At 43.8% G+C, this 72,089-nt stretch overlaps 2 protein-coding genes across 2 annotated transcripts; one reads left to right on the top strand and one right to left on the bottom strand.

The window, feature by feature from the left end:
- Nucleotides 1-13,057: 13,057 nt before the first annotated feature.
- On the top strand, nt 13,058-45,109 carry LOC147640815 (Alpha-L RNA-binding motif/Ribosomal protein S4 family protein). Its single transcript, XM_086815705.1, has 5 exons — nt 13,058-13,218; nt 44,138-44,245; nt 44,436-44,510; nt 44,608-44,687; nt 44,775-45,109. The coding sequence occupies exons 1-5, from the start codon at nt 13,085-13,087 to the stop codon at nt 44,924-44,926; spliced, it is 549 nt and encodes a 182-aa protein (XP_086671831.1). The 5' UTR covers nt 13,058-13,084; the 3' UTR covers nt 44,927-45,109.
- Nucleotides 45,110-48,562: 3,453 nt separating this feature from the next.
- On the bottom strand, nt 48,563-54,431 carry LOC147640816 (pentatricopeptide repeat-containing protein At3g03580-like). Its single transcript, XM_086815720.1, has 3 exons — nt 53,327-54,431; nt 53,153-53,232; nt 48,563-53,039 (listed from the first exon to the last, which is right to left on the bottom strand). The coding sequence occupies exons 1-3, from the start codon at nt 53,493-53,495 to the stop codon at nt 49,572-49,574; spliced, it is 3,717 nt and encodes a 1,238-aa protein (XP_086671846.1). The 5' UTR covers nt 53,496-54,431; the 3' UTR covers nt 48,563-49,571.
- Between the last annotated feature and the right edge of the window lie 17,658 nt (nt 54,432-72,089).

Raw genomic sequence — 72,089 nt, forward strand, 5'->3', positions numbered from 1 at the left:
AGACCTTTCCATGCTTGTGAACCACCTATGGTAATTTCCTTGACCTCTGCATTGGTGGCCTCCCTCGCAATACACCCAACAACAACTTCAATGCTAACATTTGATGAGACCATCACAAGCAATATGTAGGAGGGATTCGGGTTGTGTACTCTACTAACAATGCTTAGCTAAAGGAGGGTAATTAACAAAGTGCTATGGAGCTTGTATCTATATTTATAGGAGTGGGAGAGGTTCATAAAGAGATATTCCTTGTAATTTTGTGTGAAATAAAAAAACATCTTCCTTCTTTTTTATTGACAATAATAAAGGCATTTTTCCTCATTTGTTAGTGGACAATAATAAAGGCATCTTTCCATTTTTTGGGGGAAGAGCGAGTATATATCTTTTCTTTTTGTACGTGCAATTTCAAAAATTCTATCTTGCTTGCTTAAAGGCTTGATGTGATTTGTGGCCCACAATACCTACTTGAAAATGCAATGTACTAACAAAACTCAACTTTAATCAGTTAATGCAATATGAAAAGCTTAACAATTTTTTTTGCAATCGGGATTGCAAATTTCATACACATTCCCTCCACCAAGAGAGAGAGAGACACCAAGAGTGGGGGGAGAGAGAGATATTGCACACGAGTCCTCTACAATGAGGTTATAGAAGTCCCAAAATAATATAGGACATGAAATGAGAAAATTTGGCATGTGAAATTCCATGCACTCAATGGTCTAAATTAGAGTAGGTTCTCCTACGAGACAAGGCTTTATAGAGCTCCAAGTCCAAAAGGATAGGTTGGTGGATGAGCATATTCTCGTTCTGGCTCAAGCCAAGAACACACAAATATATCAAGTACGAATGCTTGCATGCAAGACAAGGCTTTATATAGCTCCAAGTCCAAAAGGATAAGTTGGTTGGATGAACATATTCTCATTCTGGCTCAAGCTAAGAACACGCAAATATATGAAGTACAAGTGCTTGCATGTAAGATAAGGCTTCTTCTTAGATTCTCTATGTGTGTGAAATCTGGACACGTACAATACAGTTTGTCTTTCACATGCACATCGTATTTTCCAATGTGTGCAGCATCCCTGTGTGATCCGATCTTGAAAACTTCATGCTTGTGCTCCAGCCTCTACACTTCTTCTACCACCCTAGCTTTCATTTTCAAAGTGACCTTTTTTAGGCTACTTCCTCTGATATATCGACGTGTGGTACCTAACTCTTATGCAATTTCACTTGCCTCTGTGTCCGTAGAGTGGACCCATTTGGTGGTTCTTTATTACTTGCTATTATAAAGAACCTTGTAGCCCCACCGTACTAGATGGGATGGGCATGACACCTACTACATTCTTGCTACCTCCTCGTCTGTGAGGTTAGTTCCCATAGCAACTGGCCATATTTTGGGTGGTGGATTGGGCTTTGGGTCTATGTTGGCATCCATAATATAGCAATGAAGCACATGATCCAGTCAAAACCACATCCACTGTCTAATGATACCATTAGGGTGCTTGTAATACCCTTCGAATGATGGTGCAAGCACACCTTTTGCAGATTGCCCACACCTCTTACCACCATGAGGAGTTTCACTGTATGTGACCTTGTTGCCAATGCATGTCCTTCACGTAGCCCACATTACTTCATTCACCTTGCGCTCGATCACACTAAACTCTATAGCTTCCGTTGTTTTTTGAGAAGTAGTGGTTTAATCTTCCATGGCCTCCTTGCATATTTGCGATCTCGTACATGCGCATTATACTCCGGACGATGCATTGCCTCATCATCAATATCAATGATCACAGTGGATGATCTCTTATAACGTGCAGTTTCTTTGTCACACCGGTCAGGGGGTTAGTTGCCTGAATGACTATTCAGACCACTTAGGCTGGCCTTGTAGACATTCGCTCCATTAGTTTCTGCAAGTTTGGTCTTCTCTCTATGTGCTTGCCCTTGAGAGTAAGAGACTGCCTTAGTGTTTTGCAAAATTGCATTTGCTATATCTGTAATACATGCATCATAAAGAGAAATCTTGCATCTATATCCTTCCCTTGCAAGCCAATTCCCATGCTTGCTCTATGCTAGGTTTGTTCTTAGGGTATTTGGACCATCATTACTTCTCTCTACTGTTGTCATGACACATGTGCTATGTGCACCTCCCACGAGCTCAACCAAGAGTCCATTTGCTGAACCATTCCTATCCGTGACATGATCATTACGCCACCATTTACGTATTAATCAAGCCTCTATTGATGCAACTTCACTAGTAGGATCCATGTGCCACTTCCTACACATTGCTTTGTGCTCACCTTAAAATGTGGCAGACACATACGTTGTTGTGTGGGTAACTATGCTTTGCTCCCAAATGAAATAGGTAGGACCTCTTCCTATTTGTCAGGACATTATTTTTGTTTACCACCATTGAACACGTCAAACTACATTTCAATTAGCATGTGCCTCGCTTGCCATGAAACCAAAGAAATCCACCCTTTCACAACCATGGTTTTCCATCACCTCATTGATGTACTCCCAAAACAGACATTTGAGAGTAAGTTTTACATAATGTAGTTTAACTTTGTTGTTTTCTACTTAAGCAAGATGATGAAGATCTTTAATTCAAAATAGGTAAAAGCTAACAATATATAATAGATTTTTTAAATAAAATGTAAAATTTTAGCATTTGAAATAAATCTTAGTGATGGAATGATTTAATAATGGAAGGCTTGATGAAAGGCAATCAATTTTAATCAATTAATGACTTGGATCTTGGCATTATTAAGCTCTTTGTTGATCCATTTGGCATCTTCTAACTCTAAATTTACTTTTTATTTCTACTCTCTCTAATTTCTCATTGACCTTTATCACTAGCTAAACTCAAGTTTGAGAGCATTTTTGCATGAATGTGCCAATATATACCATTTCATGCACCTCAAAGAAAAAGAACCAATATTGGATGCCTTTTTGGAGGCATGGACAACATCTAAAGTGCACGAGCTCTATAAGAAGCTCACAACAGAGAAGGTAGTAGACCTTGCAAATAAGAACATACTAGGGGTCAAAGCAATAACAACCATTGGGATGTGGAGAGCATTTGGCATCATTGATGAGGCAAAAGAGGCTCCCCTTTGAGGAGAAGTTGCCACAATCTACTAACATGAAAGACTGGATGAACTCTAACATATGGAGGCAGTTTTAGCTCATACGCAATCGTGCCAATTCGATGAATAACTCGAAATGGACCACAATATCTAGGAGATAATTTCGAGCATTTTCCCGTTGATAAAGTTAGAGTCTTTAGGAACTTTTAAATAAACCAACTCTCCTGGTTCAAAAGATCGAGATGAGCATCCTCTATCAGAATAAAACCGTGCTCTATCCTGAGCACTCCCGATAGAATCCCGAGCACTCCTGATAGAATCCCGAGCTTCGATCAGCATTTCCTCAGCACTCCTGATAGAATCCCGAGCTTCGATCAGCATTTCCTGCATATCACGCAAGAAATCCCTCGATGCATCAAGCTCAATGTCCTTAAGACCAACATCAATATGTGCTCTAGGTTGATATCCATACATAAGCATGAACGGACTAAAACCTGTAGCCATATGTTTAGAACTGTTATAGGCAAATTTCATCAGTGGAAGATACTTTTCCCAATTTGATGGTTTTCCAGAGACATATGCACGAAGCATATCTTCTACAACCTGATTCACCCGCTCTATTTGCCCATCAGACACTGCGGATGATCAGAGGAACTCATACTTAAAGTTGTCTCCAATTTCTTGAAAACTTCCTGCCAAAAATTAGCCGTGAACTTAGAGTCCCGATCGCTCACAATATCAGAAGGTAGACCATATAGTCTAAACAGTTGCTCGACAAATTGGTACGCCAATTCCGAAGCTTTAACTGTTGTTTTTGTGGGTAAAAACCTAGCCATCTTTGTCAATCTATCCACGACTACCCAAATGGCATCGTGACCCCTGCTGGTATGTGGAAGTCCCGTAATGAAATCCATGGAAATACTTTCCCACTTTCTAGACGGAATATCCAAAGGATGTAATAACCCAGCAGATTTAAGGCGTTCATCCTTGTTTATTTGACATTGATGACATCGGACCACATAACTCTGAATAAAATCTTTCATTTTTGGCCAATAAAATGTTCTTCTAACTAAAGCCAAGGTACGCTGTATGCCAGGATGTCTGTCGATGGTGCATCATGGCACTCAAATAGGATCCTTAACTTAATTTCCGGCACATCCGGCATGCAAACCTTATCATTTCGGAATAAAAGACCATTCCAAAGAAAAAATTAGTTGGCTTTTCCTTTCACCAAGTTTTGATCTACTTCAGAGTTGGATTTGCCAAATTCTAATATTTTCCAAAGAAAATATCTGTGCTGCATTTTTCCCTGAGTGAATCGTACAAGTTAGAAGTAATCTCAGTGAAGCAAAGCTCATTAACTTCACCGATTTGACTCAATGCATCAGCAATGTGATTTAAGCTACCCTTTGTGTATTTAATCATAAAATCGAAATCCTGCATCAACTCAGCCCATCTTGCTTTTCTACCCTTCAAGTCCGGTTGATCACAAATATAATCGTACAAGTTAGAAGTAATCTCACTGAAGCAAAGCTCATTAACTTCATCGATTTGACTCAATGCATCAGCAATGTGATTTAAGCTACCCTTTGTGTATTTAATCATAAAATCGAAATCCTGCATCAACTCAGCCCATCTTGCTTTTCTACCCTTCAAGTCCGGTTGATCACAAATATACTGTAAAGATTGATGATCTGTCAAGACCATAAACTGAGACCCGTAAAGATACTGTCTCCATGCCTTTAAAGCATAAATGATTGCATACAACTCTTTCTCCTGAACTGGGTAGCTAGTATGTGCATCATTGAGTTTCTTACTCTCGAAGGCCACAGGCTTCCCATCTTGGAACAAAGCCTTGGAACAAAGCTGCACCTACCGCAAAATCACTAGCATTAGTCTCAACAATGTAAGATCTGCTAGGATCTGGCAAAGCTAACACAGGAGCATCTCGAACTTTATTTTTCAAAATTTCGAAAGCCTCCTGTAGCTTATCATTCCAACCAATTGGAGAATTGGACTTTTTATTTTTACCTTTAAGAAGATTGGTAAAAGGTACAGTCAACTTCGAATAATCTTTAACAGATTTTTGAAGAAATACCACAAAACTTAAGAAAGATCTTAGCTGTTTGACCGTATGCGAAACTGGCCATTCCAAAACCTTTTGGATCCGATCCAAATCTATACTTAAGCCATCCCGAGAGATCTTATGACCTAAATATAACAATTCCTTTTTAAAGAAATCACACTTAGATAATTTACAATACAGTTTTTTCTTCCTGAGCCTTCCTAGAACCTCTTTAAGATGACTCTCATGCTCATCCAAAGTTTTGCTGTATATCAAAATATCATCTAAGAAAACCACCACACATTTTCCTAATAGATCTCGAAATATATCATTCATCATCTGTTGGAAAGTTGCTGGTGCATTAGTGAGACCAAAGGGTAACACTAAAAATTCATAATGGCCATATCTTGTCCTAAAAGCAGTTTTAGGAACATCTTCCTTTGCTATACGGATCTGATGATAACCTGTTCGCAAGTCAAGCTTTGTAAAATACTTAGCTCCATGCAACCTATCAATAAGATCATCTGATCTAGGTAATGGGTATCTATTTTTAATTGTAACCTTGTTAAGACGTTTATAATCAATACACATCCTCCAGGTACCTTGATCCTTTTTCTTAACCAGGAGAACTGGTGCACCCCAAGGAGACTTACTTGGTCTAATTTGACCCATCCTCAAATATTCAGCTAGTTGTTTGGCTACCTCATCCTCCTCAGATTGGCTAAGCCGATACGGAGGAATACTAACAGGTTTTGCCCCTGGTACTAGCTCTATTTTATGGTCCACCTCTCATTTAGGAGGTAATCCATGAGGCAATTCATCAGGAAATACATCCTGAAATTGGCTTTTAATGGAACTTAACACTTTACTTTCCCAAACATCTAAAGAAACAGTGTTTGCATCAAAATGAATATACGAAGACACTGGATCCATAGTCAACTGGAAAAGTTCATATCTTCCATTAATTCCAGCTCATTGATAAAAGTTTCCTTATGTACAACAATGTTTCCTTTAAGAGTTACAAGGCTTCCATTGTGATGAAAAGATATTAAATGTTTGAGACCCAATCGATAGAAAAATTCTTATTTTTGCTATGAAACCATTCCATTCCCAAAATTATATCAATATGACTCAAGCTCATGACATGGAAATCAAGCCTATCTAAGTACAATTGGATGTCTAATGGTAATTTTGACACCTTCTTGTCCCAAAATTAGACTTGTCCTCCAGCCATCCTGACCTTGTACATGTGATCATTGTGCATGGTTTCCAGCTTCATCTTCTGTACCACAATATTGTCAATAAAATTGTGAGTACTACCAGGATCAAACAAAATGAACCTAATGTCCTTTTACTGATCCATAAACACGAAATAATTCATTTGGACCATAAACGTCTTTATTGAAAGTACAATCTGAACATTGGGTTCCTTCAAGATGCGAAACATTAACTTCAGAGAATTTACCTTGAAGTTCTGTAATGTGAACAGATTTCCTTGGAATAAACTTTTTCGGTGCTGCCTTTTGATGAACAGGCGCCGAAGTTGTTGTAGCTTCATTCAAAGGACAAAATTTCTTTGTATGCCCTTTCTCTTTGCACTTAAAGCATGTGAGTTTTTCCCTAATCACAAACTTTGGTTTTTTGCTGGCATTGTCACCATTTTTTGGTTTTGGTGTGAAAACCAATTTCCTTTTTTGTCCACTGTTTGAATAAGTGAAAGTGGGTTTCTTTTCATTTGACGCTGGTTTTGATGAATTGGCACCAACCATTGTCTTATGAAAAACCTGAGCAGCCTGAATAGCATCTTCAGCCGTTTTAACTTTGCACTTCTTCACCTCGTATTGATAATCACGAGATAATCCATTGATGAAATTACCACACAAAGTATGATCATCAAACTTGGCTTTAGTAGCCAACTGTTTAAACTTTTGCACCACATAGTTATCAAAAGACTGATTAGCCGTGCTATTTTTAACCAACTTGGCAATAACTTTGAATTCATCCTCTGGTTGGACAAATTCTTTCTTGAATGCAACTTCAAAATCTAGCCAAGTAGTGGGAATAGAATCTTCTTTTAGATCCTTCTACCAAGTCAAAGCTTTCCCCTTTAATAAACCCTGTGCCATTTGCAATTTTTGCACATCAGTGAAAGGGTGAAAAGCAAAGTGTGTATTCCACCTGTTAAGCCGCCTCTTGTGTCTTCTCCTTCTTCTCTCTGCCATACACCTTTGGTGCAAAAGACGGAGCAACTGCTTTGGTAGCTATAGATGAGGTGGCTAGAAGAGCTTTCTGCAGAGTTAAAATCTGCACCTTATCATGTATTAAGAATACTATTTAGGAGAATGTGATTATAATAGTGCTCTTGAAAAGCCTACCCTAGGATGAGTTTAGTAACATTGTTACTACACTCACTAACTTGCCAACTCCAAAGCTAATGGATCTGGAAGCATTCTTACTTGATAAAGACAACAAGATCCAGTAGAGGTAAGGGATTCCAAAAGGAGACTTCTTCAACAAGGGAGGTTTCAAGAAGTTAAAGTCACCCTTTAAAGGTTCGCATCATCATCATCAGAGGGAGTTTCTAAGGAAGTCTTGCAACTTCTGTGGAAAACCAAATCATGAAGAGAAAGGTTGTTTCTATTGAAATAAATCACATAAGGATTTTCTTACAGGTGGAGCAGATTCAAGTGAAGAAGAATAAGTGAAGAATGAAGTAGTAGCCCAATTTTGTTGAAGATGACTGGGCGTTTTAGACCAACTAATAAAACTAGGCCCTACTTATTGGTCACTCATCTATCCTAAGTTTGTTACAATCATAACTAAAGCTTAGCATGTGGCATCATAACCAACATTGTAAACTAAAGCTTAGCATCTGGCATCATAACCAACATTGTAAACTAATTGGAATAAGACTGGGCACCAAGATGGTCATTATAACTAGCATTGTAGCCAGTAAACTAGGACTAGCATTACCATCTTCTAAGCCATGGATATTTTGTTGAGGGAGGGTGTTGAAATTACACACAAAAATATATTGTATGTGACATTTGGGGACATTTGGCAAATGGTTCTAAGGTCTATGGCCATATTAAGCACATGGTTTTTGGGCATATTTAGAGCTCTAGATTGGTGAGAAACTCGTGGGATGCACATTGCAAGTGGAGGAGGAGAATCTTGGTTGCATTGAGTTCTAGGCACTTAATGCTCTTTTTGATGCTACTTTTATATTAGGAAGTTAGTGGGGTGTGATTATTAATCACCTCCTTAATCACCTTATACTTAAGCGTATTTAAAGGCTACCATCTAATATGACAATACATTACTTTTCCCACTCTTCATCTTATTATTATGATGGGCTTATGCTTAATTCTAATTATTATGATTGGCTTATGCTTAATCCTAATCTTTTTGATTCATTAGTCATAGTGGTTAACCCTCATAATAAGTCTCTTGTTTAAGCCATAATGAATTTCTAACCTCAAGTTTAGTGGTACACGGAGTTCTCAACTAAAGTTCAATTTTGTTCATGCATTATTTGATGGGGAGAAACGGTCTCATGAAACGTAGGCTAATAATGGGCCAAGGCACTTTATCCCTCTTTAGGAGGGTTTTCCCCTTGAGCGTATATACACATTCTTATGAGAGTATAAGTGACCTTATCATGTCACTTCACTTATTCTGGTCAATATGCTCTAAGTGTTATGCTTCTCTCTATCTCTCCTTGCTTGTTGCATCTACTATTGCTACCAATTTTAACTCCAACAATTGGTATTAGAGCAGATTCTCTTGGCCCTCACCCCCTTGTCCTCTTCTCGTCGAGCTGCTCTTTAAATTTTCTCAAATTGATCTATCCTCTTAGGTGGAGAAGGTATTCCATGTAGTATGTTGTTAATTATGTTAATGGAATTTTTTGCACGTTTCAAGATTGGTTTGCATGTTATAAGGTTTTCGTAGATATCCTGAGAGAGTGTCAGACCGTCTTTGTTCGGTTTTGGGTTTTCTACACTGCAGCATTTGGGGTGTAGAAACAGGGCCATCATTGTCATCTTTGACAATGCATCTTCAAGCTCATCATCAATAGTGTTGACTACATTATCATCATTGTCATCAATTTCTACATTCTTGCTAGCAACATTTCTACACTCTACATGCTACCATTTTTTTACACTTTGTAGATTTCCTTCGTCTCATTAGTGATCTACTCAGTTGTATTCATCAATGGTGGGCATTGATGGTACCTGTAAGTAGTTGGGATATTTGCATTTTGTGTTAGAGATTTGTTATGTACAAGCTTAAATAGCAGGCAGTGATGTATTTGAGATGCTTTCTATTGAGGATAAACTTGAGGGGACCAACTACCTGTTGTGGTCCTAAATGACACGTCACATATTGGTTTACTAAAGGGCTTTGGAATGTCGTTATTGGCATTGAGGCATGCCCTATCTTGCTAGCACATGATAATGTATGTACTTTAGATGGTGACATAAGCTCGATGTAATTGTGGCATCTGCCTTTGCATCTCCAATCAGCCAAGTGGGATGTCAAGGATGCACATTAATATACATTGGTGGCACTTTTCATGAAAGTATAATTATTTTCAAGTAAAACTTCTAAACAGGCTTGGGATGCACTTGTTGCGCTTTACTAGGTGCGTAACGAGGCACGAGTAGCCTACTTGTGTAAGTAGTTAGATTTTGAGCATATGAATGAGGAAGGTATAATGGATGAGTTCCTTACAAGGATTAAAGATCTCATGAAGTAGTTTGCATGCATTGATAAGGCCTATCCAGAAAATTAATTGGTGTCTACTGTTCTCACAGCTTTATCAGATTCATTATAGGGTTTTACATCCACACTTTGGCTCATGATGAAGGGTAGCCCCTTACATTTTAATGAGTTGGTTACAGTGCTCTTGCACAAGAAGAGCAAACTCAGCAAAACCAAACTAGTATGCATGTGGGAGATAGGCAACATGCACTACGAGTCAAAAAGATAAAGGCAAAGAATTTTTCCAAGGCGGCTATAAACCAAAGGCCGAGTCAACCTAGACTTCTAGCAGGATGATAAGCCTAAGAAGAAAGCTAAATGAAACTATTGTCAGAAGCACAAATTGCATGTGTGAGACTTGGTCCCCCTCAACCCAACACAAATGGAGTTTTGTTTTTTGGTATTGATTAAAGAGATTAAAGAGAGGACTTTAGAGTTTTGATTCTCAGAAAAACTACAGGGATCCCCTAAAAGAATTTGGAGAATTAGAAGGGGAAAAATATAAAAAATTAAGTGAACATTAAGGGGCAAATTTCTTATGGGTAACATCTTTTGCATTCTGAATCCTTTTGGGAGCTTCTTTTCGAATAAGGAAGAATATATTAATTAGGTTCTTATGGTAATATGAAGCTGCACATGAACACCCCTCTTCAAGTCTTTATTTGGTCTGAATACACTGATTTTTAAACCTTTCGGGGGATTGAATCCAGTATAATAGGGCGAATGTGAACATTGGGAGCAATTTTCTTATGGTAATATCTTTTGCATTATGAATCCTTTTTGGGAGTTTCTTTTTGGACAAGGAAGAATATATTAATTAGGTCCCCATAACATTAAAAAATGAAAAATTCAAATGTTTAAAATCAAAGAATTTAAGTGAAGTTTTGGACAAGGTTTCAAGTCTAGGACAAGATTTGGTATTTTGTAAATATCTTGAGTTATAAGGATAGATATTGGAACACTATCTTTTGAGGTTTGTCAAAATGGTTAAAGGGCTGAATTTATAGATTTTATATCATTAAAAAAGGACCATCAAAATGAGTAATTTATAAGTAGATAAAGGGGGATCAACTAGACCTAAACGAGACAAAATAAGAGCTAGTTTCTATTAAAAGACTAAGGTCATGTAAAAGGGTAGGAGAAGGGTGTGTGTATGAATGGACTTATGGTCCACTAGCTCACCTATTTAAAGGTGAAGCTAGAAGGCATTTGTGGGTGAGCAAAGGCCAAGTTGTATTCATAAGCAACTTAATAAACAAGATGTGTTCTTGTATTTTGTGAGTCTCTCTCCTCCACATATCTTGATGTAGCATGAGCACCATGTTTTATCAACATGGTATCTAGGGCTTGGTTGTGTGGTGGAAGTCTTTGAGTGCTTGCATCTCCTTTTTTGAAGTCTTATCTTCTCAACCTCCATAGCCATTCTGTACCTGCCGTCTGTGGAGCCGTCCGTGGAGGACCTAGGGAGGACAGTAGAAGGCATTTCAGCCCCTGATTTCTTTTGGAGATCTCATCCCCAGCATAAGGCATAGCACCCCAGCAACTCACAGCCCCGACATTCGCGCTGTACAGCCCGGCATTGAGCATTTCCCAGAAAGACACTGTTTCTGAACAACGTGCTGATTACGTGGTCAGATCTCTCAACAGAAGGCGCCTTAACCTCAGCCACCATAGGGCTTTATTAGCCCCCCAAGTGAGCGACCTTGGGCTAAGAGGGCTCTTGGAAATTCTTCCTATGGAGAGAGATCTACAGCAAACCCTAATAGTCACATGTCTGGCAGCCATAGCCAAGAAGTGTAAAGCTTGGTTTTTTGGTTTTTAATCTCACTAATCTTCATTAAGAGTGAGTCTAATCACTTATTGATCTTCCCTAGAGCATGTTACAGATCTGGAAGCCTGTATCTCAGAGTTTCTATATTGAGAGGAGCATCATTAAGTCCTCATAAGCAAGTGATATTTAACATCTCCATTAGCAAGCATTGCATAAGCTTGGAGATGAGTGCTTCTTAGCAAAGGGGAAACCTTAAATCCAGCAAAGGGGAGCCATTATAGAGTGTTTCTAAACACTAAGTGTGTTCTTAGACACTAATGGTGAATCTAATCAACAATACAAGTGTCATTAGATGCTAAAAATGTGCTCTTAAGTACTAATAGTGTTGTAAACACTAATGGTCATCTTAATCACCAAAGAAAGTGTTCCTCGATACTAACGAAGCTCATCTCCATCAGAATTAGTGGTTGGGCACAAACCCTAAGTGCTAAACCATAAGATTCATCATCTTAATCTCTTTTTTATGCAACATCCTTGGCTTGATTAAGGGTTGTTGCACTCTCATAAGCCATGCCAAAACATCATAAATTTTCTGGTTTTCTTCATAAATCAGCCCATTACACTCTTGTAATCTCCCTTCAATACCCAATGTCAAAGGAAAACACCCAAATTAAGTGTCGTGTCATCGAAGAATCTCATGGATTTGTCTATGTGTGGTGGAGATCCTCGATGTTTTGGATCAGGCGCGCCTAGTACGTAGGATGGAGTAGGTCTACCCACGTAGAACTCCTCTGGGACGTGAATATGGCCTCTGTGTGTACGGCTAAACAATGTGACAATGTTGGCGTGGGTGGCTAATGTGGATTCTTGTGTTGTGAAGAAATTAGTGATGGATATCTAGAGAGAGAGAGAGAGAGAGAGAGAGGAAAGCGTACATAACAACAAGTGTTTGAAACCACTTCTTTCTAAAAATAGAAAGCACAAATGCTAAGGTTCAAATTCAAACGTATTCTACTATTTAGGGAAATTAACTAATTAATGAAAAAAAAATATTTTTTTTAGCAGGTACAGAAAATTTGTAGAAATACTCACACACACCCCCAACCCCCGTATGGTGGAAGGCACCCCCCTCAGGTATGGCACAAGCCGGGGCCGAGGCCGCCCACATATCAACTTTGGACTTATAAATCTCCCAAGGGAGATGATACCACATGAGGCCCCACAAGAATCGAACTCACGACCTTGGGGATTAGAGTCCAACACTCTAACAGTTAAACTAGCGCTCATTGGTTAAAAAAAATAAAATAAAATAAAATAAAATAAAAAAAATTTTGGTACCTTGTTTTTTTGAGAATACTCTTAGAGCGTCATTCGTGTTACAAGAGAGAGCGTAACGTTATGAGGAAGCTCAAGTTCCACGAGCAGAAGCTGCTCAAGAAGGTCAACTTCCTGGAATGGAAGAGAGAGCGAGGGCAACGCGAGGGCATGATCATGCGCCGCTACCACATCACTGGTCGAGACGATTACAAGAAGTGAGTACCTTCATTGCACGAATGAGTACGTACATGGATGTGTGTGTGTGTGTGAGAGAGAGAGAGAGTTGTCCATGGGATTGGGAGAGGTTATCGAGTGTCCTCTTTTTTTTTTGAGCCATGGCTGAACAGTATGATGGAGCACCCGAGGAACCCATAGCCAACACGTCATCGATGCTCTCGCAGAAGGGGTAATATTTTAGTTGCACAACAAAAGCATAGACAACATAAGTTGAACGACAAGCAATGGCTGGTTCTACAGTGGCTGAGTTTTTCTGCTTGGGGGCTGAGGTTATCGAGAGGGTTGGATGTGTAAAGGAGGGGGAATGGGCCCCTTATATGGGAAATTTTCCCTTTCTACAGCTGGTCAGCCTGTTGCCTATTTTAGACTCTTTTCACATCTCCAGCCCCTGGACTGTGCTGGTCTAGGGCTGCTAAAGGCATGGAAGTAGGCCTTGAAACTGTCCCTAAACCTGCACAGCACTGTCATGATGAAATCTGCGGTCCACACTTTGCTCCAACTTTTTGCATCGTGTCATTCTCATAAGCCTTTACCTGGGCACTATCTGTGCAACCTACCCTACTGTAGCAGTAGCACATCCTTATCTTCCTCTGCATTCGGTATCCTTGTCCCTTTATCAATAGGGTTTGCAACTGTTCTCTCTCCTAGGCTACACTATATAGTGCCCCAATAGGCATGGCACATGCATCTGAGGGCTGATGGATACATGTGGTATCCTCTCCTGATTATTTTCTAACACAGGCAGGGATACCACATGTATCCATCAGGCTTGCCTGGACAAATGCCAATCATGCCTGTCTTCAAGTCCGATCTGAAACAAGAACCAATACACCTAGTGTTGATGGACACAACGTGCATGAAAAATGTTTTGCTCTTTCCACTTCAGGCTGCTCCTCGATCTTCTTAAAACCTGCTGGTTTTCTTGCCAAGTCTTCAAAGAATGCCAAAAGCTGGGCTGGATTCCATTTTGTCCAACAATTGGCAAGGGAAATCCATATGAACACAAATAAAGAATTTATGAAAAGTTAAAGCTCTACTGACCAGATCAGCCACAATAGGCCTAGCAGCGTATTACTTTGTTTCAAAGCACCAGTCAAGGTGGCTTTTTCAATTGAATCAGCTCTTTCCAGTCAAGGTGGATTTTTCAAACAAACCAGCTCTGATTCTTATGTCAAGGTGGTGTAGACAGATGAGATCTAAAGGCTTTCAATTATTTCTTTTGTGATGATGGGATACGGTGGCATTAGTTTGAGACATAAAACATAGGCTGTGACATATTTAGTTCTGATAGGTAGAAGAAAACAAGGCATACTTCTAGCCAATCATCAAACCAGCACATGCATTATGAATTATGCATATGCACAAGAAAAATGGAAATCGATTGCTCTCAGACCTTGTACCATACCACAGGGCTTTAGTCATACTAGGCTACCCTGGTGTGTGTTCCCACTCAAACTAGTGGCACACCACAGTCAGTCAAACTGGCCTCTCAGCTAGTCAAACTAGGTAGAGAAGAGTTAGGTAGTCAAACTAGCAAGCTCTAGTCAAACCAGAGGTAGGGAGTACTAAGAGTGAAGCAATACCAGTCATGCTGGTCTAGAGAAATACCAACCTCTTGGGAAAAAGAGGAGACTGACAACATGTTCTTTATCCGTGGCACATAAAGTACATTTGAAATGCTTAGGTCTGAACCATTTGTAGCTGTGAGAATGATCAGTCTCCCATAATCCCCTGGCTATCAACAAGCTTTTCATCATAAAGATCCATAGTGAATAATTAAAGCCGTCAAGTCTATCCTCAATGGCCTCATACCCAAAATATCAGATCCTCTCAATGCCATCTCTTCTCACAATGCTGGATTTTTAAAAGCAAACTATGTGCACTCAAGACAGGAAAGCCCCCCTTGAAAGAGAATCCTTGATGCACCCTATATGCTTGTAATAAAATACTAAATGATGACTAGAATGTGTACACAAGACACTGGGAATTGTCGAATTTAGGATGCGATTGCCAAAGTATACGAGAAACATGATGTATACTTGAATGAGCAGAAAAAGACACCAAGATATGTGCACAAGAATGGGAGTGCCTAGAGTTTGCACAGGTACAAGAGTGCCTATGGATGCTGCCACTACATTAATTCACCCCTTTGAACAAGAATCCCCAAATGCAGCACACAAGCTTTGAATTTGTCAAAAATGATGTATGCAAAAAAATTTATGTACCTCTGTGATCAAGATGTTGGTGTGTATTGATCTTCCCCTCTTCTCTTCCCCACAAAATCACAAAGGTATGGAAGCTCTTAAACAATGAATACCTTGTGGGTGTGTAGGCGGTAGAAGACCATGTGGGCACAATGAAGGTGGTGGTGAGTGCAGAGCGGAAAGGCTGGGCGGAGGTTGCGCCACCGGCGTTGCTTGAAACAGTGGCGAAAACGAGCTGAGACGCCAACAAAGGTGGTGCTCGTTTTGCAGTGGTGCCACCCATATACCGGGATGAGCCACCTGAGAAGCCGACAGTGGTGGTGGTTCACTGCACAGTAGCTCCACCCGTGATAGTCGCACAATGTGGAAGCAAAACATAGGAGAGAGGCAAAGAGAGGGAGACATTGAACAATGAACATCATGTTATGTAGCAAGAGGCTTTTACAAAGGCAATATCAGCCAGGAGAAGATGTAGAACTAGATGATTGATAACAAGTGAGAGGAGGGGAGGCCTTTATATAAGGAGTGTAGCTGGCCGACTGCCCTCAAGGAGTTGGCCAATAGCAGCCCATGACCTGGAAATCCCCACGACTAGCATAAATACATGAGATAAAATGTCCAACCTAATACAAGGCCAAGATCCCACTCCACACATGAGATGCACAAATTCTAACATCCCCTCTGCAACTCATAGTGTGCAAAAATCGGAAGAAGAAAACTGATGAAGAAGATGCGACCATGGACACCCTAGTACCGGCTAGATACTGAATACACCGTGGAAGATGCACCTGCCAACCTTTCTCTTCAAAACAAAATGCCACCTTGAACAGCAAAGAAATCTGCCTGGGCTTTGAATTCCCACACCACTGTGGTGTGCAATAAACTCCAATCACCTCAACAATGGACTGTGAACACATCACGCCCCAGAAAATCTCGAACAATGAACTTGGAACTCATCCAGTCCATAATCTGTGCTACACCAAGCAATAGACTTGGAACACATCTAGTCCATAGCTCCAAAAATGAACTTGTCTCGCCAGATGTTTTAATGCTTGGAACTCCGACTCACAGTTCCCATGCACCATAAATGGAGCTACTAATAGCCTCCTCGCCCACCCACAAGCCTCCTCTGCAATAGACTTGGAACACATCTAGTCCATAGCTCCAAAAATGAACTTGTCTCGCCAGATATTTTAATGCTTGGAACTCCGACTCATAGTTCCCATGCACCAGAAATGGAGCTACTAACAGCCTCCTCTCCCGCCCACAAGCCTCCTCTGGCTGGAAGCACATGAGGAGAACTATTTGTATAACTATAGAAGTTGACCATCTAGGTCCTCCCTAGCTTTTGTAGCCTTGGGGACACTAGAAGTATCAGAGTCATCATCTTGTATATGATCATTGCCTGTCTTTGAAAACTTGGTCCTGGCCTGGATTGTACCTTTGGTCTTGCAATCCTATTATCCTTGGCCAAATGAACCTGCTTTCCATAAGAGTAGAGTGACACCGTCCTGTTTGTTGCACTATAGCAAGTGCCTGATCCTGTCCACTAGGAGGGAACCTTACCTGCTCTTGAGAAACAAGGATAGATGCCACCTCCAAGAGGGAACCCATATCCACGGCAATAGCACATATGTGCAAGCAAGCCTTTGTGCCACTGATGATCTCAGCACTCCACCACCAATCTCCAACACTTCTCCAACGGAATGAGGTATGAGGAACAAGCAGCCCCCTCTCAAAACTGAGAGAGAAAGGGGCTTGACAGTAGCAAACAGTCCACCAAAACTTGCCAAAAAAACACCCACAAAGTAGGTAGATCCATCAAAGAAGAGGCAGGCTGAACATGCCACAAGGTTGTAGCGCTCCACATGCGAAGAAGAGGACCACCAGCTACTGTCCAGGGCTGAAAACGCAGCCCACACACCACCAGCACAACCAAGCACTGATAGAGAAGAAAGCGGAGGAGAAGAACAAACGCAGGTACCAGGAAAAACTCAGCCGCCTGCTGAAAAATGCGGTCACCAAGGAAAAGATGCAGCCACCGTGGAGAAAACGCAGCACCCAAGGAGAACATGTTAGCATTCATCTCCTGTCCCTACCATACTATATTGTAGGGAGCGAGGGCTTGTGATGTGGGTGTGCCCACTTGCGGGAGGAGTCCCTGATTTTGTCCATATTCTTTCCCAGTTTTCTAGGCATGTTGGGGGGAGCTGTTTTCTTTCTCTGGCTGGCCTGTAGGAGGTGGCTGGCCATGGGGGCCCACCTAGATGCTGGCCGACCAGGCCAAGCCTGGTCGTGGGCCAGCTGACCAGGTTATGCATGGTCGTGGGGCCCTGTAGGGGCCGTCAGCCTGTTTATAGAGGGCCGACTGGCCTCCCCTTGTCCATATATATAGGGGCACATTGCCCCCCCCCCCACATATTGTACTGGATGTAGTGTGTATATACCAGAGTTTTCAGCGCACATCTCTTGCTGATTGGAGAGTGACCGGGCCGTACGGGACGTGGAGAAGCGGGTAGAAGGCGGGCGTCATTGCTGGACAGCCACCTTGCAGTCTCTTCTTCAAATTTTTTTCCCACCCACCCTTCCATCACAAGGCCACGTGAACCCCCGAGATGGCAAATTTGCTTGAGATGGCAGATAAACCTGTGAAGATCCCCACCCTCTTGATGTTCCCGGTGGACTGACAGTTGGACGGGAAGCGTCAGGAACAACTATGGCATTTGGAAGGTGATGATGGAGTCTATTTTGGAATCTTATGATTTGGCTGGCTTCGTCATAGTTGGAGTTTCAAGGGCAGATCTGGAGGAGGAGGACACTTCACTGTCAGTCAAGAAAGAGCGGGAGGCCCAGGCATAGTTGTGGGATTGTATCAATGCCCGTGCGCGCTCTTTCATCTTCCTTAACTACACACCCCAAGTGATCAATCATATCAAACACATGACGCTGGCTCAATGGATTTGGCAACACTTGGCCTCTTTGTACAATTGGGTATTACCCATGAAGAGAGTCTCCTTGGAAGTGCAGATGCGAGTGATGAATCTTGCAAAGTCTTCGTGATGATGCGGGAGCACATAAACAAACTCCAGGTTCTTCAGTAGGAGGTTCTTTAGGCTAGAAAGGAGATATCATGAGAGGACATGGCCATCACCCTGCTGTCTCATGTGTCCTCTCAGTACTTCGCTTTCTACTCCTCTTTGATCACTAGTGGGAGGCTTAGCACCATTACTTGGGAGGAGCTTGTGCAAATGCGAGTGATGAATCTTGCAAAGTCTTTGCGATGATGCGGGAGCACATAAACAAACTCCAGGCTCTTCAGTAGGAGGTTCTTTAGGCTAGAAAGGAGATATCATCAGAGGACATGGCCATCACCTTGCTGTCTCATCTGTCCTCTCAGTACTCAGCTTTCTACTTCTCTTTGATCACTAGTGGGAGGCTTAGCACCATTACTTGGGAGGAGCTTGTGCTGATGGTCTTGGACTAGGAGGAGCGGTTTTTGAGGTTTTGACTGGCCAACGGTTGAAAGGTCGCAACAACAACAACAAGGGCAAAGAAAAGTCTTCACAGTCAAAGTCTTCGGAGAAGAAGCTCGACTTGGATCATGATGCCTTGAAGGCCGACTGGACCTATAACCATTGTGGCTAGAAGGGTTACTACTAGAGGAAATTTCCTCAGCGGAGCACCGAGAAAGGTGCAGATTTCTCAGTTGTAACCGTGAAGACTCCAGCTTTTGTGCACTTGGAGATTATGGACACTAGAGCTTTATCTTCTTCGAGCAGGGAGGCGGTTGGTCTCACCGTTGGGGATACTCAGGAGTGGATTCTGGATAGTGGTGCTTCCAGGCACATGGCTCCTTCCCAGAGTTGTTACAGGACCTTCGGAGGCAAATGGGCCACATCTTTATTGGTGACAAGGTCACTATCTCGATTCACGGTGAGGATAGGTTGGAGTCGTTCTTGATGGCAGGGGGGAAAGCATTCCTCCGGGGTTCTTTATGTCCCATCTCTTGGCTTTCATCTTTTGTCAGTGCATGAGGTTTGCGTAAGATTGGCATGTGGGTAGAGTTTGATGAGCATTTAGTTGCTATTTGGGACAAAGCAACAGGCCAGGTTGTTTGGGAAGGCGGAGTGAAAAATGGAATTTACAAACTCTCAGCACTCTCTTCTCTTATAGGTACTCAGCTCGGTGATTTGTGGCATTTTCGTTTTGGCCACTTGAATGTGTAGGCGTTGCAGCGGGCTTTCCGGGACCAGATGGTGGATGGCTTGCTAGATGTTAGAAGCAGGCAAGGACATTGCAGTTTTTGCATTCGTGGGAAGCATCATAGGGAGTCTTTTCCGAAGCAGGCTACCAGGCGGGCTTCGAAACCACTAGAGTTGGTTCACATTGACTTGTGTGTGCCTATGCAGACCCCATCTTTGGGAGGAGCCTTGTATTTCATGCTGATTGTGGATGTTGTAGCAGGTTCACATGGGTGTACTTTTTGCCACATAAGGACCAAGCTTTTGCTCGGTTCAAGGACTGGTATGCTTTGGTGGAAAAGGAGTTTGGATTGCAGGTGAAGACTGTTCGGGCTGACAAAGGAGGGGAGTTCTCTTCAAATGCTTTTGTGCAGTTTTGTGCGGAGAATGGCATCAAGCGGTAGCTGGCCAATACTGGGTAATGGAGGGGTTGAGCGAAAGAACCAGACTGTGGTGGAGATGGCAAGGACGATGTTGGAGTATCGTGACCTTCCTCGTCCACTTTGGGGAGAGGTTGTGGCTACGGCTGTCCATATCCTCAACCAATCTCCGACGATTGCAGTGCCTAAGGTGACTCCATTTGAGGCTTATTTTGGTAAGAAACCAAATGTGTCCCATTTCCGTGTTTTTGGGAATGATGCCTCTATTCACATTCTAAAGAAGCAGAGGGGGAAGCTTGCTCCAAGTCCCAGAAGCTTGTTTTTGTGGGATATAACTCTTTTTCCAAAGGCTATAGGTTATATGACCCAGAGCGAAATGAGGTTGTTGTCATCAGAGATGTGTCTTTGATGAGCATGTTCCAACTTCCACTATTGAGGAGCCATCGCTTCTTGGAGAGCCAAATGAGTATGGGGATGAGTCTTGGGCTATTGTTCCAGCTAGCCAGTCTCAAACAGTAGGAGAGGTTGATCCCGAGGTTGGAGATTTGCCCCAGCAGCAGGAGGCAGCTCTGCGTTTTGTTCGGGTACCGAAGTTGTTGGATACCATTTGGGAGTTTGGTGTGATGGAGTATCCCTACGAGTGGACCATGACGGATGGACCTGGAAGATCGCATAGAGTTTGTGACAAAAGGTCATTCAGAGGAGCATTATTGTTGGTGTCAAGTGGGTCTACAAAACCAAGTATAAGTCCGATTGGTCTGTGGACAAGCACAAGGCCAGACTTGTGGCTAAGGGCTATGGTCAATGGCCAGGCATCGACTATGAGGACACTTTTGCATCGACAGCTAGGATGTCCACGATTTGGATGGTTTTGGCCCTTGCCTCTCATCAGCAGTGGCCAGTGTATCAAACGGATGTTAAATCTGCGTTCCTGAATGGTGACTTGCAGGAGGAGGTGTATGTTGAGCAACCTCTAGGGCCCAGGCTCAAAAGGGTTTGAAACAGGCTCTGAGGGCTTGGAGTTGGAAGATTGATGCTTTCTTTCAGAGACGCGGTTTCCAGAGGTCAGTTGCATATCCGAACTTGTATCTCTTTCGGGAACGTGGTATGGTCACATTGATTATCCTCTATGTGGATGATCTTATCCTCACTGACAGTCATGTGGAGCACATAGCTGTGACGAAGGCTGCCTTGTCAGAGAAGTTTGAGATGACGGATTTAGGCTTACTTCATTTCTTTTTGGGATTGGAGATTTGGTAGACCCAGAGGGGGTTCTTTGTTTCTCCGCAGCGGTATGTTCATGAGTTGCTTGAGGCCTTTGGGATGGAGAACTGCAAGCCCATTTCATCTCTGATGGACCCAAATACCAAACTTACTGTTCATGATCCTTGTGAGAAGGTTGATGTCTCTTTATATCGGAAACTTGTCGGTTCATTGATTTGGTTGCTGAACACCAGATTGGACTTGAGTTTTCTAGTGGGGCTGTTGAGCTCATTTATGCTAGGATACGGCTTTACCCTTGGCTCGGCAGCGATTTCCTGGAGCAGCAAGAAGTAGCCAACTGTTGCCTTGTCTTCCGTTGAGGCAGAGTATGGGGCTACTTGTGGTGCTACTTGCGAGGTGGTGTGGCTGAGGAGGTTCCTTGGCGAGATTGGGTTTGCGCAGAAGGAGCCCACGGTCATCTAGTGCGATAACCAGAGCTGTATAGCTATTGCTCGGAACCCGGTCTTCCATGCTCAGACCGGGGAGCCATTTTCTTTCTCTGGCTGGCCTATAGGAGGCAGTTGGCCATGGGGGCCCACCAAGATGCTGGCCAACCAGGCCAAGCCTGGTCGTGGGCTAGCTGACGAGGTTATGCATGGTCGTTGGGGCCGTGTAGGGGCTGTCGGCCTGTTTATACAGGGCCGACTGGCTGCCCCTTGTCCATATATATAGGGGCACATCCCCCCCCCCAACATATTGTACCGGATATAGTGTGTATATACGAGAGTTTTCAGCGCACATCTCTTCTCCAGCATTTCTGCGTTTTCAGCTCTCAGTTCTTGGTCTCATTTCCGCTGCACATTTTGACAGAACATGCAGCCACCTTGAAGAATCGCAGCAGGTTGATGAAAACGCAGGTACCTCTCTATTCCAGAAAAAAACGCAAACCTTTTTGTAGGAGGGGGGATCGCCGTGTGGGGGTTGGTACCTAAGCGACTGATACCATGATAAAGTTGCACAATGCGGAAGCAAAACATAGGGGAGGGAGAGAGGGAGACATCAGACAATGAACGTCATGTTATGTAGCAAGAGGCTTTTACAAAGGCAATATCAGCCAGCAGAGGATGTAGAAATAGTGCTTGTAAATGATTGGATTGTTGAATATCAAGTCAAAGGAGGGGAGGCCTTTACGTAAGGAGGACTGTAGTTGGCCGACTGCCCTCAATGAGCTGGCCAACAGCAGCCCACGACTAGCATAAATACATGAGATAAATTTCCAACCTAATACAAGGCCAAGATCCGAGATGCACAAATTGTAACAACCCGACTAGTTGGCGGAGATGGCTCTTGGTAGCGGCGGTGCGCGGCTCTCAATCGGCAGAGGTGGGCTCTGGGCAGCGGTGGATGGTAGCGACTAGAACTGCAGCGATTGGGCCTTTGCAGGTGGCGCAAGCAGCAGCAAGCTGGAGAACTTCACTCTGATGCTAACTATTGAACCTGGAGAACTTCACTCTGATGCTAACTATTGAACCCTGGTGAGAGTGGGCAAGGAGCACAATTGAGAGAGAGAGAGAGAGAGAGAGAGAGAGAGAGAGAGAGAGAGATTCAAACGACCCAAAGAGTCTATGAGACCAAAATGATGTGTACATAGTGTCCATGAAATCTCATCATGGATGAAATAAGAAAAAGCAACAGAAAGTAAAACTGAAAACTGAAAGCTAAGATATCAGACTTTGAGATTATACAAGATGAAAAATCTAGATTCTACTATGTGAGGTATAGGGTACAATAAGTGATTGGATATGGGAGAGTTACATAAAAACAGTCAATCAACCTTCTATATTAGGCAAGGGCCCATAGGATGTCCATCATGGGTGATACAAGAAGGCTAGAGATGTCGATAGTCTGCTGTGAGGATGAGGTTGCTCGATGGTGGGCCAGGATCTCATGAATCCAGGGATGATGAGTTGGGGGTGGTTGGGGTCTGATGGGATGAGGGCGTCTAGCTCTCTGGAGTGTGCATGCCCGATTCGATGCGACTCCCATGGGCTTGCTGGGTGGAGCAACTATGGTATAGGCTTCCGTATTCACTTTGGTGGGCTCTGGTGCCTCCCTATCTACCCCTCTAGGCTGGAAAAAACTGGTGATGGTAAGCTGAGAGAGAGAGATGTTGGCCAGCAAGATAATCAGCACATTAGCAAAGGATTAACAAAGGGATTAAATTGGTTATACATGAATCGTGGAAAAGCATATTTGCATTATGGAAATTGGTCCTTTTTATAGGAGAGACCTCCCTTTACAAAGGTGAAGCATATGCTACCACCACATATGCCATATACCAAACACGATGCCAAGTGTCCCTAATAGGTTTCACTTTACCACACATCACTACTTACATAATATCCTTCTATGAGGCTATTCCCACACAAAAGAACTCATACACACTAGCGGTTGTGGAACCGCTTTATTTCAAGACTAAGCTTGCAGTGGTTTATTTCCACATTAATCACTATTAATATTTAACAAGAAGAGTGAGCTAGTCAAGCTAGCAAGCTCTAGTCAAACTAGAGGTAGGGAATAATACTTCACACTAGTAGAGTCTCTAGACTTCAGTCATAAATCTGACTATCCTTACCCGAGATTGCCGAGCTGATTAGCCATGATTGATAGCTACAAAGAGCAAAGGGAGGCAGTCTTGCAAGATGTCGAAAATCATTAAGGGGACGTCTCGAGTTGGGAGAACAAGTCAACCCAAGTTGGATTGGGGAGTTAGGCTATAGGAGTGCACCATTTTGGAGGAACGGTCGAGTCGATGTTGAGGACTAAGACAATCACCGGATTCCAACTAGGCTATAGGAGTGCACCATTTTGGAGGAACGGTCGAGTCGATGTTGAGGACTGAGACAATCACTGGATTCCAACTAGCCTCTCCTACTGTGCAGCATCAGCATGAGACAACTCTTGAAAATAGAGCGAGGAGCCTACTGTTTGAGCTGGGTCCGAGTTGAGGCTCCCCTAGGACATGTGGGAGGAGGCTCCAAAGAAGTGTCGTGATGGAAGGTGGGTGAGCTTGTTAAAAGTCCGGGGTTGACAAAGATGCTTCTCATCACAATTGGGTGGCGATTAGAAGAGGGCTAGGTGAAGAGAATTCGAGGATCGAAAGAGGCTGGTCACAAACTTGTCTTTGAAAGAAATACTAAGCTTGCACATTGGGGCGAATGTGAATAACTATTGGGTGTCCATGCGCCAAGGGCTGCAAGGGCAAGCAGAAAATTCTTCCATGTCTCTTTTTGGGGAAGGAGATTGCGAACAATGAGCTCGCTCAATAAAGCTCTGCTCTGAATTGCTAGATTGACAATGCCCATCCCTCCTTTGTGTGGGGGTTTGACAATGTCTCTCTATGCCACCTTGGCCTGGCAGCAGCCCTCATGTGCTATTTGAACCTTTGGTGTGCTTTGTCCCACTTGGGAGATGGAAGGTTCATCGAGAAAAGATTGGAAGCACCACTATCAAGAATCCACTCCCGAGATCCCTGGTGGTGAAACCAACTGCCTCCTTGCTCGAAGAAGATGAAGCATCTGTGTCCAAAATCTCCAAGGCTTAAGTGCTTAAGTGCACGAAAGCTGGAGTCTTTGCAACTGAAGTTGAAGAATCTGCACTCTTCTCGGTATTCCGCTTGGGACACTTCCTCCAATTGTGGCCTTTCTCGCCGCAATCATTACAGGTCCGCTCGGCCTTTAGTTTCTCACGGTCTGAATCGGGCTTCTTCTCAGAAGACTTCTCCGACGAAGACTTCTCTTTGCCCTTGTTGTTGTTACGGCCTTTCGACCGTTGGCCAGTCAAGGCCTCAGAACCTCTGTCCTGTGGAGGGTTCGTAAAACGCTCTTCTTGGTCCAAGACCATTGGCACAAGCTCCTCCCAAGTGATGGTGCTGAGCCTGCCACTGGTGATCAAAGAGGAGTAAAATGCTGAGTACTGAGAGGGCAAATGGGACAACAACGTAATGGCCATGTCCTCTGAAGATATCTCTTTCCGTATCTGGAGAACCTCCTGTTGAAGAGCCTGCAACTTGTTGATGTGCTCCCATATCGTCGACGACTTTGTAGGATTCATCAAGTGCATCTGAACTTCCAAGGAGATCCTCTTCATGGGTGATACTCTGTTGTACAGAGAAGCCAAATGTTGCCAAATCCCTGTGGCCGGTGTCATGTGCTTTATATGATTGATCACCTGTGGTGTGCAATTTAGGAAGATAAAAGAACGGACACGGGCATTGACACGATCCCATAACTGTGCCTGAGCCTCCCGTTCCTTTCGTATAGAGGGTAACTCCCCGTCTTCCAACTCCGGCCGTTGAACACCAACAACAATGAAATGAGCCAAGTCATAAGACTCGGACTCCATCATTACCTTCCATATGCTTTAGTTGTTCCCATCCAACTGTCAGTCCACCGGGAATGTAGGGAGTGTTGGGATCTTCACGTGCTTCTTAGCCATCTCAAGCAAGTCTGCCATCTCAAGGGTTCACAAGGTCTTGTGAAGGGAGGGTGGGTGGGAGAAAAAGAAAAAAAGGAAAAAAGAAGAGGCTGCAAATAATATGTAAGGTGGTTGTCCAACAGTGATGGCTGCCTTCTACCCGATCTCCAAGTCCCGAACATCCCAAGCAATCTCCAATTAGCAAACCCTCGACATCCCACTGGCTCCACGCTTCAAGCCACCTGGGGCTCTGATACCATGTCAGAATGCACGGCGGAAATGAAGACAACTATTGTAGATAGCAAAACGCAGATGGAAGAGAGAAAGAGAAGCTGTGTAACTCTGCTATATACACATACGAAAATCCCGAATACACACCGCAGAGTTGTGACATGTGAGGTCTTCGACCGTAGTAATCACAACCTTAGTCTAACTAAACTGCACTTAATGATGTTTAAGAGATAGACAAATATGTGTCAATGCAATGCAATGCAATGCAGCTATATTAGATGAATGGGTTACAATGAGATCTGAATAGATCTATGATGCTGAATATGCTGCCTATATGCTGAATATACTGATATGCTGAATGAACTGCTGTCCCACTGTCTTTCCCTTGTCTCCTGGGAAGGAAACGCTGAAGGGATGGCTTTGGGACTGATGCAATGCTGATGTGATGCTGAAAACGCAGATGTTCTCCTGTTACTTGGGAAGGAAACGTTGAGGAGATAGATGCGATTGGCTGAATCTGCTGTTTACTGATGTAGATGCTGAACTGAATGCTTTGCTGGACTGAATGCGTTGAGGGCTGAAACGTTGCAGTCAGATGCTATGATGGACTGAAATGCTGAGGTCTTTATTTATATGGGGAATAGGTGCTGGTCGGCCAGCTTGGCTACAGTCGGCCAGATGCACATGCCCACGATTGCTATATAATGCCATAAAAGGCTGGTTGGCTGACTTAAATGTTGTCGGCTGCCTCCACAAGCCCCCAAATGCTTGTCTAGATGGCTAATGTGATGCTACAATACCGAATCCAACCCATACCATGTGGTACATGCTGAAAACATTCATTTAAATGTCCATAAAATGCCTGATAAATCCTGATGATGTTTATGATGCTAAAATGATGCCATGTCACTGTACACCTGAACGGTGTGCACATGACATTCCCCGCTGCTAAACTGTTGCTGGGTGGTATACCTGGCAACCTTCGACTCCTCTGGGGATCCTTCTCCTCCGAACCACTGCCCCTTCTGTAATCTGCTGCCGGGATTGAGGTCGTCTGCAGGAGTGAAATCCTTTGAGCCAAGACTCTATGTACTGCAGGAACTAAATGGCAAATGTTGCTAAAACTGCTTGGAAATACTTGAGTCACCCCTGACCTGCCTGTGGAAACCTTTCTCCTACCATCTCCGTCGTTCCTGAAGCTGTGAACCTCCTGAGGCGATGTTGGAGCAAACTTCCATCTTCTGTGGAAGAGAAACCCCTTGCTGTTGCCAGTTGAAGCCCAAAACTTATGTCCTCCTTTGATGATGGATGTCATTCTTCTCGAGAGGGTTCATGGGCAAACATGTATGCCTTGCAGATGCAAGACTGACTGCTAAGATGACTGTTATGCAAGCCATGTGCAACCCTATATGCTGTGCAAGAATGCAGATGGATGGGTTACTAATGCATACCTAAGGGAAAATCCCTAAGGGTGGCCTGCAAGATTTTGAGAACTGGGTTTAACTGTGCGGAAGCAATTAACATGATGTCTGACTGAATGACTGACGGAATGAACATGATCTAAGGCTGGTTACCCTGTAACGCTCTGATACCAATGTGACATGTGAGGTCTTCGATCGTAGTAATCACAACCTTAGTGTAACTAAACTGCACTTAATGATGTTTAAGTGATAGACAAATATGTGTCAATGCAATGCAATGCAGCTATATTAGATGAATGGGTTACAATGAGATCTGAATAGATCTATGATGCTGAATATGCTGCCTATATGCTGAATATACTGATATGCTGAATGAACTGTTGTCCCACTATCTTTCCCTTGTCTCCTGGGAAGGAAACGCTGAAGGGATGGCTTTGGGACTGATGCAATGCTGATGTGATGCTGAAAACGCAGATGTTCTCTTGTTACTTGGGAAGGAAACGCTGAGGAGATGGATGCGATTGGCTGAATCTGCTGTTTACTGATGTAGATGCTGAACTGAATGCTTTGTTGGACTGAATGCGTTGAGGGCTGAAACGCTGCAGTCAGATGTTATGATGGACTGAAATGCTGAGGTCTCTATTTATGTGGGGAACAGGTGCTGGTCGGCCAGCTTGGCTGCCAGTCGGCCAGATGCACATGCCCACGACTGCCATAAAAGGCTGGTCGGCTGACTTAAATGCTGTCGGCTGGTTTATACATGCTGTCGGCTGCCTCCACAAGCCCCCAAATGCTTGTCTAGATGGCTAATGTGATGCTACGATGCTGAATCCAACCCATACCATGTGGTACATGCTGAAAACATTCATTTAAATGTCCATAAAATGCCTGATAAATCCTGATGATGTTTATGATGCTAAAATGATGCCATGTCACTGTACACCTGAAGGGTGTGCACGTGACAAGAGTGTGGGGGGTAAGGGGCCATTTTATATGGCCCCAAGCTGTTGGTTAGCCAGTCTAAAACAGGCCGACAGCAGCACATGCGCACGACCAGCACCTCACGACCAGCAAAACCCTGGTGGGCCAGGTGCCTGCAGTCAGCCAGGTCTGCAGAAGACAAGTCAGGTAGCAACACTCAGTCGGCCAGCAAAAGGAGACAGCCGACAGCCCAGCCACACCTCAGAAAAATGGCCGACAGCCCAGCCACTGTCAAATCCCCAACGGATCTCCTCGTGATCGTTCTTGGTACGAGACTCGAATCTTGCAAACAAACGAATAAACAACAAGGGGGTGCAGGCCTGACTCACCTCCCAACCATGACAGCCGTGGGCAAGCCCACAGTCTTGGCTGTCCCCACCGAGCCACGAGCTGAGCTAATTAGGTTGACGTACCGACCAATCTCCTCCTCGCGACGTCCCATACCGCCACGAAGCTACCCTCGCGGGCCTCGAGATTGCTGCCGGCCTCGGCTTCATAAAACAGATGCACGTCTGCACTAGATCCAGGCTCCAAGACCATAGAGCTCTCACAAACTCGCGAGACTCTCTATATCCCAATAACTAACCTTGGCCACCCTTTTATAGGCTCTTGGCCGGTCATCGGGCGTCCACACTTGGGCGCCCGCCCGTCCATACTTGGGTGCCCGCCGGTTAGTCTATCCCTAACTCAGCTTGTCAATCAGCTTGCCTAGCTCCAAGTTTCCCCAAACCTCGAAGCTAGTCTTGCGTGCGTGTAGCACACGGTAGATACACACTGTGCACATAACATACTCCCCTTCCTCTAAGAGCTCACTCCTGAGCTCACTAAAAAGCCAGGGTAATCTCTCTGAAGAGTGGTCAATGTCTCCCATGTAGCGTCCTCCTCAACACTATCCTTCCACTTGATCTTGTATTCCGTGATAAGCATATTACGCAATTTTCTTTCACGAAATCCAAGAATCTTTTTGGGTTCGTGCGGAACAAATGTCATGTCTTTGACATCTATAATTTCTTGAGGAGTAACTAACTGATCTGTTCCACCCAGTACTTCCTTAAGTCTACTGACATGAAATACAGTGTGTGGGAGAAGAGAATTAGGGTTAGGTTAATTCATGTGTGGGAGACATACACAGAGAGAACAAGGGAGAGAGAGAGAGAGAGAGTTGTGGGGATAAGTCAACTCATGATATGAGTGTGTGACTCCCCTATCACACATGTATATTGTACTAGTACACATAGTGCACTTAGTACATTAAAAGTACTAAGTGTACTTATGGGCTTGTACACACTATAAGGGTGGGCATAACGCCTTTACCCCAACAACCTCCCACTTAAAGGCAAAGTGCCCTTAAGTAAAGGAAAAGAAAAATCAGCATGTACATGATAATATACAAGGCCAAATCAAGGCTGAAACTGGCCTCATCCAATGCCCATCAAGTGTCTGCAATGAGCAAACCGCTCCGGAGGCAAACTCTTTGTCAACAGATCAGCCGGGTTGTCATCCGTATGAATCTTAACAAGCTGAATTTGCTTGTTCTCTATCACCTCTCTGATGAAGTGATACTTCACATCCACATGCTTCGTCTTTGCATGAAAGACAGGGTTCTTTGCCAACTGGATGGCACTCTGACTATCACAATGCAACAATGGAATATCCCCTGTATAGCCCAAATCAACCACTAACCGAGATAGCCATAATGCTGTTAGAAGTCATCTCCTGTCTAGTTTTATACACCAGGGCCTTTGTTGTGGGTGTGCCCGCCCTTATGAGGTGTTTTCCCATTTTTCCCCACACTCCGTATTTTTCCCCTATTTTTTCCCATTTTTCTGAGGCTTGGGAGGGCTGCCAGGTGATGCCAGGAGCACTCTGAAGCTGGCCGACTGGATCTACATCAGTCGTGGGCTGTCAGAGTGCTGGCCGACTTGTTCTGACTAGGCGGAGGCATCTGTAGCTGGCCGACTGCTATTTTCAGCAGTCGTGGACATTTTTCTCAGTCGTGGGCTTTCCTGATGCTGGCCGACTGCCCTTTAGGGGAGTATATATAGGTCCTTAGCCCCCATACCTCATTTGTATCATATTCGAGATCTTCTTGTGTATATAGAGCAGAGTTACACGCCTACATCTGTCTCTCTCTTGTGCTGTTTTTCTGCCTGCGTTTTTTGCTCGTGTTCCCAGATTTGGTCATCATCTCCGCTGCATATTCTGACATGGTATCAGAGCCCTAGGCTCTAGATAGGTCTTGGGATTTGTGTGAGCAAGAGGGGGACTGTTTTGTGGTTGATTGGTGGACTGTTTTGGACTGTTCGGGAAGAGGAGAAGCAAGAGGAAGGCGGGCTGATTTGCTGGACAGCCACTTGCAGGTTTTAGTTCTTCTTTGTTCCCACCCACCCACCCTTTTCAGAGTACATCCCCGCTATGGCAGATCTGTTTGAGATGGCCGAGAGACATGTGAAGATCCCGACACTCCCCACGTTCCCGGTGGACCGTCAGTTGGACGGGAGCAACTACGGCATATGGAAGGTGATGATGGAATCCGTTCTGGAGTCCTACGATCTCGCCGATTTCGTTGTTGTTGGTGTTCCACGGCCGGAAGTAGAGGAAGGGGAGTTACCGTCAACCCGAAAGGACCGGGAGGCCCAGACGCAGATGTGGGATCGCGTCAACGCCAGGGTCCGTTCGTTTATTTTCCTCAACTGCACACCGCAGGTAATCAATCATGTAAAGCATATCACGCTGGCCAGAGGTATATGGTAGCATTTGGCCTCACTTTACAACAGGGTATCGCCCATGAAGAGGATTTCCTTGGAAGTACAGATGCGGGTTATGAGCCCTGCAAAGTCATCGACGATGCGGGAGCATATTAACAAGCTGCAGGCTCTTCAGCAGGAAGTTCTTCAGGCAGGGAAGGAGATATCGTCAGAGGACATGGCCATCACGTTGCTGTCACATTTGCCCTCTTCGTACTCAGCATTTTACTCGTCGTTGATTACCAGTGGCAGGCTCAGCACCATCACGTGGGAGGAGCTTGTGCCCATGGTCCTGGACCAGGAGGAACGATTCACGAACCCTCCTCAGGGTGGAGGTTCGGAGGCCTTTACTGGCCAACGGTCGAAAGGCCGTAACTCGGGCAAAGGGAAGGCTTCGTCGGAGAAGTCTTCTGAGAAGATGTCCGTTAGTGACCGCGAGAAACTGAAAGCAGAGAGGACCTGTAATGATTGTGGCGAGAAAGGCCACTACACTACTGGAGGCAGTGTCCCAAGCGGAAGACCGAGAAGGGTGAAGACTCCTCAGCAATCATGAAGACTCCGGCTTTTGTGCACCTGGAGGTGATGGACACCGATGCTTCATTTTCTTCAGGCAGGGAGGAGATTGGAGGACTCTCCGCAACGGATACTCGGGAGTGGATTCTCGATAGTGGTGCTTCCAGGCACATGACTCCTTCCCGTTCCGGTTTACAGGATCTCTGCAAGCTTTCTGGTCATATTCTTACTGGGGATACGTCCACTATCCCAGTTCACAGTGAGGGCAGGATGGAGATAGTTCCCGATGGCAGAGGGGGGAAGCATTCCTCCCAGGTGTTGTATGTTCCGGCACTAGGTTTTCATCGGTTGTCAGTGCATCAGGTTTGCAAGACTGGCGTACGGGTAGAGTTTGATGAGCATTTTGTTGCTCTCCGGGACAAAGCAACAGGCCAAGTGGTTTGGGAAGGTGGAGTGGAGAATGGAGTCTACAGGCTTTCAGCACTCTCTCTCCCAGGTCCTCAAGATTGTGATGAGTGGCAGTATGGTAATAGCTACTCAGGTGTGGATACGCTGCAGGTGCGGGCTTTTCGGGACCAGATGGTGGATAGCTTGCCAGTAGATGGCAGCAGTTGGCAGGAACTTTCCAGTACTGAGGTTGGTAGTTCTTGTGTTCGTGAGTCAGAGGAAGCTGAACAGGTCACTTATGCTCTGATGTCTCGTAGTGTTCGGGACATAGAACTTCCAGTAGTTGAGGATGTTCTTTCCACGGGGACCTTTCGGAAAGCCAGGCAGGTGACAGGTGATTACTTGCAGAAGGAGGTGGTTTCTCCAGGCTTTGTGGTTCCGGATTCAGAGGGGGTGGTTGACAGGTTTCAGAAGGCCTTGCGTGGTCTTCAGAAGGTTTCCAGGACTTGCTTGTGCACCGTAACAGGTGTTGATCCTTGTGAGCAGTGTGATGTCTCTATGACTCAGAAGCTGTATGGTTCATTGATCTGGTTGACGGACACCGGATTGGACGGGAGCTTCCTGATGAGGCGGTTGAGCTCATGGTTGCAGATGTCTCTTTGGGAGGCAGGATTGCGTTTCCTGTGGTTTCTGCGGCATGCGAAGGATCATGGACTCTTGTACACAGGAGGGGGATTGTTGGATGGAGTCCGACTCCACGGTTGGAGTGACTCGGTTTGGGGAGGAGATCCGGACACGAGGAGATCTACTTATGCCCGAGGAGCAGTTTTACGGAGCATGAGGAGGTTACATTGCAGGTTTGGGCTTCCACTGGAGGAACCCTTGGTCATCCAGAGGCACTTTGTTCGTGAACAGATTGTTGCTGATGACATCTTGCTGGAGTTCTGTTCGATGGAGGACAGTACGGTGGACCTCTTCACGAAGTCGCTCTCAGGATTTGCTCAGGCGGCACCCCAGCTCCCAGTGGTTGGTTACACAGCCAGGAGCTGAGAGGGGGTGTTAGAAGTCATCTCCTGTCTAGTTTTATACACCAGGGCCTTTGTTGTGGGTGTGCCCGCCCTTATGAGGTGTTTTCCCATTTTTCCCCACACTCCGTATTTTTCCCCTATTTTTTCCCATTTTTCTGAGGCTTGGGAGGGCTGCCAGGTGATGCCAGGAGCACTCTGAAGCTGGCCGACTGGATCTACATCAGTCGTGGGCTGTCAGAGTGCTGGCCGACTTGTTCTGACTAGGCGGAGGCATCTGTAGCTGGCCGACTGCTATTTTCAGCGGTCGTGGACATTTTTCTCAGTCGTGGGCTTTCTTGATGCTGGCCGACTGCCCTCTAGGGGAGTATATATAGGTCCTTAGCCCCCATACCTCATTTGTATCATATTCGGGATCTTCTTGTGTATATAGAGCAGAGTTACACACCTACATCTGTCTCTCTCTTGTGCTGTTTTTCTGCCTGCGTTTTTTGCTCGTGTTCCCAGATTTGGTCATCATCTCCGCTGCATATTCTGACAAATGCCTCCTTGCAAGCCTCTGTGGCTGCAATATACTCGGCCTCTGTAGTAGATAAGGCTGTGCACTTCTGCATCCTGGATATCCATGACACAGCACCTCCTGTGAATGTAAATACATAACCGGTAGTAGACTTCCGGTTATCTGGATGACCGGCATAATCCGAATCCGTGTAACCATACACTAATGCATCCTGTTTGCCAAAACATATGCACATATCCTGTGTGCCCTTCAGGTATCTCATGACACCTTTCACTGCTTCCCAATGCTTCTTGCCAGGGTTGGCCATGTATCTAGAAACCACTCCCACTGCAAATGCAATGTCTGGCCTAGTAGCAACCATGGCATACATGAGACTGCCACAAGCTGAAGCATACGGAATCTTGGCCATATCAGCCCTGTCTCTATCTGTCTGTGGGCTGTCCATAGCACTGAGTTTCACATATGGAGGCAAAGGAGTACTAGTCTTCTTCCCCCCGTCCATATTGAACCTCTGCAAGACTTTGCCAATGTATTCCTTCTGAGACAAATACAACACATGCTGATTTCTGTCCCGAAGTATCCGCATACCCAAGATGTGATTTGCATCACCCAAATCCTTCATATCAAAGGTTTGATGCAGCCTCTGCTTCAAGGCATCTATCTCCTTACGAGATTTCCCGGCAATCAACATATCATCAACATACAAGATGAGGATCAATAGACTGCCATCCAAAGCTTTCTTGGTGTACAAGCAGTGATCTATGTCACTTCTCCTGAATTTCTGAGATTTCATGAATGTATCAAATTTATGATACCATTCTCTTGGTGCCTGTTTGAGCCCATAAAGACTCTTTTTCAGCTTGCATACAAGCTTCTCCTTTCCACTCACTGCATAACCCTCTGGTTGCTGCATATATATCTCCTCATGGAGATCACTGTGAAGAAAAGCAGTCTTCACATCCATCTGAATCAAGTCCAGATCATCATGCGCAACCAAAGCCAACACAGCTCTAAGTGTGGTCATTTTGACCATTGGAGAGAAGATCTCCTCAAAGTCCACACCATATTCCTGCTTGAAGCCCTTAGCCACTAACCTGGCTTTGTATCTTGGCTTTGCATCTGGTGCAACTTTGAGCCTGTATACCCATTTGCATGGCAAAACCTTCTTGCCTGCAGGCAAATGCACCAACTTCCAAGTTCCATTTTTATGCAGAGAATCCATCTCTGACTTCATGGCACGCTCCCATAGAGCTTTGTCTGCCCTCTGTAAAGCCTCCTTATAACATGAGGGCTCCCCATAGTCAGTAAGCATCAAGTAGTCAACCCCTGGAACAAACCTGTCAGGGGCTCTGGAGGGTCTTGTGGACCTCCGTACCCAATGACCATCATTTGCAGGTTGCTGTCCAGCCTGCATATCACCCATTGGTGGCTCCTGTTCCATGCCATAAAGCTGAAATATCATGCCCGGTATCTCCTCTAACTGTGGTATATCCATAGGGATATCTTCTGCCATCTCTGGCTGTCCATTTGGACCATTTTCAGCACCATTTAAGGGCTGGTTTTCCTGCTGTAATGGCTGATTTACAGCCCTTTGTTGTTGTCCATGATGTCCATCATCATCAAAGATGACTCTGCGAGGCTCCTGTTGCCTTGCAGGCTCCTTATACATGCATGTTTCATCAAAAATGACATCATTGCTGCGTATAATCTTTCTATTCATGGGATCCCAAAGTCTATACCCCATTTCACCTCTGTCACCATATCCTAGGAATATGCATTTGTGAGACTTAGGATCAAGTTTGGTGGGCATTTCCCTGCGTATGTGCACGTACGCAACGCAACCAAACACTCTCAAGTGCTTGTATGACGGAGGCTTCCCTGTCCATACTTCCTCTGGCACTTTCCCACCAAGCCTCGTGTTAGGTGACCTGTTTATAAGGTGAACGGCTGTCATAACAGCTTCAGCCCAAAAACCATGAGGTAACGCAGCATGTGACAACATAGAACGGACCTTCTCCTGAATGGTCCTGTTCATCCTCTCTGCTGTCCCGTTTTGTGGAGGATCATAAGGAGTAGAGAGCTCCCTCTTGATGCCTTTAGCATCACAAAAGTCCTGAAACTGTTTGGACATGTACTCTCCACCATTGTCGGAACGCAAAGCTTTCAGTGTTTTGCCGGTTTGATTCTCAACAAGAGCAACAAACTTCTGAAACACTGAGAATGTATCACTCTTCAAACGAAGAGGATAAACCCACACCTTGCGTGTGGCATCATCAATAAAAGACACAAAGTATTTTGCCCCTCCCAAAGAAAGCTGAGGCATCTCACATACATCTGTATGCACAAGCTCTAACTGAGCATCTTTCTGTCCAAGAGCTTTCTTGTGGGGGCACTGTAGTTGCCTACCATATATACAATGCTCACAAAACTGAAAACTTGAAAACTTTAGAGAAGGCAAGTAACCCAAACGAGACAATTGCTCCATTCCTTTGACACTCATGTGTCCCAACCGGCTATGCTACATAGAGATTTCCGGCAGCTCGGTTGCATTTACATTAGCATGGTGACAAACACCTGCATGCATAAAGTAAAGAGTGTCCACCTTAGAGCCTCTGGCAACAACCAGTGAGCCCTTACTAATCTTCCACTTTCCACAACCAAATGTGGTAACATAATCAGCATCATCAAGCTGTCCAGTAGAAAGCAGGTTCTTCTTGATCTCAGGCACATGCCTGACATCATGGAGCATAAGCTGTGAGCCATCTGAAAACACAAGCCTCACATCACCTCTGCCAAGAATCTTGCATGCATGGTTATCACCCAAATAAACCACTCCTTCATTGCCAGCAGTATACCTGACAAACAAGTCTCTGCAACCTGTGACATGAAAGGAGGCACCTGAATCAATGATCCATGAGTGCATACCATGACCACCTGTAAGAAGTGAATGGGCATCAAGTGAAGAAGTAAATAGGACCTCATCCTCACTGCCACCTGCATGTGACACATTGATTTCTTCAATCTTGACTCCACTTTTGCCCTTTGGCTTTACATCTTTGGCTTCATCTTTCTCTTTGTCTTTGCCTTTTCCCTTTTCCTTTTGATCATTTTTCCATTTGTAGCATTGCTTTTTAATGTGTCCCTTCTTGCCACAATAATGGCATTCCAAATCCTTTTTGGAGCGAGACTTGCTCCTTCCCCGTTCTTGGCTTTTACCCCTTTGCTGGGATCTCCCACGTGCATTCATTGCATTGGACCCAACAGAGTTGTTCTTCCTGTTCATCTCTTCTTGAAGAAGAGCACCCTCAACATCTGCATATGACAGCATAGCATGCGAATTGCTAGTGGCTGTCCTGAATGTGTCCCAACTCTCTGGCAAAGTGCATAACAGAAAAGTGGCTTTGAACTCATCGTCCATTGCCAACTTTTGATTAATGACCTGGCTGACAATACCATTAAACTCATTTAGATGGGCTGTCATAGACGCCCCTTCCTTCATCTGAAGACCTATGAGTTTCTTCAACCAATACACTTTGCTTGAGGCACTTTGTTGGGCATACAAGTCTTGCAATCTCTGCCACATTTCCCAAGCTGTCTTCTCTTCACGAATGCTGAAAAGTAATGAGTCTGACACAGACAACATAATAGTAGATCTTGCCAGCTCATCCATATCTTCCCACTCTTCAGCAGTAAGAGAAGCGGGCATTACACCCCTTTCTTTGATAGGCTTGTGCTGCTTTTTCTGGAGCAACACATTGTAGCACTGGGTTTGCCAAATATCATAGTTATGCGAGCCTTCAAGCTTCTTGATGTGAAGCAATGAAGAGCTCTCACCTGTGGTTGCCATAGCAATATGCAACCTGTCAATGCCTGACTCCCTGCAAAAATGTGCAAACACTGCACCAAAAGCACACAAAGTGCTCACAATTGTTCTCCCAAGCTTTATCTCCCACTGCGGAAGCAAGAATGCAACTTTTCTCCCACTTTATGTGATGAAATCACCAAAATCTGGTTGCTGCAGATTTTGGACAGCACCTTAAATGTGCTCTGTTGCCCTTCCAAAGTACTGTACAACAGTACCAAGTGCTTACAAATGATGTACCAAACCTGTACCGACAAGTACAGCAGCTGAAATTGAACCTTTTGGTCACTCAAAACAGTGTACAGCCATGCCAAAACTTGCACAAAGCTGTGCCAAATCTGTACCAGCAGGTACAGTAGCAATAAATGCTCTCCTGGCTGTCCAAATGAGTAAAAATCAGACTTTTACAGTCCCGAACACTGCATAAAACAGTCCCGAACAGAAATTGGGCAAAAGCCCCTTGACTGCAAGCTGATTTTTGAGGATTCAAGGCATAAATGTCTTGCCTGCTGCTTTGCCAAGCTCAACAAGCATACGAACTTGAAAAGCCCTTTGATTTAAGATCAATTTCTGATCATACATGGTACATTGACGCACATGAAGGCATCGAGAGTGTTCACGATGCTTCCCCCTGGCCACATATACATCAAATACATGAAAGCCCTTTGATTTACAGGCACATTGAGTGCTTGTCAGGCATCAACACAATGCCCAAAGCATCAACTGCGAGTGCCTGCATACAAATCAACCAAATCGGCACAAAAGCCCCTTGATTTGCACTGCAATTTGCTGCAATTTTGCCCAAATGTGCGATTTCTCACATCATACAGCATGTATGAGTGCTTAATTGCACAATTACATCAAAAGCCCCAAATTTCGACATCCAATTTCCTGCAAATTGATCCTGATTGTGACCAATTTCCTGCAAATTGATCCTGATTGTGACCAATGTCACCCAATTTTGCCAATTTTGCTCAAAAATTGAGCAATTCGACACCTGTATCTGCCCAATTGTTGATTGTACTCGCTCAATTGCAAATCCCAAAAAAAAATTTGAGGAAAATACCTTGTAATTTGTGAATTTTGTTGCAGGAAAAAAAGTTGATGAATTTGGTGCTGCTATTGATGCTGATGTTGATGCTCCTGCAGCTGTGCAGGTAGGGACGGCTGGGTGACAAACTCCTCTACGCCCAGCAGCACAAGCCGTCTAACGCCCAATTGCGTGTTGCCTGCAACTCCCAATTGGCGCTGAAGCCTGACGCGTGGCGATGAATTTTGGCTGGCCGCGTTGGAGTCAAAACTGTAAGCATTACACGCGCACGACTGCAAGCGTGTTCGCCTGTGTTCGCTCGCTGCTGTTCACCGCTCGCCTCCTTCAATGGCTAACGCTCGCCAGCCCACGACTGATTCGCTCACGCTTAGCAGCCAGCTACCCAACGCTTACGTATTGCTGCCTTATGGTAGGTTCTCGCCTTCGCCGAGTAGCAGCGCTACAGCATCTGCGCAAGCAATTTGGGTGCCCACTATGCTGCCTTCGCCTGTTCGCCTGCGTGTCTTCCCTTGTGGCTAGGCGCCTCGCCTTTAACGCTGCCTTGCACTATTAGCGCTGTTCAGCCAACGAAAAGGGGCAGAGGTGGTTCTGCCTGCAGTAGTGCCGCCAAGACTGGCTGAGCAGAGCGATGGCATGCGGGACAAGGCGCACAACTGAAATGGGTAGCTCCAGGAGTGACTTGCTCTGATACCAGTTGTGTGGGAGAAGAGAATTAGGGTTAGGTTAATTCATGTGTGGGAGACATACACAGAGAGAACAAGGGAGAGAGAGAGAGAGAGAGAGTTGTGGGGATAAGTCAACTCATGATATGAGTGTGTGACTCCCCTATCACACATGTATATTGCACTAGTACATATTACACATAGTGCGCTTAGTACATTAAAAGTACTAAGTGTACTATGTACTATAACTTATGGGCTTGTACACACTATAAGGGTGGGCATAACGCCTTTACCCCAACATACAGGATGAACTTTCACACGAGAAGGCAAATCCAGTTCATATGCAACGGAACCAATCAGTCGTGTAACACGAAATGGTCCACAGTATCTAGGGGATAATTTCGGAGATCGACCTGTCCGTAAAGTCTCAGAATCTTTCGGAACTCGCAAATACACCATCGTTCCTTCAGAGAACTCTCTGGGTGAATGATGTCTATTAGAATAAAATCTGTCTCGGTCTTGAGCACTTCTAATAGATTCCTTCGCAACTTGTAACATTTCTTGCATATCTTGCAAAAAATTACGTGCTGTATCATGCTGAAGTTTTGAGAATCCTACTGTAACAGGTGATCTAGGTTGAAAACCATACATAAGCATGAAAGGACTAAACCCTGTACTCGTATGCTTAGTACTGTTATATGCAAATTCTAACATAGGAAGATAATCCTTCCATGAACTCTGTCTTTTGGATACATATGCTCGAAGCATATCCTCCAAAATCTGATTCACTCTTTCAGTCTCGCCATCAGATTGAGGATGATTAGAGGAACTCAAATTCAAAGTTGTTTCCAACTTCTCAAAAACAAGTTTCGAAAAATCACTCGTAAACTTATCACTGACTATGTCCTGCGGTAACCCGTAGAGTCTAAACAATTGCTCGATAAACTGCCATGCTAATTGCGTAGCTGTAATAGTCTTCCGGGTCGGTAAAAATCTAGCCATTTTTGTCAAGCGATCCACCACAACCCAAATAGAATTGTGGCCTTGATGTGTTCTTAGCAATCCGGTAATAAAATCCATGGAAATACTTTCCCATTTATTACCTGGGATTTGCAAAGGATGCAACAACCCAGCCTGTCTAAAGCGTTTAGCTTTATTTGCCTGACAAATTTGACACTTGAGAACATAATCTTCTACATACCCTTTCATCTTTGGCCAATAAATAGTGTGTTTCACTAACGATAGTGTCCTGTGTACCCCAGGGTGTCCAGCAGAAGGGGCGTCGTGACACTCCTTAAGAATCTTGGACCTAATGTTCGGGATCTGTGGTACACAAATTTTGTCATTACGGAATAGTAAACCATTCCGAATCATCCACTGGCCTCCTGCAGCCTGAATGGTAGACTGCTCAGTCACCGAGTCTTGGTCAATCAATGAGCTCTCGTCCTGGATCTTCTGCCAAAATGGACCAAAATAACTATCAGTCCTGCAAAGCCCTCTCAATGACTGAAATAAGTCGGTAGAAATCTCGGTGAACGACAAAGAATTCACCTCTCTAATTCGACTAAGCGCATCTGCAACACTATTCATGGATCCTTTCCGTCATGACTAGGGATTCATCTAGGTATATAAATACCCACGACTCCATAAAATGGGAAAATAGGTGGGTAAATGATGTGAGGGGTCAGCCCCTCTAGCTAACATGGTCAGCCCTAAAGGCTAAAATAGGACACCACACATGAAGCCAACAGCAAGGGGATGATGATGTCTAACACCCCCTCTCAGCACCGGATGCTAAGTGAACTCCAAGAAGCCAGAGACGCCATCCTCGATCATAGTTGAAAGACTGCAGAAACAGGTACCAGGAAAGCTCCACAAGCAATCTCCTCAGCAACTCAGCTAGAAAAGTAACAGAAGAAAAGCTGCCAAGTACACCGCTCCTCTGGAAGAAAACAACCATGTAGGCTGCGACGTGCTGCTCCAAATAATGGTGCCGGGCCCAAGTGTAAGAACACCCTCCGAAGTCGTATGTCGTGTTTCCAGCCCGAAGAAGGTATGAAAAACCTCAAAACCAACCAAGATTAGATCCTGTAGATAATAAATCTTGGGAGAAGCAGGCTGCTCCTCAGTGGAACCCTCTAAGTCTATCTGCTCAAACTGTGTAACAAGAGTTACTAGATGCTGAAAAGAAGAAAGCTCGGCATCGCAAGATGTAAAGACTCTGTAGAAAAGATGGGGTCAATCTGCTCAAACTCCGTACCATGAGTTGCCCTATGCCGTACATAAGCACACTCCACTGAAGTGGGCATTGCCAGATAAAAGGACTCCACATCCCCCTCTGAAAAATGATGTCATCGTACTGGTACAAGCCCAGCCTGATTCTGATCCAAATCCAAAAAACTCTGGAAGTACCATTGTGCCCCAGGCACGGTTAGCAACCACAGATCCAAAGCATCCCACTGGGTCCAAAAATCCATCCTCCAAAACAACAAACCTGCACACTGCATCAAACCCAATGCAGAACTGGCAGGGGGAGGGGCATCCTCAGAAGCATCACAAAGAGAGGCAGAGGTAGACTCCTCAAGGCTCACAATGAGGAAGGGAAGAAGGAATATAAATTGTAGTGGTAACAAAGTCCACAAGAGCATCACTGATAGTAGAAGACTCTTCCATAAGTAGAATCAGATCCCAAGAATCAGCAACAAACAAGTGATCCATGTGAAAGGATCACACCTCACAAGCAAAACACCCTCCTTTCTTTGCAAACACTGCAAAGAACACAGGCTCAGACAGAATAAACTCTGCTCAGGATCTTTGAAAAGATCACTACTATCCTTCAAAATCTGTAAACTCCTGTCACAAAAGAAAGTCTCTACAGATACAAAACAGCTCCCGAAAACTGATCCTCAAGGAGATGGGGCCCCTCTGAGTGTAGAAAACTCCTTTGGGAAGCAAAACGCAGCCAAAACATTGCTGTCCAGCAAAAAACAGCACTCCACCGCCAACAGAAGGCAAGGAACATGAAGAAACCGGGTAACTGTGAAGGACAGGAACAAAAACGCAGGTATAGATGCTCCAAAATCAGCAAAACGCTGACTGAAATCAGAAATTCAGTGTCTTCCTCAAGTACCAAACTGCCACCAAAGCCACAACCCCCTCTACATGTGATGTGTGTCCGTTGGAGAAGAAAACGCAGCCAACCAGAGGGCTGCAAACCTGAAAATTCAGGGCAACCAGTTTCCACACCTCATATGAGGAAAAATGCTGAAGAGAAGGTACCTTCGGGTCCAACTGAAGAAGCCCAGGTGAAGGTAGCCAGCAAGATCAGTCCAGAAAAACGCAGCAAAATAGTGTTGGAAATCTGAAAATGCAAAGGTAAAAGGGCCAGTAGATAGGGAAGATTCTGGAAACACAGAAGTGAAAAAGGTACCACCAAGCCTCAGATAACCCAATCGGCAAGCCGATTGCTGCAAACCACCTGCAGATGAAGAAACGCAGCACAAACAGTGCTGCTGCCCTGAAACAGAGCAGGCTGACAGCTGAACAGGGGGTCTCAGGGGTCAAAACCGGTGATGGAAGACCACTAGCTGCAATGGAGAAGCGCCTGGAAGAGGCAGGCCGACCAGTAGCAAACCTGAGAAGAAAAAACGCAGGAGGAAGAGGAGGGAGCATCCAACACTGCAAGTCACTGGCGCTCTGTTACCATGATAGAATGCACAACGGAAGATGGAAAGTGGAAACACAGGAGAGAGAGTGAGAGAGAGAGAGATGGAGAGGAAACACAGGTGTATGCCTGCTCTCAATATCACCAAACAAGAATACAAGTCCCAAGCAAGAGGGGAAGAAGGCCTCGTATGTGAGGGACTGCAGCAAGCAATGCAATGAAAATGAGGGAGGGTATGACCGGCTATATATATATGCCCATGTAGAGGCAACCGACCAGCTCACGACTAGGGATAAATACCCATGACTCCATAAAATGGGAAAATAGGTGGGTAAATGATGTGAGGGGTGACCAGCCCCTCTAGCTAACATGGTCAGCCCTAAAGGCTAAAATAGGACACCACACAGGAAGCCAGCAGCAAGGGGATGATGATGTCTAATAGGCTCAAGTGAAGATTTTGGTATGCCCCAATATCACTGGAGTAACACACCAGCTTGCTAGTCTCCTTGGACTTCCTCATGATTCCAAAATGCAGGGCACACATCATATGTACAAACCAAGCCATTGCATTCTTCCTCTTGAAAATCTTAAAGGTGTCCCTGCTTCAACTCATCATGAGCTGCATAGCCTCTAAAAGTAAGGCATATAGTTACCATAGCATGCTTCAGAGCATATCTCATACCTCCGAGATATGGGTTGATTATGCCTTACAAATGTAATGAAGCCTCCTGTAGACAAAACACTTTGTACAGATCTGCATAACTTCCGGTCGGGACACCGAGATGACAGAAGGGGAGAGAGAATTTTTTGCCTTGATACAATTATGCATGCAAACTTCTGTCTTTTCTTTTCACCCATGCCAAGCAATTCTCCCTCATTACTTGTATAAACATCAAGAGCTAATGTTATAGCTGGCAACCTCCCTTGAGTAAGCCACTCTATGGGTCTTATTTATGTTGCAAGAAATTCACTTAGTGTCACACATGCTTTATTTGTTGATGGAAAAGACACATCTACTTGGCTCCAACAGAGCCATATGAAAGTATTTGATGCCATCCAACTTCACCACATGGAAACGCGAATACATAAAGCAAGGGTATGCACACATGGTACATGGCTACTTACTGTTGACCACAATTTGTGGTTTTAGCCTCATGCCTTGTTTTTTGCATAAAATCTGCTATTATTAATGTTTCCTACAAAAGCTCACTAGAACTTGCCATTTATTTCAGAAATCGATGAGCTGTTTGTGTACTTGGATGGAGGCTTACCATGGTGTTTTGTGCTGACAATAAAGAGTCTTGTATGATCTATTGTTTTGATGTGCAGGTACAACAAGATATGTGGAATGGTAACAAAGCTGGTCAGTATAGTGAGGAAGCTTGATTCAAGTGACCCCTTCCGGATAAAGATGACTGAGCAGCTACTGGAAAAATTGTGAGCAATGCCTGTACTTTTGAAATAGGGTGGGACTTCGTAAGGGATGTCTTGTGTGTACGCATGCATACACATTCACATTCACATGCACATGCACATGCACAGGCATGCATGCACACACGTTACACATGAATACACATGCACATGTTTTTGGAGAGCACTAATGGTGTAGCATCGCAATACTATGCAGATACTCAATGGGTGTCATCCCAAGCCAGAAGAGCTTGGCTCTTTGTGATAGATTGTCGGTGTCTTCTTTCTGCAGGTAAGCTCGATATCAACCTCCAGATTGTCTGCCATTGGTATCAGTCTTAACTGAATTTTTTGAAGCTTTTATAAGCAAGGTATGATGTAATTTTCAGACGGAGACTGGCTGTCGTGATCGTTCGGCTCCGCTTGGCTGAAAACCTTCAGGAGGCCGTGACATTCATTGAACAAGGCCGTATGCACCCTTTCCACAAACCATCTTTATCAAGGTTCTTTCTTTGTCCATGCATTAATCTGTTTTTTTCTGAAATGTATGTTATAGACATTAGAGTTGGGCCAGAGACAATCACAGAGCCTGCGTTCCTGGTCACTCGAAACATGGAGGATTTCGTTACATGGGTGGACACTTCAAAGATACGAAGGAAAGTACTACAGTACAATGAAAGGCTGGATGATTATGATCTACTGAATTAAAAGTTGCTCACCGGCAAAGCTGTAATAAGAGCTTGTAAGAAGATCTATGCAGGGCTGGGTTTTCATCCTCATAGCAAGCTAGCCATGGGGCTCTTAATACAAATTCAAGTCTGAATATTTTGTATCAGAGGTTCATATTCACTCTACTTATTTAGAAGAAACCTCCATAATTTTTTCTCTTTTTCGAATTGTGGGGTCTCTTTACATGTTTAAAGCATTTTTTACTCTTTCCATTGCCTGTGGTTTTGTAACTTTTTGAAGCATGGAAGGTGGTACAGAAAGAGGTAGGGAATGGGTGCCAGGATGCCCATTCCTGCGAGTCCCGCTGCTCGGCATAGCCTGGATGATGCCAGTAGGAATGGATGGACAAGCACTCATCAGGAGATGTTGTTGGGTGTGTTGGGTGAGGCCGCCACACCACTGCATGTTGAAAGCCCCCCCATGTGGTTGTGTTGGAGGGAAAGGCTTGGTTCCACCACATCAGGAGGACTTAGAATGTATGGCAGGAGGACTTAGACTGTATGGCAGGTCTGCTTGCAGCTTCTGACCTGCAAGCAGTGAAGGTGGTCAGACTGCGACCATGGAGTACTGTACAAGCCATCATACAATCCGTAAGTATTGTGCAATGGTTTGCATTTGTTTTGGGGCATTTTAAGGAGGGAGTCTATCTTGCATCCCAAGTTGTGCTCACATTTTGAGTACATATTCACACAGCTAATGTTTTTGTGTATATTAGAAATTCCGGGGCTATTGCCTTGATTGATAATTATAAGCTCACACTAAGCATAAATAAAAGCCTTCCAAGGTGCAGAACACCCCCCCCCCCCCTCTCCTCCCTGTCGTCCCTCTTCAGTTGTCCCTCCAGCCAGCCTGACACAGACTTAGAAGTGCACGCAGAGACCTAAATTGCAGCAGGCACCCTCACACGGACCTAATTGGAACAAGCAGCAATCATCGCAGGGTGCGGTAGGAAAGTGACATTTGAAGGAACAGTATAAGTGCAAGAGGTGCCGCCTGGCAATTTGGAGCCAGAAGACTGTTGTAACCACCACAAGCCCTCTTTATTCGAAGATTGAAGTCGCCCTCCTTTTTGCAAGTCCTTTGTCCATTTGCACCCCCAATGCAAAATAATTTGATACTGGGTTGGCATGTGGGATTGGGAAATTTCATTTAATCAAGCACAGGTTAAAGTTTCCAGACCTCAGCTTCTTTAACAGGTTTTATTTAATGCATGTGATGTGACAAAGGATGTCCAGCTTTGAACCTTGGCACCTGCATAGCTTTCCCAGCACATACCCTGACTAACTTTTCCTTGTGGGACACTTTATTTTATCCCTCTGCAACTTTCTTTTTCATTAAGATTTACTTAGGATCATGGATTTCTGAATCATGCAAAAGAAAAGCCATGATCTTATTTGATAAAGGCAAGGCCAGGATACATGCCATTGCATACCATATAAGACCATTGATAACATATCTAGTTTATTAGGAAGATGTTTCTTCAACCTGACCTTGAAGCACCGTATTCCTTCAACTACAAATAAGGTGCAAAGAAGTAGTTGCAGAGGCTTTGTGATCTTTTTGATTGATGACAGCTTTAGGTAAGGATTTGAGTGCAATGAGTTTCAGGCTAAAGATCTATGTACAATTATAATTAAAGTTTTGGTTAAAGGAAATCATATTTCCAAACTACTATTTGATTATAATATGGCAAGTCAGATGATAACTACTAATTTTTTAAGGAGAATGCTTTTTTTCTCTTGTTTAGTAGTTTGTTTTGCCCTCTAAAATATTTGCTCTTAATGGCTAACTATAAAACCATAATCACATGGCTATTTTTTATTTAACATGAGGTTTTTATTAATGAAAAGATGAATTAATGACAAAGTAATATGTTAGATGAATTAGTAAAGTAATCTAATTTCTAGGGGTACACCTTAGTAGGGAACCACTTTCCCTAGTCAAGTTTCGCTAACAAAAGTGGCAATACTCATGAGTAGAACTTGAACCTTCGTACACCTCTTTTAGAGGCATGGGCTCTCTAAAATACTTGGTTGTGCATTGTTGTCTTACAAATATATAATTTTATTTTTTGTTACTCTTCAATAATGTGACGCTTTGTGCTTGGACTGCATGATAATGCTTACCTTATTTTTTTGAACTTCTCTAGGATTTAATAAAACTATGGCTCATTTGAAACAAACAAATAAGTTCGTCATACCACACATAAATGGCTGTCTATTCACCAATGATAAATGGCTACTTTTTCCTAAAATATATTCGATGCAAACAATACAACTTGCAAAAGGTCACAATTTCTTTTTGTTTTGGTGCTAATCTTAGTGGGCATGGTAGCTCTCAGGATTGAGCTCGCACACGCAGAGAGAGAGAGAGAGAGAGAGAGAGAGTAATATTAACATTTACAAAATATCCTAAGGGTCTATGAGACCAAAAGTGATACAATGGTACCGTGGATATACCTACGAGTCATGGAGAATTTAAAGAAAAAGAACTGAGGGATGGGTTGAGCCAAAGAGACATGGAGACCAACTCAGGAGGGACAGAGATGCATTGAGATGAGAAGAGAGAGAACTGGGGAAGGATGGGGAGGGGCGTGCTGGAGAGGGAGATGATGAAGAGGCCAGGGCTACAGGTTACCTGCTTCAGGGTGAGTCTTAAGGGGGTGCCTGCCAAGATGGAGAGGATGTAGGGGGAGGGCGAGGGTTGGACATAGGCCCACAAGATCTGCTGCAGGCACTTGCCCCTCAAGATCATTAGTCAGCTCTAAGGGGATATCCTGTGATAAATGCTTGCAGTGGTTCATCATAGGGCTCGTTACCTAGAGTTCTGTTGCCTTAGGAACATGGCACCCACCATGTTGGATGCATCAGTGACGGGTATGTCAGCTGGAGGCCTGCCACTCCTGCTCAATTGATGTCGACAGCTGCTGGTTCTGCTGGGTGGCTAGCCCTGCATGCCTGGGTTGGGCCGAATGGGCGGGGGGGCGGGGGGGCGGGGGGGCACGCTCCACAGGCTGCCCAGGCTCTGGGGTCCCTTGCAGAGGCTCGCACCATCTTCCCCTCTCTGGAACAGCCATGAGGTGAGACCCACATTAGGTGGACCATCTGGCAGCACACAACACACTGCCCAGGCAAGCTTAAAAACTCGATCCTCTATAGGAAGTGGGTCGGCCTCCAACCGAGGGAGTGTGAAGCAATGGGGAAGATTCTCTAGCGAGGCAACAAGAACTCAGAAGTGTAGGGAGTCTGGCTGCCGTTGGGATGGTGGGCCACCACTGTGAGGAAGGGCTCAAGAACCTGGCCTAAGGGGCGCTTGATCACCAGGTGAATCACAAGCCTCTCCTTGGGAAGACCGGGGGCAGCTGCACCAGGCTAGTTGGAGCTCCAGCTTGCAGTCAACTGTGTCAAAGATCACTTTTTGACAAACTATCTGGGATACATCTCTTTGAATAAAATCCAACGTACCTTATACTCACCTCTATATTGTCTACTTATCCATGCAAGAGGTTTCACATATTTGTTGCTTTTGAGGAAAAGGGGGTAAAGAATAAACGATTTAAATCACTAAACCTTTTATGCCATAGTTCTTATGCATTTTTGTGTGATTAGCATTCAATGACTATAAATGTGGAATATATTAAATTGGCCTGAAAGGCATAATTCTAACCATCCCACAGCGTATTTTTTTCTCTTCATAAGACCTTGCCCATTCTCAAATCCAACCTTAACCTTAGTCTTCTTTATATTTGTAAATTGAGATGTATTTTCTGACATCACTTCTCCTGTCATTTGATGTACAAAGTTAATGCTTTAGCTCTATCCAGCTGCTGCATTTTCTTTAGCCATTTTCCGCCGGCAAGCCGGTCCAACCCTGGTCTCACTAGCTAGATGGCCCAAAATTGTCAACAAGCTAGCTAGCTCGTTTTGCAATCTAGCATGTTGGTCTGATTTCCATGAGTTTGCCAAACAGTGGGCTGGTCTAAAACCAACAAGCTGCCACATCTGTCACTTGCCAAGTTTGTCAACCAGCTATTTGGTCCCCAAGACAAACAAGCTCTGTTGTTTATTTTAAAAAGACAGTTTTCGCGCACACGCCCGATCACACATGGCACATTAGATGACTCAACTAACACCCAAGCAGGTAGAACGTTTGGTGGCACCTTTTTGCCATTCATCAACCGCACAGAATCACCCTCTTATTGGTAAATGATTGCTTGGTGGTGGGCAAGTGACCAGCCATTGTTGGTACGCAGGTGGTGTGGTGACTCATGAGCCAGTATACTGCAATCTTGCTGCCCATGTTTGGTGCCAAACTGACCAATTGATATGTCATAATCTTCTTGCTACTTGCCATGCATTGGGCCATTGAGACAGACCCAGACACAATGTTTTTGTTTGATGGCCTTGTGCTCGGAGTAGTCTTGGAAATTTCGATCATCATGGAAACCCATGCCTTCAATGGATGTCTTCGTGCTCCACCATAAACTCTCACTGGGAGATGATCAGCAGCTTGGAAGCTCGGCACATACAACTTGCTTCCTACAGCAAGGCCATTGAGGGCAGAACCAATGCATCACCAACTCCTCAGCAAAGAGTCAGTGCGCTATCAAAAAATCCCGTATGCTTCAATAGTTGACTTTACAACAGCACACTCCATCCTTGAAATGATGAACACAGTAGGTATCTTTTATAATGATCTCTCGCTTTTCTATCTTAGAGATTGCTTTGGTGGTCAAATGGCAATCATTACACACTCTAAGATTTTTGACCACTCTAACGGTGGTACCAGGAGGGGTACTAATAAGACCGAAAGCTACTGCCAATCTCTCAGAATGTCCGCACAAAGCATCTCCAGTGTTTCCACTATCAAGATCTACATCTGCAAGTGATATGCGTCCACTCTTCCCAGTATCTAAAGCTACATCCAGAAACGGTATGTGTCCGTCCTTCTTCATTTGCGTGTTGAGAGACTCAAGCTTTGCATAGATGGCATAACTTTGTGGATGAGTAGTGTCACCCACAATGAAATCATGCACCTGGTTCTCAATCTCAATAAAAGCCTTTGCTGGCTTCTTCCATACACTTTGAGTGATTCTTAATTCCTCTAATTTTTGTACATCATTCCACATATCTAAGTGGGCATAAATCTTTGACATTAGCACATAACCAGCAGCTGCCGCCTCCTGATCAATTGCAACAACATGGTCAAAGCATCGCTTCCCTAAGTTCAAGTCCCCACGTGTTATGCACGAACCTAGCAGAGAAATCCACCCAAGAGAATTGAGTGGAAATGGAATGGTTTCAAGCAAATCTTCTGCTGCACTCAAGCAGCCTCCGTGACCAAGAAGGTCAACCATACAGTTTAAGTGTTTGAGTGTTGGTGCAATACGGTGTTCTTCCCTCATTGACTTGAAATGTAGCCGGCCTTCCTCTATTCCACCTGTACGAGTACATGCAGAAAGAAGGCAAAGAAAGGTCACATCGTTCGGTTTCACGCCTGCTGCTTGCATGTTCTCAAAGTACTCCAAGGCTAACTTGAAGTTGCTCTGCTGGGCATACCCTCCAATCATTGCAGTCCATGTGACAACATCATGATTTGGCAGTCGATTGAACACCCTCTCTGCATCCTCCAAACTAGCACAATTGCAATACATGTCGATGACAGTATTACCAATGCATAAATCAAAACCAAACCCACATTCAATCAAACAGGCATGAATTTTCTTTCCCTGTTCTAATGCTCCAACACTGGAACAAGCTTTTAGAGTGCAAATGTAAGTGACAAGATCTGGCTCCATGCCCTCCTGTTGCAATTGCCGGAAAGCTTGAAGAGCCTTTTGTCCCCACCCATGTTGGGCATACCCTCCAATCAGATTATTCCATATCACCACACTTCTGTTCGGCAGTCGTTCAAAAATCATACAAGCATCTTCAAGGCTTCCACATTTGCTATACATTTCGATCAGAGCACTAGCAACATACAAGTCCAGTTCAAACCCATGCTCCACAACAAGGGCATGGACTTGTATTCCCTGCTCTAACACAGACATGTTGGCACATGCCTTCAGAATGCAAAGGAATGTAGCCTGGTTAGGCTCCGTGCCGTCCTGTTGCATTTGCTTAAAGAGCACTAAAGCATCGGGATCAAGCCCATGCTGGACGAAGCTGGAAATCAGTGCAGTCCAAGTCACAACATCTCGGTTTGGCATCCTTTTGAACACACTGCAGGCATTCAACATGCACCCATACTTTCCATACATGTCTATGAGAGTATTTCCCACAAAAATGTCTAGCTCCATTCCAATTTTGGCAATTTGCATGTGTACCTTCTGACCCTCTTTAAAATCGTCCATACTTGAGCATGCTTTTAAAATGCAAACAAAAGTGACCGTTGTCGGCTTGATCCCCTCATTTTGCATATTTTGCAAGAGTTCAAGGGCCTCCTTAGAATACCCGTGCTCTGTAGACATTGCAATCAAGGCATTCCAGGTTGAAACATCTCTATCCAACAATTTATCAAATAAAACATGTGCATCCTGAAGGCTCCAGCTGCTGCCATGTGTGATGGATTTGCCAATAGGTGAATCCGACTGTGGCCCAACTTCACCATTCTCACTAGGCAACAGCATCTCCTGTTTCGAAGTTCCACACACTTTTGACAGGGATATAAATGTGACAATGTCTGGCTCCATCCCTTCGTGTTGCATTTGCTGGAAAAGCTGAAACACTTCTTGACTCTTCCCATGCTGAGCATAACCTGCCATCATGGCATTCCATGTCACAACGTTACGCTTTGGTGACGTGTTGAACAGGTAACGTGCATCTCGGAGGCTCCCGCACTTGCCATAAATGTCAATGAGGCTGCTGCCAATGAACTCATCAAGCTCAAGACCATGTTGGATCATGTGGTTATGAAGCCACTTCCCCTGCTCTAAGGCAACCACATTCACACATGCTTTCATCAAACTAACATAAGTGATCTTATCTGGTTCAATCCCTTCCTCTTGCATTTTCTCAAAAAACTGGAAAGCTGCTTTTACATGCCCATATTGGCTGTATCCTGCAATTAAAGCATTCCATGCCACAAGATCTCGTTTTGGCAACTTGTCCAACACCATGTGGGCATCCTTGTGACATCCACACTTACCATACATGTTGATGAGGGCAACACCGATGAACATGTCGGACTCGCATCCTAGTTGAACTGCATCATGATGAATCTTCATGCCTTCTTCCAAGGCAGCAATATTTGAACACGTCTTCAAAGCAGAGGCAAATGTGACCGAGTTTGGGGCGACCCTCTCATGTTGCATCTGCAGGAACAGTTGAAGAGCCTCCTCACATTGGCCACATTGGCTATAGCCTGCAATCATGGCACTCCATGTATATATATCTTGCTCTGGCAGCCTATCAAATACTGTGCATGCATCCCTTAGGCTACCACACTTGCTATACATGGAAATAAGAGCGCTTCCAATGATTGGATCCCACTGAAACCCACTCTCAATGACAAAGGCATGTATATTTTTCCCCTCCTCCACAGCTGTTGGACTAGAACATACTTTCAAGATGGTGACAAACGTCACCTTTGTTGCCTTGATACCCACTTCCTGCATTTGCTTGAAGAGTTGGAGAGCCTTTTGGTAATCATTTTGCTGTTTAAAGCCGGCAATCATAACATTCCACGTCATGACATTCTCTTTCGGTAACCGGTTAAATGTCACTTGAGCATCATTGAGGTTGCCGCAATTGGCATACATAGTGATAAGAGCATTGCCAACAAAACCACATGCTTCGAGCCCACTTTTGATGGCATGCATATGCATCCACATGCCTGTCTTGAGAGCTGTGGCAGCTTTACATGCTTTGAGAACTGCGACAAGGACATGCTCATTGGGCTGGACTCTCGAGTCAAGCACTAGTTGAGCTCCAGTATTCCCAGAAAAACCAGCTTGCACTTCATGATCAATGTTAGTATCAACACTGGAGAAAGACTTTGGCTCTGCTTCCATCGCATTGCAGCTCCACCAACTATCAATCTGAATGGACTTATGTCTTAAGTTATGCACAAAATCGGGGCCTTTGAGATTTCCCTGAAAACACAAGATCAAGTACTTATAAGTGATTGTGCAAAGAAGATGGCAGTCTTCATGAGGGCCGAAACATGTTAGCCTGCGCGTAAGTTATGCTTGGAATGAAAAAAAACCTTCTTGAGCCTGTCATGCCACCACCATTGAGATTCTTGAAAAGTCTTTGGCCATGATTCTCGAGTTGCCACTAGCTTCTCTGCATGTCAAAAATGGCAAGTAGCTGTGATTATTCCAGTTTGCATGGAGGCAGACATGCACACGTGCAGGCACAGACAATTTCAGAAACCTACCTTTGTGTTTACTGTTAAGCTTGCTATCTTGGCTCCCTGCAACCAAAGCACACGCCGGATGTTCCATCTTCCAGGGATACTGAGACACGTCTAACTCTTGACAAGGTAACAAAGCATTTTCACCTAGCTGTACACTCCAAGGTGGAGTCCATGTATCTGATTGCAACATGGCATCCAGCCGAGTGGTATATTTGTCAAGGGATCTAAAGGTTATCTGATTGGCTGGTTCCCTGCAACATCTATGATGCTGTGTATGACTTAAATGATGAGTCTTTCCCTATAATGATGCAAGGTGGTCTGATACGGTCCCTTTGTTATCACTAGCAGCATAACAAGGCACCAAACATAATGATGATTGGAACTTCCCTGCAAGATCTACAATGGTTTGCGCAATGCCCGCATCCCCTGTATGGTCCAACAGTGCGGTGCTGTGACTGGTATGTCCTGTGCAGTTTTCTAGCATGAGACAGGTTATTGAACGTCAGCAGTGTTTACAATGATGTACATGATCTGCAGTCATGCGCCATGGCCCACCGTGCACAGTCTATGATGAAGCAGGTTGTCCTGTACAGTGTTGCCATGTATGTACACTCCAAGAGTGTGTGAGAGAGTTGCCTACTAGCACTGAACATTGTGACTTTATCCCTGCATGCTCTACAACGATGATGAGGTCTGTAATTGTGCGGCGTTGCACTGTGTGGTCAGTAGCTTGCTTGAATCCAGGTTCTGGACACTGTGATGGCAGGTTACTTGCAAAGTTGCATGTCCACAATTATGTCATCATGTGCAGTGGGCGGCAGTGCGGCCCTGCTCAAGGTTCTTGACACTGATGGCTGGTTCCTTGCAAAGCTCCATGTCCACAACTATGTATAGCTCCCTGTATGTGCGGAAACGGAGGCAGCGCCCCGTTCAAGCAAGTCGGCGGCTCCTTGCACGGTATGCATGCCCCTGAGTACGGTCTACTCGCTCCCTGTACGGCCTGGTTTCTCCCTGTGTACGAACTTTTTCGACTTTTGCGAGGGCATTTCCATTCTCTGCATGCTTGCTAAGGTTAACGTGTTAATTCAAAATACTTCAAGCTGCAAACTAACATTTCGTGTAGAATAATTCGTGTATAATATGCACCCCAAACGTTTGGTGGTGTGCTGCATTAATTTTTTTTTTCTTCTCCTTTCCAAGTGTCAGGTGCACGCCTAACATTTGTAACGTCATCTATTTACACGTGTCAGATGGACGCCTAACATTTGCATGGATTTGATGCATGGTCGCATGGTTGGTTTTGCCGGTTTGTTTGCGAGCTGCTTGCTTCCGTCTGGATCTTTCTCGGCTGCATACCCGATTTAATTGTTTCTATGGTCGCATGATGGTTGGTTTCGCCGATTTGTTCGCGAGCTGCTTGCTTCCGTTTGGATCTTTCTCGGCTGCATACTCAATATGCATCGTGGTATGGGTTGCTATGTTCAGCTTGCTTCTGGAATATTATGTGTGTCTATGCTTGATTTCTTCTGTGCAGTATGGTTTGCTGTCTTCTTCTGGAACGCGACCTGTGTGGTTGTTCGCGAGCTGCTCGCTTCCGTTTGGATCTTTGTCGACTGCATACCCGATTTGTTCGTCTCTATGCATCTTCTCGTTCGTGGTATGGGTTGCTATGTGCAGCTTGCTTCTGGAATATTATGCGTGTCTATGCTTGATTTCTTCTATGCAGTATGCTTTATCGTCCTCTTTTGGATGTTTCGTTGTCTATCTGATTGGTATTTTCTTATCTCGAATCACATGGGTTGCTATGTTCAGCTTCCTTCTAGAATTGATGTCGTGTCTTCGCATAATTCGTTGTCTCCAGTATATAATGACCTCTGCTCTTTGTTTTCGAATCAATTCACTGGCAGTCTTTCCTCTGGTTGTCATGCCACCGAGGAGGAAACCTTTTGATGATATAACAAATATCATGAAGGTTGATCGATGTCCATGTCATGAGCATGGTGTTCCATATACATCAGCACTCCTTTGTCTCATGAAGCACCTTCCACGTCCACTGTTCCTAGAGGTCAATGCTACCCGTGTCCTCGAATCGAAACGCCTCCAGAAGGTGCCCATAGTGTTCATAGTCTGTGTGGAGTAAAAAAGAAAGCTCACTCTTTTGGTAAATTTTTTGTTGTTATTTCTGTCGTCGATAGTTGTTGCATATAGTTGTTAATTTAGGGTGCATAATATATATATATATATATATATTGTTATTTCTGTCGTCGATCGTCGTCGATCGTTTGGGGTCAATATATATTTGTTCAATTTAGTTTTGTTAATTTGGTTTGGATAACCTCCTACCAGGTACTTTGACGCCTTCAGTGCAAGAGGGAGTGGAGATTCTGAAGAGGTGGAGAATGAGGATACTGATGGAGTCCAATACAACAACAATAGTGCACCGAGAAGTTGATCAAATCCGATAGTCATTGATGATGATCAACAAGCCCAATCACCACATGATTACAGTACATCTTATCTATCTATATGGGAGAGAGCATATAAATTTAAAAAAGCCATTGTAGATGGTGATGAATTTGTCCCGCTCTCCCCTGAAATCTGCAAGTTCGTGGGTCTTACAGAAGAAGAAGCATGCTTTGTATAATTTCCAATTTTCCTTCTGTATAAATGTAATTACTCCTCCTTTGTATGTAAGCTTTTTTAATAAATATCATTTCCCAATGGCTGCTTAAATTAAGGTATCGTATTTAAATTATTTCTTTACCTTTTCATGTAAGAAAATGTCTTGTATGTACTTATCTCTTTGAATATTCTTTATAATTTCTGACTTTATTTTACTTAACTTTTTATTTTGGCTAACAAAAAATGAAAGCAATAAATAATTATCTTATTGCTTTGCTTGAATCCTTAGCATCAAGTTATATATTAAGGTATTGACCTTAATACATCTTTAGTTTTTGAGAAAAAACTAAAGAAGCACCAACAAATTTTTTAAATTAATTGTTGCGAAGAGTGAATAAGCACACCAAATGTTTTTCCGCATTAATTCATTAATTAGGTCGAAGATTCACTTTCTCTCAAGTTCACGATGGCTTAAGTGTTGACACATAATTAGGTCGAAGATTCACTTTCTCTCAAGTTCACAATGGCTTGAGTGTTGACACGTGGAGGCGCGATGACACGTGTATCTTTGTCATTTGCATGCTTCTCCTAGTGGTGGCGCCGTTGTTTTGTTTTTTTCGGATCTTACTACATGATTTCATTGTTCTTCGTCCTCTCGAAGCTGGACTCAGACGTGTTTCTTCCCGATTCGCATGCTCTTGGTGGTGGAACCGTTGTTGTTTTGTTTTTTCAGATGTTCCTAAAATTTTGCTTGTTCGTGGTCATTGTTGTTTTTTGATTTGCATGCTCTTGGTTTGCTACTTCATTCTCAATGTTGACCACTCAGCATGGACCTTGATTTGCATCCTCTGGAACCTGGATTATCATGTGTGTTCCACTGCAAGTACTATGCATCGTTTCTTTCTTCTTTGGGAATATCATGGCATGATCGTGTTTGACGTGTTCTTTAGGTTTTTCTAGATATTGCAGCTTCTCCATGTCTCTGCATGTCATTGCCTCATTGGTTTTTCTATATGCTTCTGAGATTACGTTGCTTCTCGAGTTCTCTTTACGTGAAGTACTTTTGAACGTTGTCGTCTTTCTGGGATAATTCATGCTTTTGGAGCATTTCTATGCCATGGCAGGTTATGGATTGTCACGTTCGCAATACTTATCTTTTTCTAGACTATGTGTTGCTTATATAACGAGAGTTCACGCTGTCTTTGTTATGCAACCTCTATTACTATTGTCTGTTATTGCTGCTAGGAGGAAAGCCCTCGATGATATTAGCAACGTGATGAAAATTGATCTCCATCCTTCCTCCTTGCTTTATTATGAGGCTAATCCATCAACCTCGACTGTGCCAAGAGCGCAAGTTGATCGGTAGGAACCATCCACCTCAACTATGCCAAGAGCACATTTTGATCGAGTCTTTTGCCGTGTTGTCTCACTCCTCCCACGAAGGCCCTTGTACAATCTACATGTAGTGAAGCAAAAAGCCCGGTCCTCTAGTTTGTATCTACTTTGCTGGAACTTGGTTCTTTCATGGAGTTCATAAAATTTGATGTGCATGCTTTGACATCGTGTGATGACTCGTTCCCTTCTACACTTTGACATCGTTTGATGAGTCGTTTCCTTCTACGTGTTGTTTTTGTCCAAGATCATCACAGCATGATAGGCAAGGTAAAGAACCTGTGACAAATGAGAAGAATGCCGACTCGGAACCCTCTGTGCACAAGATACCTCACTTTCTTCCAGAGAGGAGACAAAACTATTCGAAGTGTCAATAACAATAGCCATCGGAAATGTAGACATCAATCTCTCATGCTGGGAAACACTGGAAGAGTTTGTAAGAATGGAGTGCTTGAAGGGCTTGTTTACACTGGAGAAAGGAGGCACTCTAAACCATTTACACTTTCAGATGGTGGTAACTCTTATGGCTCCGTCACTCATTAGCATTGGCAGAGCCATCAAACAGTATTTGGGTTGGGACTTCTTCAAACTAGAGGGTGGTATAGTAATGTGTAGAAGTCTAAGGCAAATAAAAATGCATATGTGGTAGGGTACTAAATGAAAGACTTGCATAAGCCGCATTTTAAGTTCTTCTCGCATAACATCTCCACTGAGGAGATAATGAAAGGACGTCAATTGTATGCTCTTTATGGACAAGCTGATTTGAAGAACAAAGTGTGTTTGTCGCCCGTTAATCTTTTTGAGCGGGCTTATGTATTCATGGATAATTATATAGCCAACAAGCTTGGTGTATCACTCCAGAGAACGCTCTTGAGAATGGTTTGCATAGGAAAATATTACCACATGGCATCATGGATAATTCCAAAGACTGGAACTGGCATGAGTAGGAGGAGAGCTTTCACAATTTGGAAAGTCATGAAGCTTTCTCACCTCACCCCGTGCATAGACATAGAAGAAATCTTCTTCGTAGAGATTCCCATTGTGAGATACTTAAATCCAGTGTATGCACAATCCAATAGACAAGAAGACGAAGATGACAGAAGTTAAGACGGTGATCGAGCATGCAGTGAAAATGTGCTTGATACCCATACTGCACAACTTGGGAGTCATGCCAACCCTATTGTCATTGACAATGATGAGGAAACACACTCACAACAAGACTACAATACATTTCTTTCTACTTGGGAGAGAACTCAAAAGTTCAAAAAAGCAATCGTCAATGGAAATGACTTTGTGCCGCTATCACCTAAAGTCTATAAATTCGTTGGACTTAACGACGAAGAAGCATGTTTCCTATAGCTTTCCCTAGGTTTGGTATTTTCTTATTAGGTTTAACTACATTTGTGGCTTCTGGCTTTCACGAATGTACACACTTTCTTTTTGCTGTCTTGGTTTGACGCCTGTATAAATCCAGTACAATGAAATTCGTTTATCTTGATGATCTTTGTGTATTTCACAATTGCACTCACTTTTTAATTCTAATATTTGTGTGTTGCATTGTGGTGTGAGCAACTCCGCGGGGATGATAGTGTGGAGGTGGAGATTGGAGGATTGGAGTTTCCAAAAGCAAGCTTGGAGAGCCTCAAGGGATGTGAGCTCAAAGCATTGATAAAGTACCCCACGAAGGTTGTTGTCTATTGCTTCTTCCGATTGTGAATGTGTGGAGTTCTCTTGGGAGGTGTAGTAGGCCATTACATTTTTGGTGCTACTACCAAGGAAACAACCATTGTTTCTTCCATCTTCTTAAAGCTCCAGCTCCCATTATGCAAGATTCACTATTGCCTTTGCATTCAGAAGGTGCATTGTGAAAAACTGTGTAGATAAGGTTTGTGTGGAAAGGAAGAGATTAAAGTAGTTGTGGAAATTTGTGTGTGTGGAAGTGTGGGTGAGTACTTGGTACTGCCTAAAGGAAAGTTACACTTGGATTTTCTTTCGATTTTTTTTATTTCATTACCAATTTTGTCATCGTTGGTAACACTCGTTTTTCTATATTTTCCAAAAAAATCACAAAAATAAGGAGCCATTGGTTGTGTGGGTGATCTGCATTACATTCCGTTTGCTAGGCACAACCTTTTTGGATCTTCTGGGCAGGGAAATCATACTCCAAATTAATCAAAACATCACTCTGTTGACTCGACTAATGTTAACACGTGAAAGTATAGGAAAGCGATTCACGGCGTGAAACGCATTTCACGACATGAAACACCGCCCGCCATTAGTGCCGAAAATTTAGGGGTTGCCTTGCTAAAGTTAGTGCATCTTATCCTGACACGACTGACACAAGAAAATGGAAAAGTCTTATCTCATAAAAGTGTAGCGAAACAATTCACGGCATGAAATACGTTTCACGACATGAAACACAATCTGCTATTCCACAACGTGAAATGTAGTCTGCTATTTCACAGAGTAAAGGATGTCAGGCCAGAGGTAAGAGAGAATCACACGTGCGGATTAATGCAATTCTAAACTGAAAATTTAAAGCGTAAAACACAAATTATTCACAGCGTGAAACGCATTTCACGACATGAAACACAACCCGCTATTTCACAACGTGAAACATCAACCCGATAGAAATTTGAGCTTAACGATTGGAGAAGTAAGTTAGCCTGTTGAATTGTATTCTCATGCACTTGAGGCCAGGGAAACTTATTGGAGAGACGAACTTATTCCCGATGACAGTAGTGCATCTAATCACCCAGGTTCCTCCTACCAGAGAAGTGTTGGTTCAAGTCGCTCGGCGAGCACTCAATTGAGTGTTGCAGCGTGGAGAAATCTGACCACCACTGTAGAAACTAGTAGTGAAGAATCTATGGAGGAAGCTTTAAGGTTCTCGGGATATGGAGAGGAAGGGAAACTAGCTTCTCCGGTGGTGAGGTCCAATGGAATCTTTGATATGGCCTGGGGATTTTTTGGTCTCTAACATGGCACAGAAGACAAACCACAATCTGCAGGCATGGGCCTGTCAACAAGTGTAGGACATGGTCCAAAATCAGACTTACAAACATATACGTACCTTACGTCTAGGCTCATGAACACTAATCCCTTGTTGGGACCGAGTGGATTGACTCCTAAGGTCAGATGGGACAAGGAAAATACTTCCTAGACTGGTCAAATCTTCTTCACCACATCTGAGGAATTAGAAGTTGACAGATGGTAGAAGCAGAGCGTCAAATGCGAATTCTGAGCTTACAAAGGCAAGAGCTCGATACACAAAGATTGATGGCAAAACAGAGGGATATTGGTAATTTGAATCTGTTTACGGTCACATGGCAAGGAAATAGAAACATCTAGAGAAGCCATGGATAACATGGGGATGGGAATGATGGTGGCAGAAGGAAGAATACCAGCCCTAGAACCCATAAATGAGGAGCCCAAGGCTAATGAAGACCTCAAATTGCCCAAAGAAGTGGACAATCTACCTAGGGCATCTACCGGAGGAGAGAATCGGCTCTACACAAGAGAGGAGATAAATGAAATGATCAATAATCCCACTTTCTTGCCAAGCATGGAACTCTTAATTCAACGAAGGCGAGCTGAGGCCACTAATAATGAGCCAGGTGATAAAGGAATTGCTCGGACCCAACCATAGACCTGGACTGGATAGATGGAACTACACAGGTAGGGGGGGTAGCTCCTCATATTATTCCAATAATAGATCCCCACACATATCTAAATCAACCACACAAGGGCGGATTTATTGAATATGGCCATAGAAATGGGTAGAGGCATGGTAAGGGAACTAGGCACGACACTTGAATCGAGACCATCTCAGATGAAGCCACACATTATTTCAACTCATACATAAATTCTCAAGAGATGGGGACCCTATCCAACACATAGAGATCTTTGAGTCAACATGTGAAACATGTGGGCCGGTGAGCGACGTAACTATGATACATGCCTTATCTCTAACTTTAGAAGGGAAAGCTCACCAATGGTATCGAACCTTAAAGCCTGAAGATAAAGTCAATTTCACACGGCTTAAGAATGTGTTCATACCGAGCTTTGCTCAAAGTGATGAGCGAAGTGATGATAGGTGGAGTCATGTGGCTCAACTGCATAACATAAAGCAAAAAGAAAACGAATCCATGTGGGATTATGTTTCTCGGCTCAAGCACTTAAACTCAAGATACAAAGCAAGGGAAAGGCTAATTGATGTGATCAGTTATTGCCCTGCTTTTAGAGAGGAGTCTGAGATCATAAGATGCATGATTACCTGGTGTTAGTTTGATCGACTACTCTAGAAACGTGTTATAAGTTGGCCATTGAATATGAAGATAACATGCTTGAGTTGCTTGCAACCGGAAGATGCCAAGGCAGCTTTGGTGGTAGCAGTATCACGAGTCTCTAGTCATCATTCAGGACATGGGATCCAAGAACAAGCAAGTTGGCAACATGACAGTTGAAGAACTCATCAGCACTACCATTTTGGAAAAGTTAAAAGTCAGGGATGGGAGAGAAGCATCAAGAAATGCTCATCTCTACCCCCGGAGAGACTTGATTCGGTGCTCAATCTGTAGACAAAATCATACCAGCATTGAATGTCCCCACCTAAGACCAAGGCAATTACTTTATTGTGCTCACTATCAAAGACTAGGAAACCACGATACTGCCATGTGTGCAGGTACCCGAGAATCTAGCCTTTAGCACAATTGCCAGCACCCAGAGTGCCTCTACCCTTACCAGCACCACTATTACAATCTAACGTGGCTACAGGGCAGCCGAATACATCCTACTTACCAAGAAGAATGTTCAGGATGCAAGACATGTCGCCATTACCGCCACCTATTCTACCACCACAGCCACCACAAGCCAAGATCAACCACGTGTTGATTGAAGAACCCTTGGAAGAGGAGGAAGCTATGCACAAAATAGAAGTGAATAACGACTACTACAAGGAACCAACTAAGATTACACCAGAGTATTATGTCTTACAAAATAGCATGCCAGTACCAGTATTTCAAACCATGGTACAATGGAAGGGTAAAGACATAAACTCGACTATGAGAAGGGGACCCATGTAATGTTATCATTGTAATGGCCTCATCAAGTAGCGAAGTGTTCTCTTAAAAATGTGGCTAATGCTGGTCAAACTCAATTGTGATAGTAGTGCAGACCAACGCCATGCCCACTCTTTCATGTGTTAAATCATCTAATCAAGGACTGCCCATATCGCGCCAATGTCAATGCCTCTACATCTAACCATGCCACCATCACGACTATAAGTGTGCAGCTTGGGAATATCGCACCAGTAAATGTCCTAACACACGCACAAACGAAACATGTGGACAAAGGGAAAAACCCAAGTGCTAAGATTGGGAGAAGAATAAGAGTGAAAAAGGTGGGCAAGGGTGACACCTTGGTTGTAATTCAGGATGGATCTGAGGATGACACCCATGACACCATCTCCACCCAATCAAAGGAAGGAGGCGATCAAGTGCTACTGAGGCCAGATGAGTAGGCAAAAGAGAGACTAGCAACCCCCAAGGGTGTTGGGGAATATCCAAATGCTGAGGAGGAAATAAAAAAGCTTGAGGAAGCTAAGGCCCTTGTAGAGGAGTGTCAGCGCAACCATGAAGCCAATTTGAGGGCTAATAGGGCTAGCGATACAGTGTATCCACAGAATGAGCTATTAAAAGAAAGAAAATTGGATGTGCCTACTCCAATTCCCAGAAGAGTCCGAGGAAGGGACTCATAGTGATATAATGGCAAGAATGTTTGAAGAGGCAAATCAGGAATTGTCAAACATTCATTCCCTAAGATTAAATATGAGACAAACACGTGGAAGGAGCCCTCACTTGCCAAGGAACCTACGGTCATAGGCAGTCTCTCAGCAATACTCTTTGCAACTGTCAAAATGCCGCATAGACCATTGTTACACAAGACGACGACACTATGGGCAGATGTAAAGGATTGGGTAGAAGGGAGAATGAACCCAATGACCACGGCAGAGGAGAGCCAGACACCTCTGGCGGGGAAAAACAAAGAACGTGAGGAGAGGGGAGCACCCAGATTCAACCAAATACCTATCAACCAATTGGGAAGGTATTATGAGGGTGATGATACAAATGCCACAATTCCAATCCACCATAATGGGTACCAAGCATTTGCTATCCTAGATGGTGGTGGAGGTGTTAACATTATCACTAAACGATGCTAGGAAAACTGGGGGAAAGCAGAGTTAGAAAGGGCGGACCTAACCGTTAAAATGGCAGATGGAACATCCTCAAGACCAATGGGGTTATTGAAAAACGTTAGGCTTAAGGTCTTTTCGTTCCGTTACCATCATGCATTTGTTGTAATGGACTTTCTGCGCCAACCAGATTCATATGATATTATTCTTGGCAGACCCTTCATAAGGGAAGCCAAGGTTGTGCATGATTGGGCATTAGACCAAAAGGATTCGCAAATTGTGAAGATCGATCTCCATACATGGAAGGCACATCCCATGGAAGGGCAATTATTTGGGAATGATTCGATCACAATTGAACGAACCACATCCTTACAAGTATGCCAACCAGTTAAGAACACTCATGGGAAGAGGAAGAGAACGAGATGTACGCATCACTTCCACCTCCAAACTTTAATGAAAATTGGATGCATGTACTTGCCACCATAGATGTGTTGCCTCCCAAAGGAACAAAGCATGTTGAATCGAGAACGATGATTCCCACAACCTCAGTGCACATGGTGGATGTGCAACTCATGGAAGAGAAAATAGAGAGGATGAATCCTCAAACACAGAAGTACTTGAACTGCATGATCACAACAACACTCAACGTATGAGGAAGTGGCAAAAACAAAAGAGATATATCGCTCGACACAACGTCCTATTGCAAAGTAAACCCATGGATGCCCAGTGGCTAAGATATCTCAAGGTCACTAAGGTGCACGATGAGTTCTCTAAGAATTGGGATGAGGAGTTGAGTAAGATAACCTTGGAAGGAAAACAAGAGGAGAAAACTACGCTTCAAGAAACTGATACGCCTAAACTCACTTAGGCAGGACAAAGAAAATGAAATAAAGCTCTAGTTGAAGCCGAGCGAGAGGCAAGGAAGGCGATGCCTTGGATAGAGAATGATGAGGATGACAAGCCAGACCTGCTCTCAATGAGACGGACCATTTCAAAAAATACACCATTGATGAATGGAAGGTGGTTCAATTGACGGCCATAAGAGTAAAGGAAAATGGCCAATCCACGTCTTACAAGATGGGCTAGTAGAAGTTAAGGAGGTAGACATTGCAAAGCAGGGGAGGAGCCCAAACCTACATTGCTAATGACTTAACAATTGTTGTCGAAGAAGATGAACTCATTGCTCTCCTAAAAGAGTTCAAGGATTATTTTGCTTGGAAATATACGAAAATGAAGGGTGTACCACCCAAGGTGGTTCAACACACTATCTTGATCATGGAAGGATCGAGACCATCCAGGCAAAAAGCGTATCAGATGAATCCTATATATGAAGCTATTGTAAAGGAGGAAATTGATAAACTCATAGCTGTGGATTTCTTCTATGAGATTGAGCACACAGATTGGCTATCACCAATTGTAATCATGCTGAAAAAGAGTGGGAAGCTAAGAGTTTATGCTCATCTCAAAAAGGTCAATGCAACTACTAGGAAGGACTGCTACCCATTACCGTATATGGAGCATGTACTAGAATGGGTAGCAAGTGAGGAAGCCTACAGCTTCTTAGATGGGTTTTCAGGCTACAATCAAGTGTTCATTGCACCAGAGGACCAACACAAGATGGCCTTCAACACGATTTGGAGGACTTATGCTTATAAGGTTATTCCTTTTGGCCTCACTAATGCACCAGTAGCTTTCTAACGATTGATGTGCACGACCTTCAAGGACTATTGCAAAGGTGGCTTGAGGTATTCCTTGACAATCTTTGTGCACATTCACAATGGATGGAACATTTGGCTTACTCGAAGAAGGTGTTTGAGAGGTGTCGACTATTGTAAAGGAGGAAATTGATAAACTCATAGCTGTGGATTTCTTCTATGAGATTGAGCACACAGATTGGCTATCACCAATCGTAATCATGCTGAAAAAGAGTGGGAAGCTAAGAGTTTATGCTCATCTCAAAAAGGTCAATGCAACTACTAGGAAGGACTGCTACCCATTACCGTATATGGAGCATGTATTAGAATGGGTAGCAGGTGAGGAAGCCTACAGCTTCTTAGATGGGTTTTCAGGCTACAATCAAGTGTTCATTGCACCAGAGGACCAACACAAGATGGCCTTCAACACGATTTGGAGGACTTATGCTTATAAGGTTATTCCTTTTGGCCTCACTAATGCACCAGTAGCTTTCTAACGATTGATGTGCACGACCTTCAAAGACTATTGCAAAGGTGGCTTGAGGTATTCATTGACAATCTTTGTGCACATTCACAATGGATGGAACATTTGGCTTACTCGAAGAAGGTGTTTGAGAGGTGTCGACTATATCACATGTCCTTAAACCCTAAAGTGTCAATTTGGGATCAAACATGGTGTTATCTTAGGGCACATTGTCTCCAAGAATGGTATTTCCACTAATGAGGGCAAGGTGAAGTTGATCTTGGAATTACCCCCACCACAACAAACTACAAGGGTGTGCAATGGTTTATGAGACATGTTGGGTATTATCGACCATTCATCATATTCTATGCTGAAATTGCCAGGCCATTGTACAAACTACTCGTCTTCTTTGAATGGATTGAAGAATGCCAAGAAGCATATGACAAGTTGAAGAAAAGCACTAGCAAGTGCACCAATTTTGAGACCACCCAACTAGGACCTCGTATTCCATGTACACATTGATGCATCGAATTTTGCCATAGGATGCATGTTGGCACAACCTAGGGAATTCAAATTGGATTACCCAGTTTGCTTTGCCAGTTGTTGCCGACAACTCAATGATATAGAAATAAACTACACCACAACTGAGCGACCACAACTGAGCGTGAAGGGTTGGCCATGGTTTATGCTCTTAAGAAATACAAACATTTCTTGTTGGCCAACAAATTTGTATTCTTTGTTGATCATTAGGCCTTATTATATCTAGTGAATAAGCCATGCACCATGAGGAGAATCACACAATGGTTGCTTTTACTCCTGGAATTCGACTTTACGATCACGGCGGTGAGAAAAGGAAAACAACATTCTTTGGCAGACCATATGTCTAGAATTCCAAATGAAGAACTTACAACTAGCATTGACACAATGACCTCCTAGGTGCATATATGTCCAAAATTGATATGATGCCTAAGTGGAGCGAGGAAATATCAGAGCACCTAGCTCATGGTTTTCCACAAAACACCATATTAGTGAATTTGGGAATTTCCCAATTCCCATTTTTGAATACATAAAAAAGGGAACATGGATAACATTTTTGTAAGTTTCTCAAAACCCTATCATATGACCTATCCTTGGAAAGCACTTGAAAAATGGAATCTAAAGAGCTATAAAGCGCTCATTTTGGATTAGTGGTGTTCAAGTTATGGTTAATCCAAACTTTTGACCACGTGTCCCAAACTTGTGGGAAATTCCCATATTCCCCAATATGGTGTTACAAGATTGGCCCTTGAACAAGGATAAGATGCGTCGGCTCATTAAGCTGGCTGTACCATATCAATTGATTCCGGAAAAACTATACAAGCTGGGCAAAGACGATAGCCTTAGGAAGTGTGTGCGAGAAGATAAGTTCATCATTGTATTAGAAGAGGCACACTCGGGCATAGCTGGAGGACATTTTGCTGGAGAAGTTATTGCTCGCAAAGTACTTCAAACAGGGCTATGGTGGCCTACATTATTCAGAGATGCCATAGAATTTATGAAAAGATGCAAGGAATGTCAACAATTTGCTATTCCGCAATAGAAGGAAAGAATGCCACTTACCCCTCTAATTGTGGCCATGGATTATTTCACCAAGTGGGCAGAGGCGAGAGCCTCTAAAAAAGCTGATGCTCGATTTCTTGTAAGAATAGATCATTTCCAGATTTGGCTGCCCACTAGAATTATTCAGTGACCGGGGTTCACATTTCATCAATGACGTGGTTGAACATTTACTCATGGAATTCCTTGTAATCGATTGAAAATCATCACCTTATTATTATCCATAGGCAAATGGCCAAACTGAGAGCACTAACAAGATTTTATGTGCTATCTTGACCAAGACCTTAGAATCTAGTCAAACGGATTAGAAACACAAGCTAACTGCAACACTATGGGCCTATTGTACATCGTATAAGGTAGCGATGGGATACACTCCCTTTCGTCTAACTTATGGTATTAATGCAATAATGTTTATGGAATTCTTAGTTTCGAGCCTGCATATTGCGGTACAAGAAAGGCTTACAGAAAATACATTGCAGAGAGGCTGATTGACTTAGAAAAACTTGATGAAACCAGGCTTATTTCATCGCATGGGTTTATGGTCAAGAAATTACGGAGAAAACATTGGTTTGACCATAACCTAAAACACAAAGAACTAGAAACGGGGGACCTTGTCCTCGTGTATGGTGTTGGAAGCACCACGAAAAAGAAATTGAAATACAGAGAGTTCATACCTTTTAGAGCGTTCGAAATCACCCCTCAAGGGTTAGTCCGAATTGAAACCATCGATGGGGTAGAAATGGAGGGATTTATCAACGGAAGTAAGCTCAAAAAATATTATGGACCTCTAACCCAGGAAATGATCGAACAAGAGCATATTCTAAAACAAAAGAAAGAGCTAGTCAAGGAAAAAATTAGACAAGCTCAAGAGGAAGCCAAGGCAAGGGAAGCCAAAGCAAAATAGAGACTCTAAGGGAGAACGCTACATGTAAACATGGCTTCTCTCACCTTGCTTAAAGAGGATGACTTGGACATTGAGCCGGCACACCTCAGTGTAAATGTCTCGACAAAGGGTAGTCACACAAAGAGCATTGCATTGATTGATTGATACGGGATCAAGTCATAACTTGATTTCCTATGAAACATGGGTAGTTCTAAACAAACCCCACCTAGAGGTAACTAGTGCACAGGTTCGCAGTGTGCATTTATCAGTTATGCAAACAATGGGATTTTTGAATGTTAACATCTCCATCAGAAATAATCCCTTGGTTGGAAAGGTATTTGTTATGCCTGCAGGAACCATGGTAGAGGAGATGATTCTTGGACGATCTTAGATTTGTGCCAGCAACAACTGTAACATCTAATGAAAAAAATGTACAATACAACTCAATGATGGCAATGACACCATGAACATTCCATTATGGATTTCATTAAATAAGGAAAAGTGGGCAGCTACATGTGACATGGAGCTGTCAATATGCCAAGCAAAGTGGAAGAAATAGGGACCCAAAGGTCGAAAGAAAGAAGTTCAGCAAAGGGACACGGATAAAAGCCCCCAACGATAGGACCTAGTAATAACATTGTTCAGTTGGGTGGAAGGAAGAATCAAAAACTCCCACATGGAGCTAAAATGACTGTGTTAACAACAACTACCCAAAAGTGCCAAGCCAGAAGTGCCAAGGTGTCACCTTGGTTTTCATGGCAATAAAAAATGAACGTATCCAATTGTTGCACAATGGGTACAAGGTAAGCTGGGTATCATTCCCTCATTATGTGCATGTTTGAATGACTGAGCATGAAGAAAAACAAAAAATAGAAGGTATCAATCTTGTGCATTCATAATCCAAAAATGTCCAAAAATGTTCATGCCGTGAACTGGTTCAAAAAAGTTCACATCGTGAGCCAACCCAAAAAAAGGTTCACGCCGTGAAGCGGTCATTTCTCATGGGCCAATCGAAAGATGCCACGTGGTTTTCTTCATTAAGGTAGCCGCCCTGTCCACCGACAGCTGCATTATAAAATCAAAATTCTTTCCTTTCTCGTCATTTTGCATCGTGTGTCCATCGCTTCTCGCTTCCGATTGTTGTGCATCATCCTTCTCAAATTTTCCAACTATAATCGACGACTGTCATCTATCGAGGTGGGAGCTTGGTCCATTTCCTTTTTGTATTCTTTTTCCTTCTTTATTTTTGATTTTCATGTGTATGATCAATATCTTCTCGATAACAATTGTTGTACATAAATAACACCCGATTCGTAGTTATTCTGCAAATTTCCTTACAGTATCATCACTTGAATGCATCATAGTCTGTAATAACAAAACAAAAATGAAAAACTAATATAATAATGGATTTTACACCTTCATGTAACTGTAGTCTCACAAAACCTCACTTCACAGAATCTCACTTCACGTAACTGAAGTTTCACGGAACCTCACTTCACAAAACCTCACTTCATGGAACTTCACTTCACGTAACTGTAGTTTCACGGAACCTCACTTCATGTAACTATAGTTTCACGGAACCTCACTTCATGAAACCTCACGTCACGGAACCTCACTTCACAAAACCTCACGTCGCGGAACCTCACTTCATGACGTAACTGTAGTTTCACGAAACCTCAATTCACGAAACCTCACTTCATGTAATTGTAGTTTCATGGAACCTCAGTTCACGTAACCACTTTTCACGAAACCACCTTTCATGTTACCACTTTTCACAGGACAACTTCTCATGACCTGTTCACGAAACTACTCAGACCTTGCACCTTCACACCACAGCTTTCACCTGTCAATTAATGCACCTTGTGATTACTCCTACACTAACACACTTCTCATTTCAACTAACCGGTTAACCATTAACCAAAAAAAAAATTAAGGGGGAAATGGTACCTACCCCACCAATCGAGAGACTGATGTACTTTTCATGTACAGATATCGGCCTCGGAATCAGAAGCTATAGAGACCCCAACTGCCACTCAAGCCAGCGCTACAGGCTCCCCATCAAGTCAAAAAAAGAAACCAGTGCTGGTACCTAAGCTGAATTTTTTGGGCCCATATGCCCAAGCCTTCCATGGGGCCATCATCAGCAAAGAATCCCTTAAGGCCCATGGAAAGGTCGCACTACATTACCATAGCCCAGAGTGCCTCCAAGTTCTGGAAGAGGCAGAAGTCAAGGCGAAGCTGGAGAGAAGGTAGTCTTGGGGAGAATGGCGCAAATCCAAGGAGCATGGACATGGAGCTCTGCACCAAATATATAAAGACCTATGACAAGGGCACCAAACGGGGCACTATCACGAAGGCTGACGGCACTACAAAGTAACTCTTGATCACGGAAGAACTCATACGTGATGCTTTGCAGCTCCCACTAGCAGTTGAAGTCCACGCCCATGCATTCGACAAAATGCCTCTGGACACAATGCTAAAGAAGAGTTCTTATAACTCCAATGGAGCAGAGTATGAGAATATCCAAGATGAGGCTACAAAGAGAAAGCCTGCAGGGCCATGTCACTGATAATGCAGGTCAAGCCAGTGGATAGATACAACAGGGTGCCTTTGAACAAAATCGCTAAGGTACATGAAGAGAAGGACGAGGATTGGGCCTACTATATTTATAGAGAGATGGAGAACTATTTGAAGGCTCACCAGTCCAAAATTTGCAACCCGTACTACCTGCTAACCCAATATCTTAATCATGTGGCAAAAAGGCCTCTCCCAAAGCCCGAACTAGCGGAGCAACTGCAAAAAGGCCTCTCCCAAAGCCCGAACTAGCGGAGCAACTGCAACTGGAACTGCTACCGGAGCAACCAACACTGACAGTTGAAGAAATGAGAGAGGGGCAAGCTATCTCTTAATGGAGACCCAAACCACTATGAAGGAGATAAAGAAAGGGAGAAAGAAGTGTCTCTTAATGGAGACCCAAACCACTATGAAGGAGATAAAGAAAGGGAGAAAGAAGAAGACAAAAAAGAAAATGAGGGGGATCATCCCCGACGTAGCTGTAGAATCACAAAGACTAAATGGTGAGGTGGCATGGGAAATCAGAACATACCAAGAAGCATTACAAGAAACCACAATCAGCCAAGCCACACAAGAGCCCATGCAGCAAGTTACTCCCCCGACGAGCCTGGCATAGCTGATTTTCACGAACCTATTTCCACTTAAGGACTCAACTCTAGCAGACACACCAATAGAGATAGAGCTTGAACAAGCAGCATCAGTACTAGTACAAGCTAAGGAAACACAAGGCATTGAGGTAGCAATGGCTCAAGCGCATGAACCAGCAGCCCACAATGATGCAAGCAAAAGACCAAGAAGTGCAGAACCATCGAGCCCAAGCAAAAGAAGGTAGTTAGAAGATGAGGAAAGAATACCCCAGTTGACCTCCCTATAAAAAGTTGACTATCAACAATTCATGCAAGAAACAATGGAAGGTTTGGATGAGCTATTGAACCAACCAACCACAGGCTGGACTTGAAGAAGGCGCAAGCACAAGTGCACTATGGGACCAAGAGCAAAAAGTCTAGCATTGCCACCTCCTCACAACACACATGCTCCATGATCGTTTAACACTGCCCTTTGGAAGCAGGTTAACGAGTCAAACACACAAGTGCAAACCTTAAAGGACCACTTGGCAGCAGTTAAAGCCACACATAAAGATGTCATAATGAAAAGCTTGAAGGCCGCAGAGGAGCAAGAGAATAGATATAAATCACTGGGGAGAGCAATAATGTGGTCCTTAGCCACAAACCATTGTACAAAGGATCAAAGAAAATGTAGACCTCAAGGCAAAGTTAGAACAAGCTAAAGAGCAACTTCAAAAGGAGGTCACCCACACCCATGAGATCATAGCACTTCATGCCCACCAAGTACAAGAGCTCTAGCAC

The sequence above is a fragment of the Cibotium barometz genome, chromosome 2 (genome assembly GCF_041138505.1).
Source record: "Cibotium barometz isolate CiBa-2024 chromosome 2, ASM4113850v1, whole genome shotgun sequence".
Classification (NCBI taxonomy): Eukaryota; Viridiplantae; Streptophyta; class Polypodiopsida; order Cyatheales; family Cibotiaceae; genus Cibotium; species Cibotium barometz.

Coding starts and splice junctions, on each gene's coding strand:
- LOC147640816 (XM_086815720.1), bottom strand. CDS start 53,495: ATGTTGCAATCAGATACATGGACTCCACCTTGGAGTGTACAGCTAGGT. Junction 53,233..53,326: donor GCTTAACAGTAAACACAAAG/GTAGGTTTCTGA, acceptor TTTGACATGCAG/AGAAGCTAGTGGCAACTCGA. Junction 53,040..53,152: donor GGCATGACAGGCTCAAGAAG/GTTTTTTTTCAT, acceptor TTGTGTTTTCAG/GGAAATCTCAAAGGCCCCGA.
- LOC147640815 (XM_086815705.1), top strand. CDS start 13,085: ATGAGGAAGCTCAAGTTCCACGAGCAGAAGCTGCTCAAGAAGGTCAAC. Junction 44,246..44,435: donor GAGCAGCTACTGGAAAAATT/GTGAGCAATGCC, acceptor AATACTATGCAG/ATACTCAATGGGTGTCATCC. Junction 44,511..44,607: donor TCGGTGTCTTCTTTCTGCAG/GTAAGCTCGATA, acceptor TGTAATTTTCAG/ACGGAGACTGGCTGTCGTGA.